The following is a 72,089-nucleotide window of genomic DNA, read 5'->3' on the forward strand; positions in this document are numbered from 1 at the left end:
AAAGCACTATGGAGCTGTACATAAGACTAAAATGCTGTTACTATTGCTCTCTCTCTCTCCTTCTCTCCCTCCCTCCCTCCCTCCCTCCCTCTCTCTCTCTCATAGCACAGCCACCCTTAAGATCTGTAGAATAAGCCAATTTTAATAGACTTTGTAAAATACGGTTGGGTATATAGACAAATTAAGAGCATACTATACAGTGGTGGGTTTCAAATTTTTTTACTACCGGTTCTGTGGGTGTGGCTTGGTGGGCATGGCATGGCTTGGTGGGCATGGTTTGGGCGTGGAAAGGGAAGGATACTGTAAAATCTCCATTCCCTCCTCAATCCAGGGGAAGGATACTGCAAAATCCCCATTCCCTCCCAATCAGCTGGGACTTGGGAGGCAGAGAATAGATGGGGGTGGGGCCAGTCAGAATTTTTACTACCGGTTTTCTGAACTACTCAAAATTTCTGCTACTGGTTCTCCAGAACTGGTCAGAACCTACTGAAACCCACCTCTGATACTATACCATCATCTGATTATTTGATATTTTGTCATCTTAGAAATCTTTACCCAGGATTTCTTACCTTTTTGATCTGCAATTTTCCCTTCTGGACATGGAAAGCAATCATAGCAACAAAATGGCTTCCCTTCCTTCTTTGCCTTACTAGTCCCCATTGGGCATGCATCATTACATAGTGAAAGAGGCTTTGTCTGTGGAAGAATGAAAAGAGAACCAGACATTGGAAAGTACATCTTTTTGAACTGATATATAGTTCACTTAAGAGATGCAGTGGCTCAATGCTAAGATGCTGAGCCTGTTGATCAGAAGGTCAGCAGTTCAGTGGTTCGAATCCCTAGCACCATGTAATGGAGTGAGCCCCCGTTACTTGTCCCAGCTTCTGCCAACCTAGCATTTCGGAAGCACATGAAAAATGCAAGTAGAAAAAGTAGAGACCACTTTGGTGGGAAGGTAACAGTGTTCCATGCACCTTTGGCATTTAGTCATGCCATGGCTACCAAGACGTCTTCAGCAGCACTGGCTCTTTGGCTTAGAAATGGAGATGAGCACTGCCCCTAGAGCTGGAAACGTGTAGCACACATGTGCGGGGGAACCTTTATCTTTACCTTTATAGTTCACTTAGGAGTTGAATGGGATAACCTACTTATTTTGAGGAAATGTTTGATGTCCTTATACTCTTCAGACGGAGTCTTGAATTGCATGGATATTTCAAGAAATCACCAAAGATACACAAATCAGATTAACAAACACCATAATTTTTTTTCTAGAAGTTAGAAAACAGCTGTTTCCCAATATATGTTTCAGGATGGGAATAATTTAGAATAAGTTGCCTCTTGGATGACTGAATATTTTGGCTATTTCAGAAACCAGGATCAGGCTACAATATGAATTGGGTGATTCTTGCAGAGTCTTGGTGAGCACCTTTCTACATTTCAAATTCCCTTTTTTTTTTAATTATTATTTTTTTTTGTAGGATGGGCATTTTGAGTATGCATCTTACCTGGTTGAATTGGCTAGGCCATTGAATTTCTTCTGCATGAATGGTGAAGCCTTCCTTGGGGAGAGCCATGGGTTCTATTTTGCCGACTTTAATTCTCTGAAAGGAGTGGTTAGGGAATGTGACCCAATTGATAATATCAAATCCTGTTATCAATGAACCATTTTCATCAAAGGAAACTTTTTCACCAGCAGAATTGTTAAATGAAACACTTCTCAGAAAGTGATGGAACTGAAATCAGGAATGAGGAAAATAAATGAAGGAAAATCAATCAATCAATCTGCTGGAAGGGATTTTGGAGGTCTGTTAGTTCAACCCCCTGCTCTATAGAGGAGACTCTATACCCATGATGGTGAATCTATGGCACTCATGCCACAGGTGGCATGCAGAGCCATATTGGTGGGCACATGAGTTCAGCTCTGAGAGCGCATGTGCACGCCAGCCAGCTGATTTTCAGGTCTTCTGGGCCCACTAGAAGTAGGGAAACAAGTTGTTTCCTGCCTCCAGAGGGTCTGGAAGGGTGGGGAAGGCCTGTTTTTTTCCTATCCCTAGGCTCCAGAGCTCTCTAGAAGCCTGGGGAGGGCAAAAACGGCCTCCCCCCCCCAGAGGCCCTCCAGAGGCTTGAAATGGCCCATTTGCCGACTTCTGATGGGACCAGAAGGCCCATTTTTTGCTCTCCCCTGTGGGACCAGAAGTCGGCAAATGGGCCATTTCCTGCCTCTGGAGCGCCTCGGAGGGGGGGGTGTTTTCACCCTCCCCAGGCTCCTAGAGAGGCTCTGGAACCTGGGGAGAGCAAAAAATGGGCCAACTGGGTCCATCATGCCAAAAGTGGAGGGAGCTCGGGGGGGGGGTCACCCGTGCATGCGTGGGGTGCAGGGTGCATATAATTATGGGTGTGGGCATGCGCGTGCGTGACCCCCCCCACTCCCTCCACTTTTGGCACATGATGCCAAAAAGGTTAGCCATCACTGCCCCATACCATTTCAGACAAGTTTCTTCTTAAAAACCTCCAGCGATGAAGCACCCACAACTTCTGAAGGCAAGCTGTTCTACTGGTTAATTGTTCTCACTGTTAGGAAATTTCTCCATAATTCCATGTTACTTCTCTCCTTGATTATTTTCCATCCATTGTTAGAAACAATGTAAATTGTAAACAATGAAATTGTAAACAGGATAGGAAAAGAAAACCTAGGATAGCAGTTATTCAAACTGGAAATTTATAAATAATCTTTCTGACTCCTAAATGTTTCATTTCGGTTAATAAAAAATACCACTGTGCTAAACAAATTTATTAGAGAACTGAATTATTTGTTGCTTATTTTGTCTTCTTCTTGTCACATTATTTAAGATAATCACCATGGCCAACATTACTTTTAGTCCATGGCAACTATGTTACATAAAATAAAGTGACAAAAAGAAATAATGAAACAGCTGAAAACTGGAGTAATGTTGGAAGCTTAAATAAATTTATCAGAAGAAAAAACAACATATTGACATCAGTAACAAGAGGAGAATCATATCACTTATGAGCCACAGTGGCACAGTGGTTAGAATGCAGTACTGCAGGCTACTTCTGCTGCCTGCTGGCTGCCTGCAATTTGGCAGTTCAAATCTCACCAGGCTCAAGGTTGACTGAGCCCTTCATCCTTCCGAGGTGGGTAAAATGAGGACCCAGATTGTTGGAGGCAATATGCTGACTCTGTAAACCACTTAGAGAGGGCTGTAAAGCACTGTAAAGCGGTACATAAGTCTAAGTGCTACTGCTGTCACTTAATATATTCTTATTTAGAATATATGTATATTCTTAGTAAGACATAATAATGAAATCCATATTAAAATGAACTTATAAACCATAATTCAGTTTTTAGGACAGCCATTGACCTAGACTGTACTTTGCTTAGACCTGTACATAAAATCATTGAGAAGAATTTTATATCTCAGCTTGGTGAACAGTTACAGTACCTGCCACAGAGACATGTGCAGAAGTTTCCATCCTTCTCTCTTTGTTCTTGATCTGTACACAGATTTGGTTGAATGCATATCATGCAGAGCATGAGCTATAGCATGAACAGCATTATAAATGCTGTAGCTGTGAGCGGTCAGGCTTGTTTCAAAAACAGATACAGGAAGAGAGACTAATTTCTCTTCCCCGGTGCAGATTGTGCTCCCCTCTTGGTCTCCCAGAGAAACGGGGAACACACACTTAAAAGCTTGTTCCCAAAAAGCTTTGATGAAGCCATCTTCTCTTCTACCTTTAGGATTTCTGGTCTGAACGAAGTTCTGGAAGCCAACCAATTCCTTTCTGTGCACTGCAAGTGATAAAGCCCCATGGATGAAATCTAAGTTCCAAACATCTTGAAAGGGAATTGATGTGAAATCCATTTGAGCTGTCAGAATCCAGACCTTTGTTGCCATTGGTGCACTCTCAAATTCCGATAAATAAAGTACCGTTCTCAAAACAAAGAAGGTCTGAATTTCTCCATGGATGATGAATACATTTGCAGTGCTTTTCCTGATACGCAGGAGTGTGTCAAGTGCCTCCTTCATCATTTGATCAACAAAGACAGATAGAGTTAGCTGTGGGAATCTTTGTATGATGTCAAAACAGATGCCATTCTTGGAGAACATGGGAAGCACTTCCTGTACAAATCTCTCTCCATTAACGTCATTCAGGTAAACCACTCCAACCCATCTCCAGATGAAATATAGCAATAACCTGAGAATACCCTCATACTGGAGTGCCACAGTTGGGAACATCTGATGGAAAAAGACTCCTTGGGTTTTTTCCTCCATCAGTAGATCTGAACCATATGTGAGCTAAATCAAAAGGGAACATCAGAAAAGATATTTCCACAAGTATGTGGGTTTGTCTGTATTTGTTGATCATTTATTCTGATACTTATTTTCTTCTTCAAAGTTTACTTTTCATCTGATGTTCTGACCTAGGCTTCCTTACAGCACAATCTTAGTCACGGCAAACCTCTTTTATTCATATGGCTGTGAATTATTGTCATTTCCAGTCTGAAAGGCTTCTCAAACAGTCTATCAGAGGAGTGTTTACAAACACCCATCTTATCTCTCTCTGGAATGCTGCCAGAAAACTAATTGCCACACGCAGGGCAAGGCCAAACTTAGCACAGAGTCAAACAGAACTTTCCCAAAGTTTTTACCGACCAGATGAACTAATTGCTTCCTGCAAAAGTTCACATCCCGTTCGCTCCTCTTTTATATCTTATGGGAGGGGCCAATCATCTCCCAGCCAAGTCAACCCTGTTTTTTAAATTGTTCCTGTCTTCTGCCAGCTCTGTGCATGCGCACATGGGAACAGGCTCCCACTGTTCTTCTGCCTCGCTGGTGTCAGACTCCAGAGACTCCAGAGGCAGCAAAGAACTACCAGATGGCCTTGGCCCCCTGGTACCTCCAACTCAGACCCCTAGTCTGAGCCTTTCCCAGACTCCAGGACTGGCCCACGTTCCTCCCCAACCTCCTCACTGTCCAAATCTGCTACCAGCTCTGCTGGCCGCTGGCATGCCACAGCATCTGATTCATTTTCCAAAAGGGAAAAAAAAATCCCTACCATGTTTTTCATTTGCAATATGTGTGGAAAATGATAAAATAAAGGAACTTCATTGCCTGCACCGAGTTGCTTGAATGGGACTAACAGTCATGCAGAACTTCTAGTCTTCATGATACAATTTAGCTCCATAAGGAAAGGAATAGATGGTCCAAATTTCATGCATAGTGTCCCTGAACCAAGAGTTCCTTTAAAAAATCAAATCTTCCGATTTCTTTCTATTTATTTTTCTCAACCCCAGACCACAAAAATGCCTCAAATTTGAGAGGAGAGGTTTGCACTTCTATTGCAATATCTGTTTGTTTTCATACTGCCTACCTGTGGGATCTTGTACATGCAGAGGATGGTTGCCATATTGAATTTGACATCACAGTTAGGTCCCCCAATAACTGCTACCAGGTCATTTTGTGCATCACATCTATAATTTGGGAGAAGTTTGTCTTTTGTGGAGAGAAGTTCCATGGAAGCAAGATAAATAGTCCTTGCCCTGAAATCATTATTGTAGATATGGAAGCCCAGGGTGATGTTAGGTAAGAGATTGGTATGGTCATTTATCTCCTTTAAAGCAAATTCCAAAGCCAGGATGTGTTGGTAGTGCTGTTTTAGGACCCTACGATGAGAGGAATGGACATCTTACAATTTTGAACTGTCAGCAAAAAAGTTGACAGAATTCAGAATGTTTTTAGCAAAGATCTTGTTTGAAGTTAGACTGTGTGGCCTTATCCTGGGATTACACTATGATTTCTCTGAAGAATCCTCCCATTCTAGAATAGTAGAATTGTTTAGGAGATTTAAGATCAGGGGTGAAATCCAGCAGGTTCTGACAGGTTCTGGAGAACTGGTAGCGGAAATTTTGAGTAGTTCGGAGAACCAGAAAATACCACCTCTGGCTGGCCCCAGAGTGGGGTGGGGATGGAGATTTTGCAATATTCTTGTCCCAGGAGTGGGGAGGGAATGGGGATTTTGCAGTATCCTTCCCCTGGAGTGGGTGGGAATGGAGTATCCTTCCCCTGCCATGCCCACCAAGCCACAGCATGCTCACCAAGCCACGGCCACAGAACCGGTAGTAAAAAAAAAAAAATTGAATTTCATCACTGCACAACTTTTAAAATGTTTTTCTTGATACTCCCAGGAACTTTTTCTCAGAATAGTTTTTGTGTCCTTTCCTTTTTGAAAGTATTTTTTGCATGTTCTTTTTGGATTTCAAGGAACTTTGTCTCAGAGACAATGATCCTGAGGATGACTACACATAGATTTATCCAGGAATGTGAGTGTGTAGACCATAAACTCTTCTGAAATGACTAGCACTGATAATGTTGCCGAGTTAGGGTAATGAAATATCTGCGAGAAATCAAGCAACTCAGAGAGCACCAAGGACTCCTCTTCTGAAATGTCTACCAGGACCTCTTTTATTGCTTTACCTTCAGAAAACAGTTTTGCCTGGCTCCATAGCAGTGTCAGAATTGGGAGACCTATCTGTATGATTTCAGAAGCTGGGAATTTGGCAGACTGGTATCTCAAAAGCTCACGTTCAATAAGAGAAATAATCAACTACATTTCTGCTATGGAGTTTGCTGATAAAAATCTGTCTCACCGGGCTCAAGGTTGACTCAGCCTTCCATCCTTCCAAGGTCAATAAAATGAGGACTCAGATTGTTGGGGGCAATAGGCTGTCTCTGTAAACCACTTAGAGAGGGCTTTAAGCACTGTGAAGTGGTATGTAAGTCTAAGTGCTATTGCTATTGCTATCACCGTTAGCCATGGATTAAGCCAAAGTTAGATATGGAGCCCAACAGGAAATATTCCTTGGATAAGAGTTGAGGCATAAGTTTGAAATCTGAAACCCTGAAACACACCCTGGACAGTTCTCTACACTCTGACAAAGACCCTACAGTTATTGTTGTTTAGAGTTAACTTGGAATACAAGCCATACAGGAAATCCCCGTCACACACATACAATATAGGCTCAAACATGATTTAACACCAAAAAAGGAGAAGCAAGGAGGCCACCCCAGAGGTTGTGACTCTTTCTCAGTTCTCTCCGGTGAGCTGTGCTCTAAAATGGCTATACATAGATCACTACAGGATTATTTTGAAACCTTAGAATTAGGAAACCACCATTTTCTATTCTCTCTCTCTCTCTCTCTCTCATAACTGTCTGTCTGTCTGTCTGTCTGTCTGTTCTATCTCTCTCCCTTCTCTTCCCCTACCTACCTACGTACTGACCGACCTACTGACCTACCTACTGACCTACCTACCTACCTACTGACCTACCTATCTACTTTTTTTCTTTTACATGGCTCTGGCGATCCAAGCTGAGTTGCCTGATTAGCAGGCAACTCAGCTGGGATCGTCAGAGCTTGGCTCGTGAGAGCCATTTAAAAGGAAAAAAAGGCTCTGATGATCGCGCAGCTCAGCTGGGCATGGGGGGCGGGGGCAGGGATTTTTGCTACCGGTTCTCCGAACTGCCCGCCCCCATCACTACCTACTCGCCCGAGCCAGTCCGAACCGGGAGCATTTCACCCCTGCCTTAACCCAACAGGTAGATAAAGGTATTTGTATTCCTACTAGTACAAAGCAACACAATTGCCTTTGTGATAACGTTGGGCTTTCAGCTTCCACTATTTTATTAGTTTATAGGTAGGGACAAAAATGTAGACACTGTTCAGGTGTGCTGAGTTTTACATCAAGCACAGCAAACCAACTGTAACTCTTCAGCATGAGACATAATTTTAAAAATGATCACAAAATCTCATTTGTTCAGCAAGTAAGTCAGTGACCCTCACATTCTTTTGAATTGGTCTGTATTCATTCTAAATTTCAAAGTGATTTACTAGATATTGAAAATATGGAGAGTCCACATTCTAACTTGTAGTTTTTTTTTAAAATAAGATTCATTTCTTGGATAGTGCCTAAGAAATGAATAAAAAATGCTGAAATTAGTTTTGTCTACCCTGTAGTGGGAATGGTTCAAATGTCTCTGTGAAAGATGACCATTTGATATAGGTAACTATAATTGCTGATTGGTAATACAGAAGGTTATATAATCTATGGCAGTGGTGGGATTCAGCCAGTTCGCACCACTTCGGGAGAACCGGTTGTTAACTTTCTGAGCAGTTTGGTGAACTGGTTGTTGGAAGAAATCAGTAGGGCAGAGAACCGGTTGTTAAATTATTTGAATCCCACCACTGATCTATGGGATGCTTCAGGAAGATTCTTATTTCTTATTATTGGTTCAGTTATAAGGAAAAAAATAGCAACAACTCAATTTAATTCATACTACCTAGTTAATTCATTCCCTTTTTCAAATAAAAAAGGGGAACATCCAGATTAAGACTAAATTTGTAACAGGGTAAATTTAAAACAGTCTCTCCTTTTATCTTTTAAATTCTTCAGCCTCTGCAGTAAAATATGTTTAGACCAATTACACGGAGCATGCAGAAAGTAAGGTGAGGGCAATTATATTAGAATGTGAATGCATACGTCTTTCTACTCTTGCCGTAATGTTCTCTTAAAAATTCAAGAGTTATCTTACACCCAATAGGATGGATAGCAGGAAATAATTTTCAGATCCATTTTAGAACTAACGTGCCTCCCTTTCAATTGTCCTAGAATAGAAGACAAGTCATTCCACTGGTTGTTCTCACTATATAAAGAGAAATTTCCTGACAGGAAGAATAACAGAATAACAGAGTTGGAAGAGACCTTACAGGAAATTTCTTCTTAGTTCTAGAAGAACTAAGATTCTTGAGAACAATTAATCAGTGGAATGGCTTGCCTTCAGAAGTTGTGGGTGCTCCATCACTGGAGATTTTAAAGAAGAGATTGGACAACTATTTGTCTGAAATAACATAGGGTCTCCTGCTTAAGCAGGTGGTTGGATTAGAAGACTTCCAAGGTGTTCTGTTATTCTGTTAATTTGGAGGCACATGACAGCCAAATGACCATGGTGTTGAAAATAGATACATCTCTCTTTAAATATTTGGGGCATAAGATTGGAACCAGCAGAAATACGTCCCTGAAAGTTGACTGTTTCACAATGGAGTCTGTCTCCATTCTTAGAAAATGAAAATATTCTAGATTATTTTCTACCGAATGACTAAGCAAACCTGCATCAGCAAAGTTCCTTCCCCGCAACACACAGCAACAGAAAAACACACTTAGAATATAATTGGAAAACACATACGGAAAGGTTAAGAAAATAATGGGTCTTACACAAAATCACCAAACACTGCAGAAGAAGGGCGTTTTAGATAAAAAGTAGGACTTGTGAAACGGTAAGTGTGAGAAATGATGCCAGCCATTATGAAATCCCCAGATTTATAATATTTATGATGAATAGGAAGAGGCTCACTAACATTACATCTAAAACTAGGAACTTTGCACACTGTCAATGGAAGTAGCACTAATACAAACACCACCAATGTCCTCATTTTCCATGGAACTCTTCTGGCTAAGAATGAATCAAACAGCAGTGATGTGACTGAGTAAGGTCTCTGTCCATTATTATTCAATTTGATTGGTTGCTTAGTATGCGAACTGAAGCCATGACTGTTTGGTGCAAATTGTCTGCAATCCAACTGATGAAGAATATACATCTCCTACTTTAACTCTGAATGGCTGATAAACAGGCTTTGATATTGATTTGTTTTGTTATTTTCCCAGTAGATTTTAAAGCTCCCCAAGGACATGGAGAAAGAAATAATATTAATGTCATAATTGCTGGAGGGAATGATTATGATTATCATTCATAGATTTCAGCTCAACTTTGGTGCTCCTTTGGTAGGATGAAAAAGTTGCTGACATTTTTAACGGTCTATATAGAAATTTATATCCATGTCTATGTTTTCTCTTCTCTTCTCTTCTCTTCTCTTCTCTTCTCTTCTCTTCTCTTCTCTTCTCTTCTCTTCTCTTCTCTTCTCTTCTCTTCTCTTCTCTTCTCTTCCCTTCCCTTCCCTTCCCTTCCCTTCCCTTCCCTTCCCTTCTCCTCTCCTCTCCTCTCCTCTCCTCTGTCTGTCTCTTCTCTTCTCTTCTATTCTCTTCCCTTCTCCTCTCCTGTCCTCTCCTCTCCTCTCTTCTGTCTGTCTCTTCTCTTCTCTTCTCTTCTCTTCTCTTCTCTTCTCTTCTCTTCTCTTCTCTTCTCTTCTCTTCTCTTCTCTTCTCTTCCCTTCTCCTTTCCTGTCCTCTCCTCTCTTCTGCCTGTCTCTTCTCTTCTCTTCTCTTTTCTTCTCTTCTCTTCTCTTCTCTTCTCTTCTCTTCTCTTCTCTTCTCCTCTCCTCTCCTCTCCTCTACTCTACTCTACTCTACTCTACTCTACTCTGTCTGTCTCTCTCTCTCTCTGTGTGTGTGTCTCTCTGTCTCTCTGTCTCTCTGTGTGTGTGTGTTGGCATATATAAAATTTAAAACCAAGGAAATTATACACTCCCTAAATCATCCAGTTTCTGAGTTACAGGTAGTCCTTGAGTTGCAACTGCAACTGCAATTAGGACCTGATTTCCAATTGTAGGTTAGGTTATAAGTCAAGGTACCCATGTGTCCAGATCTGGTTTTATGAAATATTTTGCAGCATCTGTTAAATGAATGCATGGTTGCAAGTGTGAATCCATTCTTCTGAGTGGGTTTTTTTTTTTTTTTTTTTTACCAGAAACTGACCATGGGATGGATGTTGCAAATGGTTGTAAAGCTGTGCTGGTTGTTAAGTGCCTGAAATGTGTTCATGTGACTGCATGTGTGTGGGGTGTGCATGTATCAAAAGCTTTTATGATTCCTAGAAGTGCTTCATGGGCCATAAAGCATCAGTTCTGGGCATTTTGTAATTTTGAACGGTTGTGAAGTGACAAGTTGTAAGTCAATCTATATTTGCATGTAATGGTGCCACAATCCATTCTATGTGTTCTTATTTAACAGTTGTTACGTGAATTGTTGCAGTTGTTAAATTAGTAATATGGTTGTTAAGTGAATTTGGCTTCCCCATTGATTTTGCTTGTCACACGGTCGCAAAAGGGGATCACATGACCCCAGGACACTGCAAACGTCATAAATATGAGTCAGTTCACAAGCATCTTGTGGACTGACAGATTACAGTAGTCCGGCTGGACTACTGTAATGCTCTCTACATGGAGCTCCCCTTGAAGAGCACTCGGAGACTCCAACTGGCCCAGAATGCGGTAATTATGGGTGCAACTCGTTGCGCCCATGTAACACCTCTTCTGCGCAAGCTGCACTGGCTCCCAGTGGTCTTCCGGGTGCGATTCAAGGTGCTGGTTACCACCTTTAAAGACCTTCATGGCTCAGGATCTGGGTACCTATGAGACTGCCTTCTGCCACCGATAGCCTCCCACCGACCAGTTCGCTCCCACAGAGAGGGACTCCTCAGGGTGCCGTCGGCCAAATTATGTCGGCTGGCGACACCCAGGGGGAGATCCTTCTCTGTGGGGGCACCTGCCCTTTGGAATGAACTGCCCCCAGACAGATGCAAGATCTCTGACCTCCGAGTTTTCCGCTGTGCTCTTAAGACCCTGCTCTTCCGACAGGCAGGGCTAGCTTCATAATTGAGTTTTAAATTCGGAATTCTTAATTTTTTGGGTTTTTTAGCTAATTGGCCTTGAATGTAATACTTTTAATAATTTTTAAATTTAAATTGTGATATTTGTATTGTGTTTTTACCTGGCTGTACACCACCCTGAGTCCTTCGGGAAAGGGACGGTATAGAAATAAAATTATCCTATCCTATCCTATCCATCTGAATTTTGGTCATGTGACCATGGGGATGCTGCAACGATTGTAAGTGTGGAAACTGGTCATAAGTCACTTTTTTCAGTGCTTTTGTAACTTTGAATGGTCACTAAACAAACTGTTGTAAGTCAAGGACTAGCTGCATATCTTTTTTTTTCTTTTGAAGGGCAGTCCTCTTCATTTGAAACAAAGAACATTATAAGAAGAATCAACAGCAAGAGTCTTGATCTTGGATCTCAATCAGCATAACTTTGAAAATGTCTCTCTACCATCTTCTTTAATATTATATTATATTCATTATAATGCCAATACCATATTTCTATTTTGGCCATTATTTGTAGATTGGCTGCTCCCTATAAACTAGCCCAGTTTTACATAATTCAGTGTCTTGCTTTATTCTCCTTGCTTTATTCTCCTTTTGTCCCAGCTACAACCACGTTGAAGGCATCCTTGAAAGCAATCTGCTTCCATCTCAAATTCTCCATCTTGTCTTGACTTGGGAAGCTGACTTGATCTGCAGCGCCCGTTCTCAAACAGTGAACGAGTCCTTGTTCCTGTTCAACTCCTTGTCCAGCTGGCTTATCCACTACAACCCCATCACTTCCTGTTCCCAGCTGATGTCAAGGGATTATCAACTGTATTTTTTGTTCCTTCTTGGAATATGCCAGAAACAGAACAAATATGGCTTGCCAAACTCCTGCACAAACCTCCCTCCCTCCCCACTCTCTCTCTCTCACACACACAAGCATGCACATACAACAATAATTATAGCACATTCTTCTGTCTGTATATTTAGCATAGATCCGAGAGCTTAACCTTTAAAGAATTTGTTCATTTATCTAGAATATCAGAGGTTTCTAGATAAATCTGGAATGACAGAGGTTTCTAGATAAATATAAAATAAACTCAGTATGGAGTAAAACTACAAAAATATTCATAATTGACCATCACTACTGCAATCAACTGCAATCTGTTCCAGGTAGTCTACCCTTTACAAAGGCAAGATCTGTTTCAAAAACAGCTACAGGAAGCGAGTCTAGTTTATATTCCCCAGGGCAACTAATTGGAGCTGATAGATCCAGGGGTGAAATGCTCCCAGTTTGGACCAGATCGCCTGATCTGGTAGCAATGGAGGCGGGTGGTTCAGGGAACTGATAGCAAAAATCCCTGCCCCCCCCCACCATGCCCAGATGAGCCACACAATAATCAGAGGCTTTTTTTTTTACTTTTAAAAGCATTTTTTCTATAACCTCTTCAGCTGAAAAAATGCTTTTAAAAGTAAAAAAAAAAAATAGCCTCTGATGATCACACGGCTCAGCTGGGATCGTCAAAGTCTTTTTTTTAAAAAAAGCCTCTGCCGATCAGGCAACTCAGCTTGGATCGTCAGAGGCATTTAAAAGAAAAAAAGCCTCTGCCGATCAGGCAACTCAGCTGGGATCATCAGAGCCTTTTGAAAGCATTTTTTTACAACCTCTTCGCCAAAGAGGTTGTAGAAAAAATGGTTTTAAAAGTAAAAAAAAAAAAATTGCCCACGCCCACCCAGTCACATTACCCCACCACCACCACCAAGCCATGCCCACAGAACCGGTAGTAACAAATTTTAGATTTCACCATTGGATAGATCTACTCAGGGTTCAAAACTGAAATATATATACAGCCATCCAATTCATATAATTGTGATTCTGGATGATCTACTCAACTAAAAACAAAAGATAACAAAATTACAATTAACATCAATAACATCAACAGGAAGAAGCCAAAATCAACATGATGAAAGTACACAGACTCATCTATCTTTCTGGCCCAATGTCTGTAGGAAAACTAGGTCCATATAAAAGAAAATAATCATTTATAAATATCCAGTATACTCAGTATAATTAAATATGATGGTATATGATCATGAGGGAAAAAAAACCTAGTTCAGTCAGAGTTATAGATTTCTTACTTGTTTATTTTTACCAGGTGCCCCTTGCTGTTCAGCTCAGGCCTCAGCAAAATAATATAACATTTTGGAGAAAAGATAAAGCCCAAGCACCCAGCACTGGAAGCTAAGATGGAGAAGATCTCCACAGCTACCATGTATTTTCCCTTGGAGCTCAAATAGGTTGGAAGAAATGTCAGCCAAACAGTGCAAAACACCAGCATGCTGAATGTGATGAACTTGGCTTCATTAAAACTGTCAGGTAATTTCCTAGCTAAAAATGCCACAACAAAACTGACAGTGGCTAGGAAACCCATAAAGCCCAGGGTGCAATAGAACATGGCGGGAGAACCTTCATTACATTGTAGTATCATTTCTTCGGTCACTGAATGCAAATCCACATCAGGGAAAGGGGGAGAGGTAGACAGCCACACAATACAAATTAGGGCTTGGATAAAGGAACAAGAAAATATAATGGAGCTAGAGAATCTCTTCCCCACCCATTTCCTCATTCGAGATCCAGGCTTGGTAGCCATGAAAGCAAAGAGCACTATGATGGTTTTGGCCAATATGCAAGAAACTGCTATGGTGAAAATCATGCCGAAGGAAGTTTGCCGAAGGAGGCATTTCCACTGTTCGGGCTTGCCAAGGAACATCAAAGAACAAAGGAAAGAGAATAGGAGCGAGATCAGCAGAATATAGCTGAGACTTTGGTTGTTGGCTTTGACGATGGGCGTTCCTTTGTGTTTCATGAAGATTCCAAGCACCAAAGCTGTGAAGAAAGAAAAGCAGAGAGCAAACATAGCCAGGATGATCCCCAATGGTTCTGTATAAGATAGAAAGGTTATTTGTTTTGGAAGGCATCCATCCTTAAATCTGTTTGGGTATTGCTCCTTAGGGCATTCAAAACAATCATCTATATCTGAAAAAAAAAGATGATGCATTCATACTTTTTCAGTATAGCAATAGCAATAGTGCTTAGACTTATATACTGATCAGTGGCACAGTGGTTAGGGTGCAGTACTGTAGGCTACTTCTGCTGATCACCGGCTGCCAGCAATTTGGCAGATCGAATCCAGGGGTGAAATCCAGCAGGTTCTGGAGAATCGGTAGCGGATGTTTTGAGTAGTTCAGAGGACCGGCAAATACCATCTCTGGCTGGTCCCAGAGTGAGGTGGGAATGGAGACTTTGCAATATCCTTCCCCCAGGAGTGGGGAGGGAATGGGGATTTTTTAAATTATTATTATTATTTTTAATTTGATTTATATGCCGCCCTTCTCCGGAGACTCAGGGCGGCTTACAATGCGCTAAGCAATAGCCTTCATCCTTTTGTATATTTATACAAAGTCAGCTTATTGCCCCCACAACTGGGTCCTCAATTTACCTACCTTAGAAAGGATGGAAGGCTGAGTCAACCTTGAGGCTGGCGAGATTCGAACCTGCAGTAATTACAGGCAGCTGGTCTTAATAACAGGGTGCTTTAGACCACTGTTCTATCAAGGCTCTAGTTTGCAATATCCTTCCCCTGGAGTGGGGTGGGAATGGAGATTTTGCAGTATCCTTCCCCTGCCACACACCCCAAGCCACACCACGCCCTCCCAAGCCACGCCCATAGAACCGGTAGTAAAAAAATTTGCATTTCACCACTGATCGAATCTCACTAGGCTCAAGGTTGACTCAGCCTTCCATCCTTCCAAGGTTGGTAAAATGAGGACCCAGATTGTTGGGGAAATATGCTGACTCTGTAAACCACTTAGAGAGGCCTGGAAAGCACTGTAAAACTGTATATAAGTCTAAGTGTTATTGCTACAGCACTCCCTTAGTGGTTTACAATGTCAGCATTGCGCCCAACAATCTGGGCCCTCATTTTCTGATCTTGGAAGGATGGAAGGATGAGTCAACCTTGAGTCAGTCAGGATTGAATTCCTGGCTATGGCCAGAGTTAACCTGCAACACTGCATTCTAACCACTGTACCACCACAATTGTGTTGGTAGTAATCCAAAGCTGAATCACTTTCCTTAAATAAAAGGAAAATTTGAAGAAGAGGAAAAAATGGAAAGTGTCATTTCTTAGATGAAATAATAGATTAGGAGTTATAGTTATCCTGATTATCTCTTTTTATACTGAAATGCTTTCCAGTCACCCCCTAAAACTAGCTATTCTCTCATAGAGATATAGAAAAGAAAGAAAAAAAGTATAAAACCAAAGCTACTTATGTTACTTATATGTTTATTAATGATCTCTTCATTAGTGGATTTTCTTATTCACGAAATTCTTCATAAAAAGTAAAATGAATGTTAACTCTTTTTTTAAAAAAAGAAACAAAAAAAAATAAAATTAGCAAAAACGATATACTAAAGGAAATTCTAGCTCACCGGAAGCAGTTAATTTTTCTGAAATAGGAAGGTTGAGAATGAGCAAATTAAGAGGAAAATACTGCAGGCAGGCAGGAGAGGAGGAAAAGGGAAGTGACGAGAAGAGGAGAGGAAAAGTGAAGGGACAGAAGGGAAGAGGAGAGGAGGGGGAGGGGAAGAAAAGGGAAGGGGAGAGGAGGGGAGGGGAGGGGAGGGGAGGGGAGAGGAGAGGAGAGGAGAGGAGAGGAGAGGAGAGGAGAGGCCTTAGGAATTCAGAGCAAGTTTTGTTAGCATGCAATGTACATTTTGGATGAACAGAAATACTGCATGCGACCAAATTTGGTCACAAGCCTTCCTCTGTGTATAGCTATTTGTTACCTTCCTTGTCTGAAATCTTCCCATCTGAACAGGGAATGCAATTATAGCAGCAGAATTGTTCCCCTTCCTTCTTAGACTTCGTATACCCTAAACGGCAACGGGGATTACACAGAGAAAGGGGCCGTGTCTGAACAAAAACAGAATAAAGTTAGTTTAGATTTTGCAACTCATCAGACAATATTTGGCTCAGGAAGACAGTCTGATAGAATGAGAAGATATTTACATATGTATTTATTTCTGTTACTTTTGCTGAGATAATATTTCCCTGTTCAGTTTATTTGTTTTTATTTTGTTTTGCTATGAACCCAAATCAAACAAATTTGAGTGAGTTAAAGACATCAGGCAAGAATAACATCAACAATAGCAACAACAACAACAATCCATTAAGACCGATTCCAATGACATTTGAGTGGGTTGAAGACCCTGTGAAATAAAACTGGATTTTATGATCTTCTAAATTATGTAATTGTGGGGGGCGGGGGGATTTGCAAACTTTATGGTATGGGTTTCCAAAGAGTGGGGATTTTCAGAAGGCCTTCCTGAGATGATGTCACTGGATGAGGTGATTTAGTTCTGGCAAGGCAGTACCTGATGTTAGACCATAAAAATTTGTGTGGGCTACTTGTATTTACATGAATAGTCTTCTACAGTTGTATCTTAGCTACTTAGTTATAGAAAATATATTTTATTTCTTAGTTGTTAAACTTTTTTCTAACAAAGGCAGAACCCTCTCAGCTTTCTTGCTTCTAGTTTGTTTTTCCCTTTATCACATGTTGTATATTTTTTAATTTAATTTGGTTTTAGTTGCCAGTCATTATAATTCATGCCTCCCCATCAATGTAGGGTTTAGTTGCCTGTCATTATAATTCATGCCTCCCCATCAATGTAAGGTTTAGTTGCCTGTCATAATTCATGCCTCCCCATCTATCTAGGGTTCCAAATATCTCCATCCTATCTTTCTACAGAGGATAATTTTATATTGAAATCATGTTTGGATCATGCCTTTCTAATTGATTAAAAAAACATACACATATACAAGCTATAAAAGGACAGGATAATTTTCCATTTCATTTTAAATTTCTAGGAACTATATTAACATGATCTCCGCCCCCTCTTCCTCCCAGTCAGTTTTATCCCTCCATTGATTCCGAGTGGCAAATGGTCCCTATCATTTTGTTGGCAAGGTTTTTCAGAAGTGGATGAATCTTACATCCTTCTTAGGGTTGAGAGGTCTTAGGTCCTAGATTGAAAGTGATCCACCTGACCTTTTGCCTAGGGCAGAACTAGAACTACAATCCCCCAGTTTCTAGCCCGATGCTTTAACCATCACACTACCTGACTCTGTCTTCAAGAGGCTCATATTTCACTTTTTAACCATTGTGGTGTGAGAAGAGGAAAACTGGGTTGTGATTTGCTAAAATTATGTAGGCCTCAAATGAATTGCTATATATTGGAGTGCTAGCTAGGAGGATTGCCTAAGAATAACAAAATATTTGTAATCAGCTGTGCTAAAGCAATTTTATAACATGTATTTGCAAAGTAAATGGTTTCAGAGGCTATTTTGGACTAGGAACATTAAGAAGCAATGGAAATAAGGAACTGAAAGTAGCAGATGGTAGGAGATTTCACATGTACATGTAAGTACCATATTTTTCAGACTATAAGATGCACCAGAATATCAGATGCACCAAGATTTTAAAGAGGTAAACAAGAAAAAAAAAGGTTTTGCCCTCCCCAGCCCCCAGGAGCACTCTGCAGGCCTCCCAAACCCTCTGTGCATCCCATTTTTGTGAAAAACAGGCCCATTTTTTTGCAAAAACAGGGCCTGCAGAGAGTTTGGGAGGTCTGCAGAGTGCTTCTGAGGGATGAGGAGAGCAAAAACGCCCCTGTTTTTGCAAAAAATGGGCCTGTTTTCACAAAAAAAATGGGCTTGTTTTTGGCCTCCCAAACTCCCCACACATTGTGTTTTTGCCCTCCCTGGCCCCCACTCTGCAGGCCTCTCAAATCCTCTGCAGGCCCCGTTTTTGTGAAAAATGGGCCAGTTTTTGGCAAAAATGGGACAGGGTTTTGGGAGACCGAAAGTGGATGTATTTGGTATATAAGAAGCACCAACATTTCCACCCTCTTTTTTGGGGGGGGAGTGTGTCTTATGCTCCAAAAAGTACGGTATGTGCTAATTAATGAAATACAGGGAAGTATCTTCAGTAAAATTCCATTTACTGAGGGGCTGTCTGAATAAAGGTATAAAAGAAGAAGATGGGTCTCAGACTGGGGCCACTGGCCATAGCTATTCCTTGCTGGACCTAGCTATCATCTCTGGACCTCATTGCAATGGGTTACTAATGTAAGTTGTGTTATGATGGCTTTCCAAATTGCTCATGAAATAAACCTCTGAATCTTAAAGTAAGAATTGTTTATTGCATTACTGTCTCCTGTTTCTTTTATTGGGATATTTTTTTATGACAGTGGACAACAACTTTATACAGTTTCATATGCATCTCAACCCTACCTGGTTAAATATCCCAGGCCACACAATGGCATCTTCTTGGATAGTAAGAATTTCACCTGAGGATTCCTGTGTGTTTGTTTTACCAATGCTAACTCTGAGAAAAGATTGATTGGGGAACATGATCCAATTTAAAATATTGAAACCACCAACTAATTCTCCATTCTGATCAAAAGAAATCTCTTCCTCAGCACTGTTATTGAATGAGGTGCTTCTCAGATAGTGGTGCAGCTAAATTGAGAGAAAAGTGAAAAACAAAATAATTTTCAGTAGTAGACATTGCAGTACCTGGAGATAGTAGATTAGAAAATAAGGAACTAAAAAAAAAAATCTTAGCATACAAACATCTGCAAATAGAAGTAGAATGACTATGGGAAAAGAAAGGAAATATAGTACTAATAGTAATAGGCATCTTGGGTGCAATCCCAAAACATTTGGAGTACCACTTCATGGTCATTGGCTTTGACAAAATCACCAAATTTTACAATTTACAAAGTCATTGTAAAAGGCAGCTTGAGTTGAATTAGCTTACATCCTGTGACCATATTTTTAATATTATCAGACAACAATAACTGCCTCTCTCAGCTGCTTGGGAAGGACTCAATAGATGGATAAAAATGCCAAAATCCAATTTAAATATCTGGCTGATGGTGTGATGAACCATACTAATTCATATTGTCAATTTTTACCAAAGATGCAGGGGAAAGTTCATAATGATAAAATCTGGATATGCCTTACAACTAGAACATTAAAAAAAAAAAAACAACAACCTAAGGTTTGATTTTGGCTGTTCAAAATCAAGCTGTTAGAATGAATGTAATCAAGGCCAAACCTGAAATATGATCAAATGATTTGAAGTGCAGATTGTGCATAGAAGCAGAAAAAAATTGATTATTTACTCAGCTCATGCAATAAAATTGCACAAACTGATAATACCATGTTTCCCTGAAAATAAGACCCTGTTTTATATTTTTTTTGCCATCAAAAAAGACACCATGTCTTATTTTTTTTTTTGGGGGGGGGAGCTGTTGTCCACTGAGTCACCTCACTTGCACGTGTCGCTACCGGCCTCTTTTTTGCTATTAGAGGCCTTCAGGAACATCGTCATCCGACAAAGCCCGGAAGGCTTTCCTGAAGGCCTTTGCAGCCAATAACAGAGCTCTGAATCGATCTGGAGTGCTGTTATCAGCTACAGAGGACTTCAGAAAAGGCCTTTAGGAAAGACCTCTCCAACTGATAACAGAACTCCAGATCGATCTGGAGCTCTGTTATCGGCTACAGAGGCCTTCAGGAAAGCCTTGCCGGCTACAGCAAGGCCTGGCTGCAACTCTCCGAAGGTAAGTAGTAGGGCAGCTCCACCCCACCATTCCACCCTAACTTAATTTTTACCTGTGCACCCTGGAGTGGGCAGGGTCTTAATTAGGGCTTATTTTAGGAGTAGGGCTTATATTGGGCGCACACGTAAAAATCAAGCTAGGACTTACTTTCTGAGTAGGTTGTACTTTCGGAGAAACCTGGTATCATTCTCATCAAAGTGATTTACCCGAACATCTGTAAAAACTTGTGCCAGTGATGAAAAATTGCTGGGAATGTTATCATTGAAAAAAATAATAAAAATGAGCATATTAAAATATTTTTGAATTTCTGAATAAAAAATGATAGAAGACAATGAATTGGAGATCAATAAGTATCATGATCTGAAAATCAAAGAAGATTATGGTGTTAACTGGCTGTAGTGGACCCAATGGTTATTGTCACACTGAGACAGATACCAAAAAGTTTTGGATTATTCTTAGGAACACTGTCAAAATTTCCACACTTCTTGGATCTGTAAATATACTATGCCAGTACATTACAAAATCCAAGGTTCTTGAGAAGAACCTGATGCAAATGAAAGCCAACATCAGCTAAATAACTGGCAGTATGATCTCATCTTGGTTTATATAAAATAATAATTCTGGTCATCCAAATGAATATTATATTCTAATTTATTGGATGTTGACTCTAATAATCCAGGTCCTAGCCAAGGATGTAAAAGTCATGGAGGGGTATTATTATATTATTATTAATATTTTTTTAAAAAAAACATTAACAATTGAAAAATGGGCAAGATGATTAAACTGTCGGAGTCAGCATGAATTCACAGCATATGGCTGAAAAATGAAGTAGATGCCAATGAGCTTCTGTAGAAAAGGAATTTGATCCCCATTTGTGCAATGAAGGGATCTCTTCAGAGAAAGTCCTTTTGCTTGAAGTCTAACAAGTTTCTAACAACTGTAACAATATTTTATTTTTTTCTTCTTCTAAATTATAACAGAATAACGGGAGGGATATTGAAGGTCTTCTAGTCCAACTCTCTGCTCAAGCAGGAGGTCCTATACCAAATGGTTGTCCAATCTCTTCTTAAAGACATCTAGTGAGGGAGCACTCACAACTTCTGGAGGCAAGCTATTTCACAGATTAATTGTTCTCACTGTCAGGAAATGTCTCCTTAGTTTTAAGTTGGTTGTCTCTTTCATTAGTTTCCCTCTATTGATTCTTATTCTTCCTTCAGGTGCTTTAGAGAATAGGTTTGTAGCCCCAAATACTGCTATCATGTCACCTTCAGTCCTTATTTCCTTATAATAATACTAAATAATACACATTTTTAACAGAGGCCGCATTTGAGGCACCTTCATTGAAACATAGCATGTCAGAGTGTGCACAGTGTGATTATTTTGAGATAATCCAGGAGCAAAATACAGTAAACAGAGGTTGGTCTTTCAAATAGTGGTTTATGTACAAGGAATATATACATACACATACTATCACAGGCAATCAGGCAATCAGTCATCAACTATAGCATGGAAGCACGCAAACACAGAGAAAGATAACCTCACAGGGCCACTGTTATATATATACAGCCTCTTAAAGTGATAACCCTGCTGACTTATTCTCACTGCATCATCATTTCAGTATTACAGCCTTACAGCCACTGGTCAGCTATTAAATCATCATTACCCTGACATAGCACATTTAGCCCAATGTATTTGCTTGTACCATAGATTCTGCTCTTTCCCATAGTAAGTTCAGAACGTTACCTTCCATGGATGCTGATTGATAAGGTCCCAGCTCTTTGCCTCTACCAAAGCATTTCGTTTCTTCCTGGATGACTGCATGGCATGAAAAGCATGTGCTATTGCATAGATTGCATTGTAGATGCTGTAGCTGTGGCCAGTCATGCTCATTCCAAACAGAGTCATAGGAAGACTCTCCAGCTTCTCTTCCCCGGTGCATTGTTTTTCAACTCTGTCATCTGTTTCGCCGTCAGAAAACAAGCAAGTAAAAGCATGCTGCCAAACTTCTGACAAGAAGCCATCCTTTTTTTCTGAGAGGGGGTTTCTCATTCGAAGAAACTCATGGAATCCATGCAACTCTTTTGAGTGAAGGGCAAATGATAGGGCCCCATGGAGGAAACCAATATCCCAATTTCTTTGAAACGGTAGCGATATGAATTCTATCTGGGCTGCCATGATCCAAACTTTAGCTTTTGTTTTCATTGCAATATTATCCCAGTCGACATACGCTTTCATGACTCTGAAAAACATCAGAGCATGAATTTCACCGTGAATAACTACTACCTTGGCACTGCTTTCCATAACGACCTTCATTTTTTTGGTGCCCTCTTCAATGCTCTCAGGTATATAATCCGAAAAGGTTTGTTTCGGGAGCCGCTCAATGAAATTGAAACAGATCCCTTTTTGGGAAAAACTCGGGAGTACCTTCTCTATAAACTCCTCTGTAATATCCTCATTTTGATAAACTACCCCGATCCATATCCAGTTGAAATGCAACAGTAGCTGGAGAATCCCATTATACTGATGGGCCCGGTTTGGAAACATCTGATGGGAGAAGACGGCTTGAGTTTGTTCATTCATCACTGGAGCAGAGCCATATGTGATCTGAAGACATTAGAAAGACAAGAGAGGAAGTCATAAGCCTAAAATATAATATGTGTTTTTTTATCTAATGTAGGACTAGGCTGAGCCTGAGGGAGGGATCAAGTGCACCATCAGTCTCGCATCCCTTAGTGCCCACAAGAGGTCTACATCCAGCCCATCTTGAATTCCATTGACTCTTATCCAGGGGTGGGCTTCAAAAAAATTAGGAAGGGATTCTCTGCCCTGCTGCTGGGTGGGCATGGTCATGGTGGGCATGGCCTAGTCAGCCTCCCTGCAGGGAGGTGTTTTTGCCCTCCCCAGGTTCCGAAGGCTTTCCTTGAGTCTCCAGGAGGGCAAAAACAGCCTCCCCAGGCTCCAGAGGCCCTCTGGAGGCCAGAAATGGGCCCATTTCTGGCCTTCCCAAATTTACAGTAGGCCCATTTTTCACCCTCCCCGAGCCTCTGCCCGCACCTTGCACTTACCTGCATCCAAACCGGGCCGCATGGGGACTCCTGGGAGGAGCGGGGTGGGGTGGGCAGGGCCAACCAGGAGTGGGATTGGGGGGTTCTCCGAACTGCACAGAATCTTAGCTAGAGGTTCTCCTGAGCCCCTGCGAACCCCCAGCAGCCCATCCCTGCTCTTATCTATTGCCAATTCACTTTGACGGTTAGTAGTTCAGATTTTTCTAGAGAGCTTTAGCAAACAATCAACCTATATATTCATTTGAACTGCCTGGACTCCTGATTTCCCGTGCTTGACCTCAGCCTTTCAAATTATCCACCACTTGAATTCTGATGTAGCATAAACTGAACCTAGGTAATAATTTCAAACAATGTTTTCAGCAACTGCATCTACATGAAGGTGCAGAGATTTACTTATTTCGGTGACTGTGCTAAGGCTATAAGTGATTTCTAAATGCCCACCCATGGGCAACAGTATAGTATACACAGAGTGGTATCTCAGAAGCACATTATTGCTTGGGAAGACATAAGAACAGTTTTTTTCCATGGAGAGATATGGAAACGCATCTTAGGCTCATTTGAGGTACCCTGTTTTTTATCATGGAATAGAGACTGAAATTATGAACCACAATTTTTTTTAAAAAAAGCATTCCAACTCAAGATGAACTGCAGGTAATTCTTGAACTTCCAACAGTTCATTTAGTCACCGTTCAAAGTTACAACAGCACTGAAAAACGTGAATTCTAACCATTTTTCATACTTACTACAGTTGCAGCATCCCCGTGGTCATGTGATCAAAATTCAGACATTTTGGCTTGACAACTGGTTCATATTTATGACTGGGTGATCACCTTGTCAGGCCTGGAAACCATCTTTTGCATTGGACCTTCAGGCCTGCCACATTTAGTGCTGTGGGAAACTGGGAAGGGGGATTGTATGCATCTGGAGAAATATATAGCTATAATAACATTTCTTTCTCTGGGAGTCAAGGACATCCTGCCTTCCATCTGGAGGGGTGTGACTGGGAGGCATCTCCAGATGGGACAGTGCATGGATTGGACCATGTGATGGACATGTGGGTGCTGGGCAGGGATTGGAATTTCATTTGGGTGGGGAAAACCTGGAAGCTTTCAGATTCAGGTTTTCCCAGATGTGCCAATATGACATCTCTAACAAAATGGAACTTTGAGGAACTTCAAGACTCAGAGTTTTCTTTCGTTGGGGGTGTTACTCAGAACCCTGACACGCCTTTAGTGACTTTCTCACAAGCAAAGTCAATGGGGAAGCCAGATTCACTTAACAACTGTGTCACAATTGCAGTGATTCACTTAAGAAAGGTGGCAAGAAAGATCATAACATGGGACAAAACTCCCTTAACAAATGTCTCACTTAGCAACAGAAATTCTGGGCTCAGTTGTGGCCATAAATTGAGGACTACCTGTATAGCTGCATTGTTTTATAAAATGGTTAGCAAATACAGAGCTGTCTGTAATATTTCTATATAGAAGAAAACTGTACCTGAATAGAAGAAGATAGTTGGAGGAAGAAACAATTTCAGGAAGAAGAAACAGTTTTCAATATCAACCAAACTCATAATTTCTCATTCTCATGTATTCCCTTCCCTTCCCTTCTCTTTTCTCCTCTAGAGGAAAAATTGCAAACTGAATTTCCTTTCAATTTATAACTTGAAATGGTTGATAAATATTTTAGTTCCATGTTCCTCTGATTTATTCCCTTTCCTCCCAAAGGACTGGATATCATTCTGCTGCTTTAATTTTTATTCCCATCACAACAATATACCTGTTAACCAAGAAGAGCTGAGACACAGTAACTACTCAATAGATATTCAGTTAGCTTCCATGGCTAAACATGAACTTCAACCTGCATCTCCTCCATCCTGATCAAGGTACCAAACCTTAATGTCGTATCAGGCACCCAAGATTTTCCAACTCAATTTTTTAAAAATCTGATCTTACTTGTGGCATCTTAAAGACAGACAGGATGGTTGCCATGTGAAGACAGACATGTGAATGAGCACCTCCAATGACTGCTAGCAAAATATTCCTGGCATCACACTTGTAGTTAGGGATAAATTGGCCCTTCCTAAAAAGAAGTTCCAATGAAGCAAGATAGGTCCAGCGAGCTTTGAAATGACTATTATAAATATGGAAGCCCAAGGTGATATTGGGTAAAAACTGGAGACTTTGATTGATCTCCTTTACAGCAAATGCCAAAGCCAGGATGTGTTGGTAAGTCTGAATCAGTATCCTGCAATGAGAATGGCATAGTGCAATATAATCATGCTTTCACAATAGGACGTGGACTATACTTCCTTTCTAAAGGTGTTTAAGAAAGTGTATCAAAGTGGCCCATGTCTTGTAAGTCTACTTAAATCTATTCACCTCCAGACCAAACCTTCCCAAGCTAAGCATGCTATATGGAATATAGGATTGGGGGGGGGGATCTTCAAAAATTCTGATAGCTTAATTGTAACCCTAAAACTAAGCCTTAAAAAAAAAACATTCTCAATGTTCCCCTTTAGAAAGATGATGGGGCTTCTTGCCTAATGAGAGAGTTATCTTTTAAATTCTCTAGGATACTAAGATATCCAAGTAGCCAAAGAGGAGAGCATTAAAGCTTGAACAATAAATATGTTCATTGGAGACTTTATCAACTTGCTGTGTGGCATTGTTTTGTTGTTGTTGTTAGTTGCAAAGTCATGTCCGACTCATCGCGACCTCTTAGACAATGTTCTTCCAGGCCTTCCTGTCCTCTACCATCCTCTAGAGTCCATTTAAGCTCACACCTACTGCTTCAGTGACTCCATCCAGCCACCTCATTCTCTGTTGTCCCATTCTTCTTTTGCCCTCAATTGTTCCCAGCATTAGGCTCTTCTCCAGTGAGTTCTTCCTTCTCATTAGGTGGCCAAAGTATTTGACTTTCATCTTCAGGATCTGGCTTTCTAAAGAGCAGTCAGGGTCGATCAGCTCTAGGACTGACCGATTTGTTCGCCTTGCAATCCAAGGGACTCGCAGGAGTCTTCTCCAGCACCAGAGTTCAAAGGCCTCAATTCTTTAGTGCTCAGCCTTTCTTATGGTCCAACTTTCACAGCCATACATTGCAACTGGGAAAACCAGTTTTGAACTGGTTTTGAAGGCAATGTTTTGAACTCTGGGTTATGATTTAGAGCTGTAGTGGCACAATGGTTAGAATGCAGTACTGCAGGCTACTTCTGCTGACTGCCGGCTGCCTACAATTTGTCAGATCGAATCTCACTAGGCTCAAGGTTGACTCAGCCTTCCATCCTTCTGAGGTCAGTAAAATGAGGACCCAGATTGTTTGGGGGCAAGATGCTAACTCTGTAAACCGCATAGAGAGGGCTGTAAAAGCACTGTGAAGTGGTATATAAGTTTAAGTGCTATTGCTATATTGCTATTTATCTTGAAGCCTAATTCACAAGTCTTGCCTTTGTTGGAAGTCCCTCATTAAACTACAACCAAGCCTGACCTTGTTTAGGTTTCTGAGCACAGACATTAGAGAATATTCATGCTAGCGGCCTTTATTAACTGCAGTGGAGGAAATGTGGAAATATCCCAGACTTTCTAAAAACTAAAAAAAAAAACCACCTACCTCATGAGAACTACTTCAAATAACAATGGTTGAGGCTGCCAGAAGAGCAAGAAGCAGAACCAGAAGAAGACCTCACAAGAGAAATGCTAGTTCTCAAGTATTCATAGAATTCATAGAATGACAGAGTTGGAAAGGACCTTGGAGGTCTTCTAGTCCAACCCCCTGCTTAGGCAGGAAACCCTACACCACTTCAGACAAATGGTTATCCAACATCTTCTTAAAAACTTCCAGTGTTAGAGCATTCACAACTTCTGGAGGCAAGTTATTCCACTGATTAATTGTTCTCACTGTCAGGAAATTTCTCCTTAGTTCTGAGTTGCTTCTCTCCTTGATTAGTTTCCACCCATTGCTTCTTGTCCTGCCTTCAGATGCTTTGGAGTATAGCTTGACTCCCTCTTCTTTGTGGCAGCCCCTGAGATATAGGAATACTGCTATCATGTCTCCCCCTAGTCCTTCTTTTCATTAAACTAGACATACCCAGTTCCTGCAACCGTTCTTCATATGTTTTAGCTTCCAGTCCCCTAATTATCTTTGTTGCTCTTCTCTGCACTCTTTCTAGAGTCTCAACATCTTTTTTACATCGTGGCGACCAAAACTGTATGCAGTATTTCAAGGGTTGCATTACCAAGGCATTATACAGTGGTATTAACACTTCATGTGATCTTGATTCTATCCCTCTGTTTATGCGGTATTATGGAAACATTAGGTGCAACAGCCAAATGAAGACAATAATGTATCCATTGATATAGTTTGTTTTGTTCTCAAGTCTAGGTACTTACATAAGACCACTCGGAGAGCCCTGAAATGGATGTCTGTCAAAGTTCATGGCCTCTGAAAATACATAAATCTGGGACATGATGCCTCCAATTATAAGATCCCCTGGTTCGTAATACTTGTGAAATATAGGAATAGGGTCTCTGATGAAACACTGCATAGCAGTGTTCCTCCCGGCTACCTGGGGGAGTAACATGAATCCATAAAGTAGTAATATTTCCATATTTCATATTTTCAATAAAGAGAAGACATACTTTTCTGACATTCTCAGCCAATTAAAGAGAGAGAGAGAGAGAAAGGAGAAGTGGAGATGAAGATTTCAGAATCGGGTGCTCCTAAAGCACATGCTGAGAAAAGAATAAGGACTATTTATAATTTTCCCCCCAGCTTCTCTGTATAGCTTTTGCATACAGTCATTCAAATTCCCCAAAGACGAGAAATAGAAGGCACAATGATTATAGCTAATTTAATAATAACAAAGGAGTCAATGGTTCCAAGAATTCTCTGCAGCACTGAAAAATAAACATGTTTAGTGAATCTTAGGTGTACTTTTGTTGTAGAAAAGCCATGAAATTTTAGTGGAAAAAATTCTGCTATAATTCTGAAGCTTCAGGAAGAGAAGGATGAGATATGCATAGGCATTTATTTATTGAGCAAATGAATATAGCTGATGCACGAGGGTTTTTTTTTTGTGTGTGTGTGTGTATGTGGGTGTGGTGTGCATGTTTGTATGTGCTGTCCCAAAGGTGCTTTTTTTTCAAGAGGCAACTGGACTTTCAGGCTTTCCTTTGAAAATGTTTCGCTTCTCATCCAAGAAACTTCTTTAGCTTGGACTGGACGGTGGGAAATGGAAGGATTTATACTCCTTGCAGACAGCTGGACATTTGCATTCTTTTAGTGAGTTGTTAAGGTCACCTGGATATTTATCTGTGTCATCAGGGTCACCTGAGTGGTGCAAATTGGTGTGCTGCCTTCTTGGAATTGTTGAAAGGACACCGATTTGCACCACTCAGATGACCCTGATGACACAGATAAACCTCCAGGCTTCAAAGGGCTCAAATGCTCCGTGTGTGAGAGAGAGAAAAACAGAGAGAGAGAAACAGAGAGAGAGAGAGGAAGAGACAGAGACAGAGACACAGAGAGAGAATGAGTTGACTGACTAACAGCATTTTCCAGACTCATTTTGATTACCAAAAGGGCTTTTGAAGAACAGCAAATAAATCTTTGGCAAGCTTGATGCTCATTGTGTCAGGGTTCCGACGGATGCCCTCATTAAATCATGAGTCTCAAGCCAAGCTTCAAAAGAAATCCAGTTATTTTTTAGGAACTTCATGTCGGCACGTTCCCAAGTGAAGCCAGCTCTGATCCTATGTAATTTACGCTCCAATTATGACCCTGTTTCCCCGCTCCTCCAGGGTGTGTCATCAATCACATTCACCAACGGAGCAATTTCACAGGTGGTAGAGGTCACTCCCCTCTGGCTGCTGTGGGTAACCCTGGGATACAGCCTTGAGAGACGTAAGTGTGCAATGTGCATCTGTCTTTGCAAGTGTATGCACACCAGCCCCGCTTGCACTGGCTCATGACTAATGCAAGGACTGTGTGCATATGCCTACCCACCCACCACTCACAGAAGGGCTGTGTGCATGCATGCATGCATGCATACCTGCCGCTCGTGCAGTCCAGTTCCCCTCTCCCCCAAACAGGCTGCCAAGCTGCAAAGGTTGGAGACCACTGAAGTAGGGAATAGTTCCTTTAATAATAATAACTTCTCACATATTATTAAGTATGAACAAAGTTTGAGCTAATCTAAGGATACAACTTAGATGAGGAGGAATAAAGCTCATTATTAATGGCGTAAAGAAAAAGTGTATAGTCTAATCAAAAGTTTCTGAAATAAGAATATTATTGGTAAAATATAAAATAAGAAAAAATAACTTAGAGTAAATTAATCAAAATTCTAATCTTTCTAACCAAGTAAATAACATAGCCTGTTGGTTATAAAAAAAGAATAAGCCTCAATATCACTCCAGTTGGGATTTAATTTAAAGAAGAAGAGAAATGGGGATAGGAGTAAGTTTAATCGGTTGTTTGGAGTCAGTTTTATGACTCAAGGTGTTTATTCACAGACTTAAGAACAATTTCATTTCAATGCCTCTCTTATGGAATGGGATTTAACTACATATATACAACAGTGATTGGTCTCATTCAAGACAACAATGAATCTGCATACAGATGGGAGGTTGAACAACTAGCCTTGTGGTGCAACCAGAACAATCTTGAGCTAAATACACTCAAAACTGTAGAAATGGTGGTGGATTTTATAAGAAAATCTCCTATACTACCACCTCTTACAATAATAGACAACACAGTATCAACAGTAGAGTCCTTCAAGTTTCTAGGTTCTATCATATTTCAAGACTTAAAATGGACATCTAGCATCAAAAATGTCATCAAAAAAGCACAACAAAGAATGTTCTTTCTGCACAAATTCCCAAACCTCAAACTGCCCAAAAAGCTGCCAATGCAGTTCTGCAGAGGAATTATTGAGTGTATCATCTGCACCTCCATAACTGTCTGGTTTGGCTCTGCAATCAAACAAGACAGACACAGACTTCAGAGGATAATTAGAACTGCAGAAAAAACAATTGCTATCAACCTGCCTTCCATTGAGGATCTGTATACTGCACGAATCAAAAAGAGGGTTGTGAAAATATCTACAGACCCCTCACATCCTGGACATAAACTGTTTCAACTTCTACCTTCAAAAAGACACTATAGGGCACTGCACAACAGAACAACTAGACACAAGGACAGTTTTTTCCCAAACGCCATCACTCTGCTTAACAACTAATTCCCACAACGCTGTCAAATAATTTACTAAGACTGTATTACTATTATTCTTCTCTTCCTTACTAGTATCTATATTTTCCCACTTATTACTATAACCATGTTGCTTGTATCTTTCAATTATATTGTTTTTATTTGTTTCCTAGTACGATTTGATAGCTTATTAGTCTTGACTATCACTAAGTGCTGTATCTTTTTATTCTTGAGGAATGTATTTTATTCTCCTTATGTACACTGAGAGCATATGCACCAAAGACAAATTCCTTGTGTGTCCAATCACACTTGGCCAATAAAGAATTCTATTCTATATCTCCTTCAGAGGGGTCATCAATTTTGACTTGTTTTAATGTTTCCCCTTTAAGAGTTGCTTCTTGTCATTCAGTTCTGGCCTCATCAGAATGATAAAGCACTTGGGGAAAAAGATGAAGCCCAATAATCCAAAACTAGAAGACAAAATGGAGAAGATCTCCACAGCCACTGTGTATTTTCCTTTGGTGCTTATGTAACTTGGAACAAAGGACAACCAAACACTGCAAAAGACCAACATACTGAAAGTAATAAATTTGGCTTCATTGAAACTGTTAGGTAATTTTCTAGAAAAGAAAGCCACCATAAAATTAATTGTGGCTAACAACCCCATGAATCCCAGGACACAATAGAACATTATAGTTGAACCTTCATTGCATTCTAAGATGATTTCTTCAGATAAGGAGTGTACATCGAAATGAAGAAATGGAGGAGAGGTTGTCAGCCAAACAGTGCAAATCATGGCTTGAATAAAGGTGCCAGAAATAACAATTGAGTTTGCCAAATCTTTTCCCACCCATTTTTTCATCTTTGATCCAGGTTTGGTGGCCATGAAAGCTAACACCACAATGATGGTTTTGGCTAACACACAAGAGACTGCCACAGAGAAGATGATAGCAAAAGCAGGTTGTTGAAACAGACACATCACATTGTTGGGATGACCAATGAATAGAGAAACACAAATGAAGGAGAGCAGGAGGGCAATGAGGAGTAGGTAGGTGAGGTTTCGATTGTTGGCCTTGACAATTGGAGTATCTTGGTACTTAACAAAGATCCAAAGCACACAAGTTGTGATGAAAGAAAAACAGACAGCAAGCATGACCAAAACAACTCCCAGGGGTTCATTATATGACAAGAAGTGTACATCTTTAGGGATACATGAATCTTGGTTATGGTTTGCATAGGAACCTTCTGGACACTGGGAACAATCACCTGAGTCTGGAGGAAAAAAAGATTAGATTAGATTAGATTAGATTAGATTAGATTAGGATAGATAGATAGATAGATAGATAGATAGATAGATAGATATAGATATAGATATAGATAGACAGACAGACAGACAGATAGATGGTTGATAGATGATGATGATAGATAGATAGATAGATAGATAGATAGATAGATAGATAGATAGATTTATCTGTTTGAATAAGTCTTTCTTATTTTTATTAGAAGTAATTAAACAAGGCTAGAAACTGGAATACTGTGAGTTCTAATCCTATCTAGGCATAAAGCCCACTGGATAATCTTGAACCAGCCATTCTGTCTTAGCCCTAGAAGTGAGGCAATGGCTAACCACTAAGTAGGAGTCAAGACTGATTCAAAGGCACACAATAAATAAATAATTAGTAAATAAACTATTAGTAATTATTAGTAAAATAGTAATTAGTAAATTAGTAAAGAAAGTATATTTTTCATTTCTTCTTTATTTCAATCATTGAGCAATTTAAAATAATGCCTCATAAAATAAATAGAAACTCATTGCAAAAAATATATTATTTTAACAAAAGTACTCCATATATTTAATCATGTGAGATAATACTGTATTACTCTTTGGAGAATCAATCTATGTGGGAGATGGATACACTGTAAATATAATAAACAAACAAACAAGCAAATAAATAAATAAATAATCTCTGGATTCTTCTCTGGATTTCACAGAATAAAGTTCATCAGATTTTTAAAATTATTTTATATTTAATCCACTTCCACTGCCCAGAAGATTTTGGACCCTTTCTTGATATTGGGATTCCAACTGTCAAAATTCACAATCTGCATTGTATTTGAGATGTTATAATCTAATGTACCTAATGTATAATCTAATGTAATCTAATCTAATGCTTTGAGTCTTCTACATTGAGGAATCATAATCAAAACTTTAAGCAAAGGACAAGCAATAAACTCTGGAAGCTAGTTCCATGACATTTCTTACCCTGCTGCTGAGAGACCTTCCCAAGTGGACACTGAAGACAATCGTAGCAGCAAAATGGCTTCCCTTCCTTTGTGGATTTTCTATATCCAGGGCTACATTTATTGTTACACAGAGAAAGAGGTTGGATCTGTGGGTCAAGAAAGCAGAAGATGTATTAAGTTTTAGCAAATATTTCTAAATATTCTAAACAATATCCATCATATTGATTGGTCAGGAGCAAGGATATAAGTTTCTGTTTTGACAAATGTCAGTGTTGAATGGGACATCTTGGTACGGCCAACTTGCCGCAGCCAAGTCGCCATGCTCAACTCACCATGGGATAATTTACTGCAGGGCAATTCAACAATTCAATGTAAGTATTTAACATAATTTTAAAAAAAAATAATTTATGTCATTCACATTTTACTTTGTCCTTCTTTTTGCATCCTTTTTAAATGTTTATATTCCACAATTTTTTCAATATTAGTGTAACTCTTAACCTGCAGTGAGTTGGCTGTGACGAGTTGTCTGTAGCAAGTTGTTGCACCATGAGTTGGCTATGCTGAATTGTCCTAGGCCCTGGTCAGTGTCTTTGTGTGTGAGGTAATGAAGCCTCACTTAGCCTCACTTGTCAAGAAAATTATGCATAAAAGAGACTGTTAGAACTTCTATTGTTTAGGATAATTCAGGGAATAGACAGAACTACTTCAGTACTTCTACAATAAACTATTGTAGAGTAGTTTCTCCTTCTGTCCTGGCCACTTTTTACAGAGGCATGATTGAGAGCATTTTAACAAACTACATCACTATTTGACTTGGTGGTAGCAGTGCCTCAGATAGAGTCCGTACAGATAGTGGTAAGGACAGTAGAGAAAATTATAGGAAGTTCCATCTACGTTATTCAGGATACTGCTTATAAGAGCCATGTACTTAGAGCTTGAAGCATTGTTAAAGACCTCACACACCCACTTTACATCTGTTTCTGTTGCTCCCCTCTGGGAAGAGGTTTCAAAGTATTTCTGGCAGGACTACCAGATTCTCTAACAGCTTTGTTCCCTATTCTGGTAAACTTGCAAGATTCATTTTTTTTGCCATGTATATATCTGAACTAGACTGTGTTGTTTCTCTGTGTCATAATATATGTGGTTATAAGTCATAAATCATAAGTTTATTTTGTCAAGCATATATAAGATAACAGATAAAAGTTGAAACATAATTTGAATACATGAAAAGAGTAAGTAAAAAAGGAATATTAGGTAGGCACGCTGGTGCACTTATACCCTTACAGACCTTTTAAGAATGGGGTGAGGTCAACAGTAGACAGTTCAAGGTTAAAGTTTTGGGGGTTTGGGGAAGAAACTACAGTCAGGTGGTGCATTCCAGGCATTGACCACTCTGTTACTGAAGTCATATTTTCTGCAATCGAGTTTGGAATGGTTTACCTTGAGTTTGTATCTCTTACTTGCTCGTGTATTGTTGTGGTTGAAATTGAAGTAGTCATTGACAGGAAGTACATTGTGGCAGATAATTTTATGTACTATGCTTAGGTCAGACTGAAGTCGGCATAGTTCTAAGTTGTCTAAACCCAAAATTTGGAGTCTGGTGGCATAAGGTATTTTATTGCGGTTAGAGGAATGGAGGACTCTTCTCATAAAATATCTCTGGTCTCTCTCGATTGTATTTATGTGGGTATATGCATAATTTATTTGTTTGTCTGTCTGTCTGTTATGTTTATGTAGTGAATATTGGAGGTGGTGACCTTTTGAGAGTTGTATGCAATGAAATTTCATTTTAATGTATGCTGATTAGTGTACATTTAAAGTGACAATAAAGTTATTCTAAAGTTAAAGTTCTAAAGTACATCCTCACCTGATTAAACTCAGTGGGCCATGTGAAAGTATCTACCAAAGTTGTGAAACAGTTATTTTCAGAAGCAGAGGGATCCACCTTTCCTACTTTTATCTTGTTAAATGACAGATTTGGGAATGTGATCCAATTGATAATATCAAATCCAGCCAATAATTCTCCATTTGAATCAAAGGAAATTTCGTCTCCAGCATTATTGTTGAATGAGACTCTTCTTAGATAATGATGGAGCTAAATTGAAATAGAAAATCTCATTTTTTAAAAAAAAAAACACACAAATTGGTCATTGGTCATTGATAATTAATACAGAGTTGATCATTTACAGGATATACATATCTGTAGTTATTTCTTTATGCATAGTTTTAATAATTAAGCATGTAATGTCCCATTACACTCAGACTGCATAGTCAATGGTAAATGGTCTTTGGAGCATTCATTCAATAGCTGGATAAGTGAATAAATTCTTTAACTTTTCTGTAATACCAATGTAAAGTATGAGTTTATCTGGTTTAAGTAATTGATATCTGCAGAAGAAGTAGATAGGTCCAGCATTCTAAACATGGGTCCAATTTATGTCCCCTTGAAGATCTATTTTTGACACCCTCTCCATCCCAACCCTTAGATGAGATATCAAAATATAACTAGTTCTCTCTGAGATTATATCACCTGTTCCTTATCTTTGTTTATCAGACCAGATCTATCTACATATTAATCAACTCCAAATATTGTCATGACATAACTCACATGCCTTATTTTCTCTATTCTCTGTCTTGCCAGTTGCAGAAATATACATGTTGACTTCGGAATTGTTCACATGAAATATGACCCTAAACTGATCAATTGTTGTACTTCAAATATGAATGAAAAAACAAGGCAGAGACAGAAAAGTATCCATTGAGATTTAGAACATGAGCGCCTTTAAAAGACCGCAAGGAGAGATGATGAATGAATATACATGGAAATCGTAAACCCTTTTGTATTTGCATCACTGTATTATACACAGTATTCCAGAGATAGAGCTTGTATTAAATGTTGTAATATTTTTTCCCCTCATTTTTTAAAAAATCTTGTGTTCCAATGGGCACCTGCTGGTTGAGTGACAACAGAAGGTCACCGTTACACTGGTTATCACCAGGGGTGGGCTTCAAAAATTTTAGCAAGGGGTTCTCTGCCTGGTTGCTGGGTGGGAGTGGCCATGGTGGGCGTGGCGTAGTCGGCCTCCTGCACCATGGCAGGGGGTGTGCATTTTTGCCCTCCATGGACTCCAGAGGCTTTCCTCGAGCCTCTGGGAGGGCAAAACTTCTGGTAGGTCCATTTTTCGCCTGCCCTGAGACTCCGTGCATGCCCTGCACTTACCTGCATCCAAAATGGGCTGCATGGGGACTCCTGGGCGGGGCCAGCCAGGAGTGGGATTTGGGGGTTCTCCAAACTGCACAGAATCTTAGCTAGAGGTTCTCCTGAACCCCTGCGAACCCCCAGCAGCCCATCCCTGGTTATCACTACTGATCATTAGGATGTACCATTTAATCAGTTTTGTTCTTCTCAAACTGGATTTCTTGGAGGCCCAGATCAGCATTGTAGCTGTCCTCCGTGGGCCAGTGTGTGTGTGTGTGTGTGTGTGTGTGTGTGTGTGTGTATAGATGTGGGGGAGGAGATGGGATGGCTTGCAACACTCTGCCAGCCAAAGCCTGTTTTTGCTAGCAGAGGCAGTGTGGGCTGGTCCTTTGCTATTTCCAGGCTGGTCCTGCAGGCCAGATCTAAGCACATTGAGTTTGACACCCCTGTTCTAAAACTTGTCAGGTGTATATATATATATAGCCTTTATTGGTTATTTTAGTAGTGTATGTTCAAGTTTTTACTAGGATTTAAGCTCCTGTGGAGATTTGAATTCTGTCAAACCAGCATTTGAATTCACTATACTTAAAGAAGGGGACGTGGTGGCTCAGTGCTAAAACACTAAGCTTGTCAATCAAAAGGTCGGAAGTTCAGCGGTTCGAATCCCTAGTGCCGCGTAATGGGGTGAGCTTCCGCTACTTGTCCCAGCTTCTGCCAACCTAGCAGTTCGAAAGCACGTAAAAAAATGCAAGTAGAAAAATAGGGACCACCTTTGGTGGGAAGGTAACAGTGTTCCATGAGCCTTTGGTGTTTAGTCATGCTGGCCACATGACCACGGAGACGTCTTCGGACAGTGCTGACTCTTTGGCTTTGACATGGAGATGAACACCGCCCCCTAGAGTCAGGAATGACTAGCACATATGTGCAAGGGGAACCTTTACCTTTACCTTTACCTTTACCTTACACCTAAAGACTCACTATACGGGAACAGAAAGTTATTTTACTTCTCAGTTTTGTCATACTATGAAGAGAACAGAGCTTTGACTAAGCAGGGGCAGTGACATTATGTGTAGGGATTTCAAGAGATTACCTGCCACAGTTGGTCATTCTGAAGGTTCTGATTTGGACCATTCCAATTTGAAGACTGCATGTCATGCAATGCATGGGCCACAGCATAGACTGCATTGTAGACACTATAGCTATGGCCTGTCATGCTCATTTCAAATACAGAACCAGGAACCGACTCCAGCTTCTCCTCTCCAGTGCAGATCCTTTTAGCTGTCCCTCCTGAGAAGGAATCAGGGAAAGAACACAGAAAGACTTCCTTCCAGAATCCTCTGATAAAGTCATCTGCTACTTCTGAGATAGGTTTTCTCATCCGAAGGAATCTTTGGAAGCCCACCACCTCCTTGGAGTGAATTGCAAGGGAGAAAGCTCCATGAAGGATATCAATTTGCATATATCTTTGAAAGGAAAAGAAAGTGAATTCCACCTGGGCTACCATAATCCAGACTATCCCTTTTTTCTGTTTTGGTAACCTCGCAATATCTGCAACCCATGGGAGCAGTCTCAACATCAGAATGCTCTGAATTTCTCCATGAAAGAAGACAACGTTTACCATACCATTGACCACAACTTTGTATATTTCCAAAAACCGTGCTATAATTCTTCCAAAGCCGGTTGAGAAATCTATGGCAGGCAATTCTTGTATGAACTCAAAGCAAATCCCACTCTGGGAAAACATAGGGAGCACGTTCCATAATAACCTTTCTCCGTTTTCATAATTTAGAAAAATCACGCCAATCCATGTCCATCCAAAATGCAACAGCAATTGCAAGACCCCTTTGTATTGATAATTCCCATTAGGAAACATTCGGTGGAAGAAAATTTCTTGGTTTTTTTCCTTCAGCACTGGAGCTGAGCCATATGAAAGCTGGAGAGATTAAGGATTACATAAAAATATAATAAGAGGACAAGGAGAGTTGGTTGAAGTGAAATGGAACAAATCTTCATCTCTCTTGTTAGAAAAAGGATGGAGTTGCAAATGGAGGTGGTGATAGGATAGGATAGGATAGGATAGGATAGGATAGGATAGGATAGGATAGGATATAGAATAGAATAGAATAGAATAGAATAGAATAGAATAGAAGAGAAGAGAAGAGAAGAGAAGAGAAGAGAAGAGAAGAGAAGAGAAGAACAGAGTTGGAAGTGACCTTGGAGGTCTTCTAGTCCAACTCCCTGCTTAGGCAGGAAACCCTACACCACTTCAGACAAATGGTTATCCAATCTCTTTTTAAAAACTTCCAGAGTTGGAGCATTCACAACTTCTGGAGGCAAGTTGTTCCACTGATTAATTGTTCTAACTGTCAGGAAATTTCTCCTTGGTTCTAAGTTGCTTCTCTCCTTGATTAGTTTCCACCCATTGCTTTTTGTCCTGCCTTCAGGTGCTTTGGAGAATAGCTTGACTCCCTCTTCTTTGTGGCAGTCCCTGAGATATTGGAACACTATTATCATGTCTCCCCTAGTCCTTTTTTCATTAAACTAGACATACATAGTTCCTGCAACCATTCTTCATACGTTTTAGCCTCCATCCTTTTATATTCTCTTCTTATTTTCCAATCAAAGTTAACTCCCTCTTGATGACTGCAGAGAATACATCCCACAGACTCTCTGAAATGGTTTCTGCTAATTTTGACTTTTTCCTAATTGCATATTTGTTGCTCTTTCAGGCAGTGACACTGCTAGGACAGAATTGGGGAGCTTGATTCCCTCTTCTTTGTGTCAGCCCCTGAGATATTGGAACACTGCTTTCATGTCACCCCTTCTTTTCATCGAACTAGACATACCCAGTTCCTGCAACCATTCTTCATATGTTTTAGCCTCCAATCTCCTAATCAAGATCAAGATGGAGTTGCAAATGGAGATAGAGGTGGAGATGAAGGTAGAAGTGGAGGTAGGTAATTGAATGCTCATGCATCAAGACATTCCTCCTTACCTGGGGAATCTTGAAAGTGCTCAGAATTCTGGCCATGAAAATAGAGACATCAGGAATTGGTCCACCAATAACTGCCACTGCATTCACTTCCTTGCCACACTTGTAATTTGGAATCAATCTGTCCTTAGTGAAGAGAATGGCCATTGAAGCCAGATAGGTCCCCCTTGGAATGAAGTTGCTATCTGTGATCTGAAAACCCAGGGTAATATTTGGTAAGATCTGAACATTTTCATTGATCTCCTTTATAGCAAATTCCAAGGCTAGGATGTGTTGATAAATCTGAACAAATATCCTGCAATGATAATTATTTTTTCCTCTAACTCACAATGCTTATACTAAGAAGAAAAAAAATTGATACAATTCAGATAATACTTCCCAGCCATTACATGTGCCTATGTATATTATACTGAAATTAAAATATTTTTTTTACAACACTGGTACAGAATCTGAGATTAGTATACATTTGCTAATGTCATCCTAGAAAAATTCTGGAAAGAGATGCTGTCGCTAGGAGAAGGTATTCCGTATAAATTTGAAGGTTGGAGTTTTAACAAACATCAGTTAGGAACAATGACTCATGATGCCTCCAGACCAAAAAGTTATCTGCCAATGCCAAACAATAACAGATAACAGAATAGCAGAGTTGGAGTCTTTTAGTCCCTTCCCTACTCAAGTAGGAGATCCTATACCATTCCAGACAAATGGCTGTCCAGTCTCTTTTTAAAAGCTTCCAATGATGGAGTACCCACAACTTTGGAGGCAAGTTGACCCACTGATTAATTGTTCTTACTGTCAGGAAATTCCTCCTTAGGTCTAGGTTGGATCTCTCCTTGATTAGTATCTATCTATCTATCTATCTATCTATCTATCTATCTATCTATCTATCTATCTATCTATCTATCTTAGTTCCTATCTTCTTCTCCTGCCTTCAGGTACTTTGGACAATAGGTTGATGCTCTCTTCTTTGTGGCAGCCACTTAAATATTGGAACACTGTTATCACATATCTAGGCCTTCTCTTTACTAGACTAGATATACCCAATTCCTGCAACTATTCTTCATCTGTATCAGCTTCAGGCCCCCAATTATCTTTGTTTCTCTTCTCTGCATTCTTACCAGAACCTCAATATCTTTTTTAATAATATAGTGTCCAAAATTGGATGCAATATTCTAAATGTGATCTTAGTAAGACTTTATAGAGTGGTACCAATACTTCATGTGGCCTTGATTCTATCCCTCTGTTAATGTAACCTAGGATTGCATTGACACACTGCATATTTGGACTTGTTTCCAAGGAAAGCAGAACTCTATTCTACCTATGAATAGTAACTCTATGAACTAAAATGCATGAATAATGAATTACTATATCACACTGTGGATATAGTGCAAGAACATTATACAACAGTTTTTAAAAGTGACAGAGTAGACATCCGTACCAATCCTACACAAGTGAAACCTCATGTTAATTTTTGTATTCATTTCAATTCCCTAACCTTGGTAGTATTTCTAGAAAAAAAAAATTGCAGGGAATCTCATCAGCCACATGAGTCTCATCATCCACTGGATTTCCTTATTGATAGGCCCTAGTGTGTGTAAAGTTTCCAACTCTATCTCCTTGAGTACAGGATCCTCACAGGGCTGAGTCCTGAATCCGCTACTGTTCACCTTGATGACCCACAACTGCTGTGTCAAATCTGCTATGAATCATATTGTGGAATATGCGGATGACATGGCAGTGGTGGGTCTTATCTGGGATGACAATGAAAATGCTTATAGGGAAGGTGTTGTGGAGGTTAATAAATCAATAAACCGCGAACCTCTATCTCTATGAAACTCTACTTAAACAAATGAGCCTCTGAAGCAGCCTATAGCAAATGTTTTTATTTACACAATAAAAACATAATAATATATATACAATTAATAAGCATCACTGTTACTATTATAAATTATACTGTCAGTTATATCTATTCTCTATAAGCTATGCTATCTATGAATATTCTTCCTCAGAAGAAATACCACAATATACCACAGAACTGCTCTTCTGACGGACTTTCAAACCGCTCACAGTTATCTAACTGAAGATCCTATAAGACAATACAATACTAGACAGAAGAGCAAACTGAACACCAAACTGAAGAGCAAGGGTTTCTGTTAAGAATCACCTTTTTCACTGTTAACTGTGACAGTTAGGGGAGGGCCCGGGAGATTCAAACACACTAGTTGCCCTCTGATTGGCCCACACATCTGTTCATTCCAAAAGCCATCAATAGGCACAGCTATAGAGAAATAATTTTTCTCTAACAGAAGTGGGGAAGGTTCTGGTGGACTGGTACAATAAAGGTAACCTGGTTCTAAATGTTAATAAAATAAAGGAGATCATTGTCAATTTTAGAAAGAGCCAGCATAGTCATACTCCACTCAGGATCAAGGCTGCAGCTGTAGAGGTAGTCAACAGTATTAAGTATGGGGTGCAGATAACTAACAATTTGAATTGGTCTCTCCACACATCATCCTTAGTGAAGTGTGCAAATTAGCATCTGCATTTCCTGAATAAGATGAGGAGAGCACATCTTTCTCCTTCTGTCCTGGTCACTTTCCACAGAGACACAATTTATTTATTTATTTATTTTATTTTATTCTGCTTATATGCCGCCCTATCTCACAATGGACTCAGGGCGGCTCACAAGAATAAAACACAAGCCACAATAAAAATAAAGACTAAAATCTAAAAAGTTTAAAATTAACCCATTAAAACCCTTAAAACCCCGTCATCAGACCAAGTCAAGGGATTTGAAAAGCCAAGTTTTTAATTCCCAGTGGAAGGTGCGAAGGTCAGGCGCTAGTCGGAGCTCCAAGGGGAGTTGATTCCAGAGGGTGGGCAGCCCAACCAAGAAGGCTCTACCCCTGGGGGCCGCCAACCGCCACTGTCTAGCCGACGGCACCCTGAGTAGGCCCTCTCTATGGGCGCGAACCGGGCGATGGGATGTTGAGAGGGTTTTAACAAACTGCATCACTGTTTGGTTTGGTGGCAGCAGTGCCTCAGATAGAAAGTCCATACAGAGAGTGATAAGGACAGCGGAGAAGATTATAGGAAGCTCGCTTCCTGTTATTCAGGATACTGCTTATAAGCACTATGTGCTTAGAGCTCAAAGCATTGTTAGAGACCCCCACACACCCACTTCACCATCTGTTTCTGTTGCTCCCCTCTGGGAGGAGGTTTTGAAATATTTCTAGCAGGACTACCAGAATCTGTAACTGCTTTGTTCTCTATGCCATCTGTCTGGTAAACTTACAAGATTCGTTTTTCTCACCATGTATATGTATACATCTGAACTAGACTGTGTTGTTTCTCTGGGTCATATAATATATGTGGGTATACGTATAATTTTCTATGTATGTATGTATGTACGTATGTATGTATGTATGTATTCATTTTGTCATGTTTATGTAGTGTATATTGGAGATGGTGATCCTTTGAGAGCTGTATGCAACAAATTTTCATTTTAATGTATGCCAATTAGTGTACATAGTGTAATTAGTGTACATTGAAAGTGACAATAAAGTTATTCTAAGTCACATGGCAGAGGAAAAGAAAAGCTTATGATGGCATTGTTCATTTCTCTCAACCTAACACCCATTAGATCCTGCTGTGTGAGAATATGTCTACTATTTATAAGGCTGATAGGAATAATGATCCTAATAAAACACAAACACTTACAGGTGATCTTCAGACTCTTCAAAAGTGGGGTGTGTTGTGAAAGTTATAGGACTAGCAATGAAGAAGCTCTGAGAAATAATTCCTGCAATGATGAGGTCTCCAGCCTGATAATTCTGTTGAGGAAGCTGGAAAAGTCCATCCAAAATGCAGTTACTTCTGGCAGCAACATTGCCCACCCTAAGGGGAAGCACTGCTAATAAAGTGGCTACAAATAGGATAGCCTGGTATGAAGGTTTTGCTTTGAGACACAAATCAAGTAGGTCTTCCATTGTTACTCAGAACATCTTCCCCAACCATCACGTCTTGATTTTAGAAGTCGTTCACTTAGTTTCTTGAAGCTAAGATTTCAAACTAACTCCAAAGCAGTGATCAAATCCGTGAACATATTCTTCCTCTTCCAATTCTTAAGAGTGTAGGAATTATAAATAGGATATTACAAACGAAAACTTAGAAAAATAGAGTTGGAAGGAACCTCAGAGGTCTTCTAGTCCAATCCCCTGCTCAAGCAGGAAACCCTATACCACTTCAGACAAATAGTTGCCCAGTCTTTTTGAAAGCCTCCAGTGATGGAGCACTCTCAACTTCTGAAGCAAGCTGTTCCATTGGTTGATTGCTCTCACCATTAGGAAATTTCTTCTTAGTTCTAGCTTGCTTCTCTCTTTGGTTAATTTCCAACCATTGCTTCTTGTCTTGCCTTTTGATGCTTTGGAAAGTCATTATTTTTTTTTTCTTTTCAGCAACTGCAATACTCCATGGCTGTGATGCGGTGAGGTGGGAAGGGAGAATGAGATCACTAGTCCTCTGTTAGGTAAATAATTGCAGAGGATATACTTATCCATAGAGAATTATAGTGTGCTATAATTTTACCGAAGAGAAAAGTACAAATAAATGATATTGTTGCATTTGTCAAGTCTGGGGAATAGTAGACCTAGAATAAATCCAAATGTAAAGGTCACATAACATGGAGTAAACAGTACTTCCTTCCTTCCTTCCTTCCATCCTTCCTTTACAGATCAGGAAACCTCAACTCATAAACATACAGCATTAATAACTTTTTAATTAACAAGTTTGAAATTTTAGAGAGATTATGTGTGTGAGAGAGATAGAGAGAGACTGTGCATGGAAGATCCACTTTAAATTCTACACTGAAGTTGTGTCCATTTGTCAGTCTATACCAGGGGTGTCAAACTCAAGGCCCACGGGCTGCTTAAATCCGGCCTATGGGGCCAACCTGGAAATATCAAATGACTGGCCTGCGGTGCCTCTGCCGGTCAAAATGGGATGCGTGAGGCACCCATGTGGCCTGTTTTTGGCCTCCTGCAGCACTCTGCAGGCCAAAAAGGGGCCACATGGAAGCCTCACGGGCCTCGCATGGCCTGTTTTTTGCCGGCAGAGTGCTGCTGAAGGCCAGGGGGGCTGAAAACGGGCCAGACGGGGGCCTCCTGAGGCCTCTGTGTGACCCATTTTTGGCCGGCAGAATGCTGCTGGAGGCCAGGGAGGGCAAAACTTTTGGCCAGTAAAGTGCTGCAGGAAGCCGTTCAGATCGGAAATGGGGCAGACTGTTCCCCATTTTGGGTGGCAGGGTGCTACAGGAGGCATCCATCCCATTCCCCCCCACTCCCCAGCCCCCTCACTGGCCCACAGAGGAGAACTACAATGTTGATCTGGCCCTTGAAGAAATCCAGTTTGACATCCCTGGTCTATACATTTCCAGATTTATTGCTTGGTGTGAGCTTTCCTCTCTTCAAACAGCTCATTTATGTATATGAAAATGCCAATAGCACTCAAAGTTAGCAATATCACTTAGACTTACGTACAGTTATATCTCTGCTTTACAGCAGAGGTGGGCAACTATGGCCCTTTTATGACTTGTGGACTTCAATTCCCAGACTTCCTGAGCTACCATGGCTGGCTCAGGAATTCTGGGAGTTACCCTTCTCATCCAAGAACCTTCTTCAGTTCTCAAAACTGAAGAAGGTTCTTGGATGAGAAGTGAAATTTCTTCAAGGAAAAACAAAGAAAGTCCAGTTGCATTTTGAAAAAAAAAATGCCTTTGAAAAAACCATGACCCAAACGACTGAAGTATCCACAGACATTAAAGCACATGGTTAATCTTCTTTTGTAGAGTAGTATATACATAGCATATGGGACACAATGGCTCAGTGGCTAAGACACTGAGCTTGTCGATTGAAAGTGGTTTGAATCCCTAGTGCCACGTCGTTAGTGAATCCCTAGTGCCACGTCGTTAGTGAGCTCCCGTTACTTGTCCCAGCTTCTGCCAACCTAGCAGTTCGAAAGCACATAAAAAATGCAAGTAGAAAAATAGGAACCACCTTTGGTGGGAAGATAACAGTGATCTGTGTGGCTTTGGTGTTTAGTCATGCTGGCCACATGACCATGGAGAGGTCTTTGGAGAGAGCTGGCTCTTTGGCTTTGAATCAGAGATGAGCATCGCGCCCTAGAGTCAGGAACGACTAGCACATATGTGCGAGGGGAACTTTTACCTTTATCAGGTATGTGTCAGGTATGTGTCAGGGTTCCAAGTAACAGACCCAACGAAATCAAAACTGAGGCCTGGAGTTTATTCAAAGTAAGAATTTATTAGGAATGCCATACTGGCACATACTGGTGAAAACCTGACTCTGAAGGACCCGAGGTATTCCCCACACAAATCAAAACCCAAAGTTCTTGCCCCCAAGTCACATGTTCATCACATGGTCCAATCAGGTCACAGTCCTCCTCTTGCTGTCTTTGGTCCACACCTTCCAAATACCTGGTGGGGATGTCCTTGGCTCCCATGGGAAGGAATGTTATTTTGGCTACAACTCACCCCCCCCCCACCCAGTAATCTGTATCTCCCAGCTCATGTTCCCACAGCTGCAACTGGCCTTGCTGTGGCAGCCCTGAAGATTTCCAAAATGGTTTCAGGGCTGACAGTATGTTTACAACATGATAAGTGACCAAAAGAACAGAAAAGGCAGATTAAAATTAATCTTTGGTATCAATTTCTGTCTTTCAGAACATGGTTAATCTTCCTCTGGAGTGTAGTAGTATAAAGAGAGAAAAATCTTCCTCAGATATGTCTGTGATATGATAAGTGACCAAAAGAATAGAATAGGCAGATTAAATTTAAAATTAATTTTGGGGTTAATTTCTATCTTTCAGACACAAAATATCCTTGATCAAATATGCTATAGTCAATATATTAGAACAATAAGTGAACAAATAGCAGAATTAGTTGCATAAATCACATAAAATATGCTTTCACTTAAGGCAAAGGATATCTCTAGATTGCAAGAATTTCCATAAGACTGATATGTTTTCATAAACTTTGTTTTCAGATTTAAGTATCTTGCTTATAACATGAAGTTCTCAGCAATGCTGAGTAGAAAACTTGAAATTATTATTTCCTCTTCACTAGCTGTTCTCTTTTATTTAGTTCAGGATGTAAAATAATAATGTAACATTTGGGTAAAAAGAAATTGCTACTGAAAATATGAAGCTAAAAGCAACTTGTCGAAGGAGACATGTCAGTATGGTAGACTGACCAATAAAAAGGAAAGCAGAAAGGAAGGAGAAGAGAAGAGAGGTGAGATGAGGAGAACGTAGGAGAGGCTCTGATTGTTGCCTTTGACAATAGGTGTATCGTTGTGCTTAATGAAGATAGCAAGCACAAATACTGTCATGAAAGCAAAGGAGAATGCAAACACCACAGACACAATACCTAAACAGTCTTGGTAAGACAAGAAGGTGATCTCTTTGACAATGCATGCATTTTGATGGAAATTTGCATATTGTTCTCCTGGACATGGGACACAGTCATCTACATCTGAAAAAGAAGAGAGTACATTGTTTATATGTCATGCCTCCAGTATATTATTTCAGTATTTTTATTCCTGTTGTTCTTTAACATGTCTTGAGCTCCATCTAGTATTCAAAAACAAATATTTCATTGTTTGGAAATTGGTTTGATAGTGTTTGACCCTACAGAGTACCCTTACATCCTGAAAAGCCAAATTCCATTTTGTAACGTTCTGCAGTAACAGAAACATGTAGAAGAATCCGACTTAATCTGTGACACATATTTTTCTGAAGACAAAATCTATATCCCACATATAGCATCGCTGTTTGACCTCATCCTGTTTTTAAATAAAGCATCAAGATTTTCATACATGGTTTGGTTGGATAGGACTTAGCTGCATGCTGAACTACAGACAGGGTAACGTGTAATGAGGAGAGAATGGTATAAATAAAAGCAAAATTATGGTCTGAGATTTTGTTTATTTGAATGGATAGAAAAAAGGATTACATACATCTTCTGCACCCCCAATTCTGATCGTTGGTAAGCAGAATTAGAACTTCAGCTCCATTATATTCTGAGGTGTGAAAATCTTAACTTTCAAATGAAATGGGAGGTGAGACAAAGAATCTTCGATAACAGAGGCAGAAATCAACCAATCAACACATTACTTCTTATTCAATGTACAAATACAATTAATGTATATCTTACCCTGTTGTGCTGAAATCTTCCCTTCTGCACATGGGAGGCAGTCATAGCAACAGAACAGCTTCCCTTCTTTCATGGTTTTTCTATGACCTGAAAGACAATGATCATTGCACACAGAAAGGGGCTGAACCTGAAAGGAGAACAGAGAAAAGAGGAATAGCAATAGCATTTAGGCTTATATACCACTTCACAGTGCTTTACAGCCCTCTCTAAGCAATTTACAGAGTCATCATATTGCCCCCAATAATCTGGCTCCTCATTTTACTGACCTCGGAAGGATGGAAGACTGAGTCAACCTTGAGCCAGAGAGAATCAAACTATGGCAGTCAGCAGAAGTAGCCTGCAGTACTGCATTCTAACCACTGTGCCACCATGGCTCAGCATGTTAAATTAAGTGTTGTTAAAGTGGGGGCTATAGAGGAGATGAATTAATTAATTCATGATTAATTAATTAATTAATTAATTAATTCTTGTGTATTCTTCTTAGAGATCTTTCTCCAACATCCGCTGTTCAATGAAGGGGCTTTTAAATAATTGATGCATATAAAACATGCAAGAAAACAGCAATCTATCTAAACAAAGCCAATGAAGTCATCATAAAAAAACACTGGAAAGTCAACCGATTAAAATTGGCACGGAATATGTTGTGCAGTTCTGTACTTGGTTTATTTTGCCTAATGAGAATCTTTTTAGAAATGAGTATTTTATTTCTTTGTAGTTACTGTTTGGGGAGAGCATAAATCATATACCTTCAAACTCCAAAATGAATGTGTTGACTTGGGTTTATCCAAGTACTGTTGATGAGAATATTAGTTTTTTCTCATACTGGATGAAAGTGATCACAGTTTCCTCCTTCTTTGTTTTCTTTATTCTGTTCTTTCCAAAAAATTGTTCGACTAAAAGGATTCATTTGACTAAATTGATCCCATCTGAATGGATTTCTGTATTGAAGCATCCATGAGTTGGAGACATATAAGTACTATGTAGAGCATAGAACAATGACAAAACCTGACAGTGTATAATTTTATGATAATGTAAAATCGGGAGGTATGGGAATTCCATTAGAATAAATTTACTGATTTCTTTAGCAACTTATTTCATGGTATCAACCTGCAAATACATTTATTTATATTATGACCAAAGCAGCAGCGGTATTGTATTATTGTACAAATCTGTAGAAAAGATGGTAATTTAGAAAACATTCAATTTGTAGCAAATAAAAGAAAGACTTGGTTTACTTTTTTGACATAGTTTACTTTGCAAACAGGTTCATCCAGACTACCTGATTAAAACTGGTGGGCCAAACAATGACCTTATCCCAAATGGTGAATTTCATTGTTTCAGAAGTATGTAAATCTAAACTTCCAACTTTGACTCTAAGGAGGGACTGGTTTGGCAAGGAGATCCAGTTGATTAGATCAAATCCTGACACCAATTGGCCACTTTCATCAAAGGAAACAGGCTCCCCAGCATTATTAAATGAGGCAGTCCTCAGAAAATGATGCAATTCAATGAGAAAAAGAGAGAAATGTTTTATAAAAATGACTAGACAAAGAGCTACAAGGACTTTTGGAAAAAAAGAGGCCCTCAATTCACCCCTGATTAATTATTATTTTCTACCAGAGTTTTCCTTTATGAATAGGAAATCTACTGTCTTGAACATGATGCAGAGTATCCGGGAGTACATCAGTAAGAGGGCATCCAAAGATGAGCTGCTGAGAGAATGCCTGAAGCAGCATGAGACATGACAGGAAAATGAATCAGAGCAATGCCATGGCAATAGAAGATCCTCCAAGGGATGTGCTCCCAACATATATCTGTGGTGTCAAACATTGGGAAATCCTATTAGTAGCTGGAAAGGGCTGGACCAAAGGCTCTGATCATAAAGCACAAGGACAGGCACCAGAACCATAGAAGCAGGGATCCGCCACACTAAACAGGATCCAAGGTACAGACTATGCAGACAGGCCTTTGACAAGGTCCAACACATAGTAGTAGGAATACAGGCAGGAACAGCATGCACTGAATGGCAAAATCAAGTAGCTGGCATTGTGTACAAAAACATCTGCATAGAATAAAGGCTAGTTTAAATGAAAGATCCCACAGAAGGTCATGGAGAATGAGAAAGTTAAGATTTTATGGGACTTCCAGATTCAGACAGATGGGCTGGTAGTAGCCAAGGAAATAGATATCAAGATAGTAGACAAGAACCAGAAGACAGTGGTGGTGATAGACGTAGCGATGCCAAGTAACATCAGAAAGAAGGACTATGAGTAGCTGGGGAAGTACAAGGGTGTGAAAAAAGAACTGTGGAATATGTGGAAACAAAAGGCCAAAATGAATCTTAAACTGGGAAAATGGTGTGGCGAAGGTTGTCGAGAGTGTGGTTGCGCGACAGCTCCCACAGTACCTGGATGAAACTGTCTATCTGAATCCATTCCAGTCCGGCTTCAGGCCTGGGTACAGCACGGAAACGGCATTGGTATCATGCTGCGCCGACTGGAGGGGTTGGGAGTGGGAGGCACCGTCCTACGGTGGTTCTCCTCTTATCTCTCCTACCGGTCACAGTCTGTGTTGGCTGGGGGGCAGAGGTCGACCTCGAGACACCTTGTTTGTGGGGTGCCACAAGGGTCGGTCCTCTCGCCTCTCCTGTTCAACATTTATGTGAAGCCGCTGGGTGAGATCATCTGTGGATTTGGGGTGCGATGCCATCTGTACGCTGATGATACTCAGCTGTACATCTCCACCCCAGACCACCCCACGATGCCCTTGAAGTGATGTCCCGGTGCCTGGAGGCCGTGCGGGTCTGGATGGGGAGGAACAGGCTCCGACTCAACCCTTCCAAGACCGAGTGGCTGTGGCTGCCGGTGTCCCGATATAGCCAGCTGGTGCCATCGCTGGCTATTGGGGGCGAGTCATTGGCCCCCACAGAGAGGGCTCGTAACTTGGGTGTCCTCCTGGACACACGGCTGTCTTTAGAAGAGCATATGACAGCTGTGGCCAGGGGGGCTTTCTATCAGGTTCGCCTGATACGCCAGTTACATCCCTTTCTGGATCGGGACTCCCTATGCACGGTCACTCATGCCCTCGTCATCTCTCGCCTGGACTACTGCAATACTCTCTACATGGGGCTCCCCTTGAGGAGCACCCGGAGGCTCCAGCTGGTCCAGAATGCGGTCGTGCAGGTAATTATGGGGGCGACATGGCGCTCCCATGTAACGCCTTGCCTGCGCGAGCTGCACTGGCTTCTGGTGGTCTTCTGGGTGCGCTTCAAGGTATTGGTTCTCACCTTTAAAGCGCTCCATGGCTTAGGGCCCAGTTATTTACGAGACCACCTTCTGCCACCGAAAACCTCCCACCGGCCAATTCGCTCCAACAGAGAGGGCCTCCTCAGGGTGCCGTCGGTCAAGCAATGTTGACTGATGACCCCCAGGGGGAGAGCCTTCTCTGTGGGGGCACCTGCCCTCTGGAACGAGCTACCCCCAGGAATACGACTGATCCCGGACCTCCGGACCTTCCATTGAGCTTTGAAGACCTTCCTATTTCAGCAAGCTGGGCTGGCTTAAAATTCTAAATGGGTTATTTTAAGGGTAATGGGTTTTAAATTTGGGGAAGCCAATTCGATTTAATTCGGTATTAAATTATTTTAAATTTTATATTGTATGTATTTTAATTTTTGGCTATTCACCGCCCTGAGTCCTTCGGGAGAAGGGCGGTATACAAATTTAAATAATAAATAAATAATAAATAATAAATAAAATGGTTCCAAAAAATCCCAGGAATTACATCACAGTTCTCTATCCCAAAGAGCGCAGTGCCAGAAACAGCTGAGATGCTGCACAATGCCACAAACTCCTAAGTCTCTAGTAAGGAGATGACAGAACACACACAACCAATAAGGATGAGAATAGAATGTAAATTATACATGCATGCATTTACATGTACATGTACATGTACATATACACATACATATACACATACATACATACATACATACATACAGAAAATGATACCTGCCATGATCCTTGATGGAGAAGATTCAGTTGACTTTTATCTGGCAAAACTGTATGTTTCCTTTTGAATGAATATAGAGCATGCAAGGCATGTACCACAGAATAGACTGCATTGTAGACGGTGTAACTGTGGCTATTCATGTTCATGTCAAAAATTGAAGAAGGGAGAGTTTCTATATTCAGTGGAATCATGTTGACTTCTCAAGTAACTAGGGAACTGTAGTTCCTTGAGGAACTACAGAAGTCTCTAATATACAATGGACTATAGAAGCCCACTGCTGACATGCAATACTCATATTTTCTTGATGAATACAGTAAATAGGAGTGTCAGGGTTCTGACGGATACCCTAATTAAATCATGAGCCTCGAGCCAAACTTCAAAAGAAATCCAGTTATTTATTAGGAGCTTCATGTCAGCACATTCCAGGTGAAGCCAACTCTGACCCCAGTAATTTACAACCCAATCATGACCCTGTTTCCCCTCTCTCTCCCCCCCCACCGGGTGTATCATCAATCACATTCACCAATGGAGCAATTTCACGGGCTGTAGAGATCACTCCCCTCCCGCCGCTTTGGGTAACCCTGGGAGACAGCCTTGAGAGATCTATGTCTGGAATGTACTTCTGTTTTTGGCCGACGTGCTGCTTCGTCGGTTTCCCATCCCCCTTGCCTATAGCAATTCGAGAGCAGGCCAGGGATTATATATTCTTTTAATTTATCTGGATTACCTGGAGAGGACTAGGAGTTGCTGGCCAGACTACAGACACTAAAGGACATGGTTTATCTTCCTCTGCAGAGTAATGGTATAGAGATAGCAAAACTAAATCTGTCAGATATGTCTGCAATATGATAAGTGACTAAAAGAATAGAATAGGGAGATTAAAATTAATGTTTGGAATTAATTTCTGTCTTTTAGTCAAAAACATCCTTGAACAAGTATGTTCTCCTTTCACTATATAAGAAATTAGTTCTTTTTTTTAAAAAAAGAGTACAAACACTAGCATTAGTATTTTAAAATATAACATGCTTTCATTTAAGGCTAGGGATATTTCTAAAGTGCAAACGCTTCCATAAGACTGAGATATTTTCATAAACTTTATTTTCAAAGGTAAATATCCTGCTTATCACATGGAATTGTCAGCGATGCTCAGTAAAGAAGTAATAATAAGATATTATTTCTTCCTCTTCACTAGTTGTTCTCTTTTATTTAGTTTAGGCCGTAAAATAATAATGTAACATTTGGGTAAAAAAATGCAAGCCAGTAACCCTGCGCTGGAGCCAAAGATGGAGAAGATTTCCACAGCCACCATGTGTTTGCCCTTGGTGCTCAGATAGGCTGGGAAAAATGACAACCACACACTGCAGAAGATCAGCATGCTGAAGGTGATGAACTTGGCTTCATTAAACGTGTCAGGCAGGTTCCTAGCTAGGTAAGCAACCATGAAACTGATTAGGGCAAGAAAGTTCATGAAGCCCAAAACACAGTAAAACATGTAGGTCGACCCTTCATTACATTCCAGTATAATTTCTTTATGCAGGGAATACATGTCAAAATTTGGAAATGGGGCAGAGATTGCCAGCCAAATTGCACAAAGACAAGCTTGAAGAAAGGAGCAAGAAAAGACAATCGAAGTAGCCAATCTGTTTCCTACCCATTTCCTCATTCCAGATCCTGGCTTGGTGGCCATGAAAGCAAGAACTACGATGATAGTCTTGGCCAGCACGCAAGAAATTGCTACTGAAAATATGAAACTAAAAGCAACTTGTCGAAGGAGACATGTCAGTACGGTAGGCTGACCAATGAAAAGGAAAGCAGAAAGGAAGGAGAAGAGAAGAGAGGTGAGGAGAAGGTAGGAGAGGCTCTGGTTGTTGGCTTTGACAATAGGTGTGTCATTGTGCTTAATGAAGATAGCAAGCACAAGTACTGTCATGAAAGCAAAAAAGAATGCAAACACCAAAGATGTAATTCCTAAATTGTCTTGGTAAGATAAGAAGGAGATCTCTTTAACAATGCATGCATTTTGATGGAAATTTGCATACTGATCTCCTGGACATAGGACACACTCATCAGCATCTGAAAAAGAACATAATACATTGTTTATATTGCTGCAACTGAACGCAAAATTACACATCTGAGACTTTATGTATTAGAATGTAGTGGAAACGTGTCCGTCATATTCTAAGGTGTGAAAATTTTAATTTTCAAGTGAAATGGGAGGCAAAGAAGCTTGAATAATAGAGACAGAAATTAACCAACCAACACATTATATCTTATTCAATCAACAAATTCTATTGATGCACATCTTACCCTCTTGTGCTGAAATCTTTTCTTCTGCACATGGAAGACAACCATAGCAACAGAACAGTTTCCCTTCTTTCACAGTTTTTCTTTGACCTGAAAGACAGTGATCATTGCACACTGAAAGGGGCTGAACCTGAAAGGACAACAGAGAAAAGGAGAATGCTGAACTCAGGTTATATATATATGTATGTATATATATTTGCCTCAAAGAGCAGCAGTATTTTATTATTCCACAAATCTATAGGAAAGATGGTAATTACCGTATTTTTCGGAGTATAAGACGCACCAGACTATAAGACGCGCCTACCTTTTTTGGTGAGGAAAAGAAGAAAAAGGAATCTCCTTCTGCCTCTGCCTCTGAGCAAATTTTGCCTCGTTGCAGCAAACAGCAAACAGGCTGCTTTCTTTCGTTTTCATTTTCAGCATAGCTTGATTAGCACAAGGGAAAAAAAAATCTACTCCAGCAATTTTCTTCCTTGCAGCAAGCAGCAGAGGCCTGAGCAAAACAGCTGAGAGCAAACATCTGAGAGTTGGGAGGCCGATCCAATCAACTTGTGCTAATTAGGCTGTGCTGAATCTGAAAGGAGCTGCTTTTTCTTGCTTTTGCTGCAAGGAGTTCACTGCTGGGAGGCAGAGGCCAAGGGGTGGGGGGAGTGGGTGGGCAGGGCTACAATCGGTGTATAAGATGCACCTAAATTTTCACCCCCTTTTAGGGGGGAAAAAGGTGCGTCTTATACTCCAAAAAATATGGTATAGATAAAAAAAACATATATAACAAACAAAAGTACGACTTTGGCATACTTTACTTTGGCAAAGTAAAGAATAGTGTCCTTCAGAGTGGTCAGGACAGACTTCCAAAGATTTATGAGACTTTCCATTGTTGTTGCTGTTGTCATTAGTGTAATATTAGTTAAAGTACTATTTCTTAAACTGATATAATAAACATTTGGAGTTTGGTGAACAATCTAACACTTCATGAAGGGAAGCCAAAGAGCTGAAGAACTTGGGGATTTCTGCTAGAAGAAGCTTCTTGTAAGCTTTGTTTTTCATGTTGTCTGTGAAGGGAATTATTTTCATGTAATAAATATTTGGGGTTTGATGAACAATCTATGACTTTGTGAAGGGAAGTTAAAGAGCTTAAGAGTTTGGGGTCTTCTCTGATAGAATGTGATCTTGGAATCTTTGCTTATATTAATGTTGTATTTGAAGGCACAATCACACAACAGATCCCTCCAGTTTACCTGTTTAAAACTGGTGGGCCAAACAATGGCCTTCTCCTGAATGGTGAATTTCATTTCTTCAGATGTATGTACCTCTAAACTTCCAACTTTGACTCTAAGGAGGGACTGGTTTAGCAAGGTGATCCAGTTGATTATGTCAAATCCTGACACCAATTGCCCACTTTCATCAAAGGAAACAGGCTCCCCAGCATTATTGTTAAATGAGACAGTCCTCAGAAAATGATGCAACTCAATGAGAAAAAGAAACAAAGATGTTATAAAATTGACTAGACAAATATTTAAAGGACTTTTGGAAGAAAGAGGCCTACAATATTTTCTTGATTAATTATTGTTTTTTGTCATAATATCCTTTAAGTATTATTTCAGAACAATAGGATCCATTGTTCTGAATAAGCCCCAGGACATCCAGTAGAACATCAGTAAGATGGCACCCAAAGATGAGCTGCTGACAGAATTCCTGAGGTAAGAGAGGACATGATAGGAAAATCAATTCGAGGAAGTGTCATGGCAAGACAAAACCCTGCATGGGAAGTTATAAATGCTCCAACGCTGGAAGTTTTTAAGAAGATGTTGAATAATCATTTTCTGAGGTGGTGTAGGTTTTTCTGCCTAAGCAGGGGGTTGGACTAGAAGACCTCCAAGGTCCCTTCCAACTCTGTTATTCTATGAAATCTATGAATACTTGATAACTAGCATTTCTCTCGTGAGGTCTTCTTCTTCTGGTTCTGCTTCTTGCTCTCCTGGCAGGCTCACCCATTGTTATTTGAGATAGTTCTCATGAGGTAGGTTTGTTTTTTTTTTAGTTTTTAGAAAGTCTATGATATTTCCACTTTTCCTCTCTCCTCTTCCAACCTTCTTCTTCTTCTTCTTCTTCTTCTTCTTCTTCTTCTTCTTCTTCTTCTTCTTCTTCTTCTTCTTCTTCTTCTCCCTCCTCCTCCTCCTCCCCCCTCCTCCTCCTTCTTCCATCAGATAGCTAAAGTGACAGACATTGGGAAGTCCTACCAATGGCTGAACCAAAAGGCAGCATGAGGCATTCATCATAGTAGCACAAGAACAGGCACATCGAAGCTGTCTAAAATCATGACAGGATCTAAGGTGCAGACTATGCAGAGAGGTCTCAGAGACAGTTCAACACATATTTCAGGTCTGTAAAATGAAGTCAGGAACAGCATACAGTAAAGGGCACAACCAAATAGATGACATTGTGAACAGGAATATCTGCACAGAGTAAGGGCTAGATCCTCCTAAGTCCAGATGGGAGATCCCACAAGCTAAGATTTTGTCGGACTTCCAGATCTGGACAGATGGGCAGGTAGTAGTCAATCAACCAGAAATAATCATAGCACTCAAGGACCGAAAGACAAAGGTGGTGCAGAATGACAGCAACATCAGGAAAAATGAGAAGCTGGAGAAATACCATGGTCTGATGTTGGAACTGAAGAACAAAGTGATTCCAGGTGTAGTGGGAACACTTGGGGCTATGACACCTAAGGTGGGAGAGTGGCTCCAATAAAATCCAGAAACTACATCAGATCTCTCTGTCCAGAAGAATGCAGAAGTAGAAACAGCTAAGATATTGTGCAAGCACACCAAATTCCTGGCTGTCTGGAAGAAGACTCAAGATTGAAGACAAAACATATCACGCATAATGGGGGGGGGAGAGAGAATTTATAAAATACATACAGAAACTCAAAAGGATACCTGCCAAAATTCTTGATGGCGAAGATTCAGTTGACTTGTATCTGGCAAAACTGTGTGTTTCCTTTTGAATGAATACAGAGCATGCAAGGCATGTACCACAGCATAGACGGCATTGTAGATGGTGTAACTGTGGCTATTCATGTTCATGTCAAAAATCGAAGAAGGGAGAGTCTCTATCTTCTCCTCCCCAGTGCAAAGACCATCAAAATTCTTCACTCCACTGGAGTTGGGAAACGCACATTGAAACGCATCTTCCCAAAACTCCTTGAGAAAGCCATCTTCTTCATTGGTGGCCGGATTTCTTTCCCTAACAAAATCCTGAAATCCGACCAAGTCACTTAAGTGAACCACAATGGATATAGCACCATGAATGTAGTGTAGAGGCCAGTCCCTTTGCATAGAAGTGGAAGTGAAATCCATCTGGGCTATCATGATCCAGACTTTCTCGTTTTTTGATGGACCTTGATAAGAGAACAGCAACCTCATAGTCAGCATAAATTCAGCTTGTACAACCACAGCAGACGCTGTGCTTGCCATGAGAGTGTCATATAGTTCATTTCCATCCTCTAACATATCAGAGAACTCATGAGTGTATGTCTTTTTGGGGAAACTTTTAATAAAGTCAAAGCAGATTCCTCTCTGGGCAAACATTGAAACCACAGTCGCTATAAACCAATCGCCATCCTCATAGTTCAGAGAAATCATCCCAATCCATGTCCACCCAAAATGTAACAACAATTGGAGAATCCCCTTGTATTGAAGCATATTGTTAGGGAACATCCATTGGAAAACGTCTCCATGATTATTTGTAGGAGCAGAACCATAGATGAGCTATAGTAGGAAAAATAGCTGGAAGGTGTTAAAGTAATAAGCATGCAACATTTAGTGACAGAATTAATGCATTGCGTAAAGACAGTTTATAGTTTATAGTGTGTAATGCTTTGCCTAGTCATTGGATTCACTGAACATCTTAACGTATCATGTCCTTTTTTGTAATTTTGTATGAGAAACAAAAATAGAAACTGACCAAAAGAAAAGCATGCAAGCTGGCCACAACAGACTTATGTTTTAATTTGTGAAGTGTTCATTATTTTAATGTTCTTAATTCTTTTCTTTGATTAGAATCCTTGTGAAAACTCAACCCTCGTGTTTTTTCTCATTGAAATGAATGCTTTAAGTAAGTATCCCACAAATTAGTAACTGGTTGAGATTATAACCTCAACCTTCCTAACCTGCTGTTGGGAAGGAAGGAAGGAAGGAAGGAAGGAAGGAAGGAAGGAAGGAAGGAAGGAAGGAAGGAAGGAAGGAAGGAAGGAAGGAAATCTAAGATTCATTTGCATGGCTGGGGAGAAAAGGGGAGCATACCTCACCTGTTGTACCTTGTAGTTGCACAGAATATTTGCCATATCCAGAGAGATTTTTGTATAGGGTCCTCCAATGACAGCGACTTCATTGTTCTGGCCATCACACTTGTAATTGGGAATGAACTTGTCCTTTGTTGAAAGAAGCTCCAGTGCACCACGATAGGTCCAGCTTCCAATGAAGTTGCTGTTGTAAATGTGGAAGCCCAAGGTGATGTTGGGTAGGAGGTGAGGGTTTTCATTGATTTCCTTCAAAGCAAATTCCAAGGCCAGAATATGCTGATAGTTGTGTGTCAAGTACCTGTAAGATGATGATATTAATTCACTACTATCTATCAGAATGAACTATGCATTGCTTTCCAATGACAATTGCTCTGGCATTTTTAAGCTGGAAGAGAACTATTGTGACACTTTTTTTTTTAGCCTGATATCAAGTGACAGGAAAGACCTATTTTTACCTTTCATCTCAAAATGAGCCCTTGGAAATAGGAAAATTGTCCAGATCTAACATATCAACTTCGGTATGACCTAAGCATAGCTCATAAAATCATCTGCTACAATGTCCTACCTGTCAATAACTACTTCAGGTTCAACCACAACAATACACGAGCACACAATAGATACAAACTTAAAGCGAACCGCTCCAAACTCGATTGCAGAAAATATGACTTCAGTAACAGAGTTGTTAATGCCTGGAATGCACTACCAGACTCTGTGATCTCATCCCAAAATCCCCAAAACTTTAACCTAAGACTGTCTACTGTTGACCTCACCCCATTCCTAAGAGGTCTGTAAAAGGCGTGCATAAGAGCACCAGCGTGCCTACCGTCCCTGTCCTAATGTTCCCTTTAATTGTATTCATTTTATGTATTCAATTCATGCTTATACTTATATATATTATCTAATATGTACTTGACAAAATAAAAGAACAAAACAAAACAAAAAACTATGAAGCATATAGTTCATGCCCCTTAGATGTGATTTTTTTGTTTTTTTGACAAGTTTTATTGGTTCCCTCACCCAATACACACCCACATATTTTTTGAAACAGAGTATTGACCATATCATATCATATCATATCATATCATATCATATCATATCATATCATATATAATTTATCATATCCAAATATATTTTACTTACTTACAGTTTCTGCCAAAGTGTTCTTTTTCCATATTAATCAAATCTTAATTTTTCTATTCTTATTTCTATAAACAGTATCTTCTTTCTCTCTCAAATTCTATTTTTTCTATTCTTAATCATATACATATACATATATATTCCTTAACTTTATTTTTTATTAATTCACGTTTAAATATATTAAGAGAAAGAAAGAGATGTGATTTCATTGGGAAAGTAAAGCCCTTTTTCTCAGAAGCATCTGAGAAAATAGACTATGATTTTGGAGAGTTTAGACAATAATAAATTAGTTCATATATAACTTTCCAGGGGAATCTCTGTAAAGATTGACTGATGGCAAAATAATATCAGAAAGTTAAGGGAAATTTAAAGCATAAGACTAGGAACCTTGAGAAATGAAAAGTAATTAAGTCAAGTCAAGTCAAATCAAAGGCAAGGCAAGTTTTCCTTAAGTGGCTTAGCTTTTGCAGATGATGGGAGCAGAAATTTTAGAGCCTACATTTTCCAGCATTGTAGCATAATAATATCACATTAATAAATGTGGCTCATGAAATACATTGACTAATGTTCAACAACCAGAGAATGTAGAGACAGAGTCAGGATAGTCACAGCATGAGCAGTTCTTTTAACCAATGTAACCAATTAAAATGCCTTACAAAGGGAATCCAGGGTTTTCATGTGAGGGTGGGATTTCAAACAAGAGTGGTTCAGAAAGCATATAGATTTGGAACGTTATGACACCAAGGTTCAGTTGTCCTGTCTTTAAATATTTGGGAATGGGAAGAGGTTCACTGACCAGACATTGAACAAGAGCAAAGCTGTACATTATCTGAGACTGCAACAGTACCAGCACTGGAATCTTAACCATCATTTCAAGAAGCTGCCTGCTTATCTCTCCCTATCTGTAATTTAAATGTCCCTGAGCAGCTTCCCTCTGAAAGGACAGAGCATAAAGTATCAGGAAAAGATCTGATGAAAATTGGGCTTTCTGACTTTCTGCTGTAAAAGCTCTTCAAGATATAAGGACGATTTTTGGTGTCATTTAGTCTTGATATTCTTGCCTGCAGCATCTAGAATTCCACTGAGAATTCAGACAAGAATTTGATAATGATAGTATTATAACAGGATAGGGTTTGGCAGGATAGGATAAAAGGATATGCCCAATAGTTTACTATTCAGAGTGGCATTTAACTTGGTCCCAAAACAATTACAGATTAACAAGAGATATTTGTTACGGAGAACAGTAAAATATGCAAAATGAAGACAAATCCTAATAGAGAAGGGAAAACTTTCAAGATTGATTTCAACTATTGGCCTAGAAGTGGATAGAAATGTCAAACCAGGGTCACCCCTTCAAAGTCTTTTTCAATCCCGCTCCCAAATTCTTTCTTTATATCTGCCACTACTTTGCTCTTCCACTATCACTATGCTGCAGGTGTCTACTGTCCCTGCTTTGAACCAAAAATGTTATCACACTTCTTTTCAAAGCCTTTTGTTAATTAAAGATCCGAACGATGCCATTTGTCAGTTAGATGGTATCCTTTGCCTTGATGAATGCAGGCCATGATGCAGGCAATGACAGATCTCTGCACTTTTTCCTCAAAGATGCTTCAATCTCTCCTCCATTTCTTCTAAAGCAAAATAGGATCTGTCCACATTGTCAAAATACTTTCTGCCCACAATTCTTTCCAGGATGGGTGGATTGAGGATGACCATATTTCTATATAAGACTACCCAGACATTTTTTCATATTGACTCAGATCTTCCTTCCTTCCTTCCTTCCTTCCTTCCTTCCTTCCTTCCTTCCTTCCTTCCTTCCTTCCTTCCTTCCTTCCCCTTCCCTTCCCTTCCCTTCCCTTCCCTTCCCTCCTTGACTATTCACAATCCTATTCATATTCACCCAAATATCTATTTCTTTTTTCAAAGTTATGGTACTTGGTTCTCCATCCCTGCATTTTTAGGAGGTCTTGAAAACCATAATAACTACAGCCGATCTTGATAGCGGACTTCGAGCCAGTCACCTTCTTTCTTTCTTTCTTCTTTATTTGATTTATATACCGCCCTACTCCCGAAGGACTCAGGACGGTGAACAGCCAAACGATAAAATACATAAATACAAAATTTAAAACAGAATAAAACCGAATTAAACAATTTGGCCCAGACAGATTTAAAACACCCCAATCATTTAAAAACAGATTAAAATTTTCATATTAAAAAGAAAAAGGGAAAAGATTAGGCCAGGCATGCCTGGTGGAATAAAAAGGTCTTGAGAGCGCGGCGGAAGGTGCGCAGATCTGGGATCCTCCGTATCTCCAGGGGGAGCTCATTCCAGATAGTAGATGCCCCCACAGAGAAAGCACTCCCCTAGGGGCCGCCAGTCAACATTGTTTGGCCGACGGCACCCGGAGGAGCCCCTCTCTATGAGAGCGTACAGGCCAGTAGGAGGCTATTAGTGATAGTAGGCGGTCCCATAGATAACCAGGTCCTAAGTCATGGAGCACTCTAAAGGTGGTAACCAAAACCTTGAAGCGCACCCAGAAGACCACCGGGAGCCAGTGCAGCTCGCACAGGAGAGGTGTTACATGGGAATGCCATGTCGCTCCCATTACCACCCGCGCGGCCAAGTTGCGAGCCCTCTCTGTGAGGGCCAATGATTTGCCCCCAATAGTCAGTGATGGTGTCAACTGACTATATCGGGATGTCAGAAACCACAGCACTCGGTCTTGGATCAGTTGAGCCTGAGCGTATTCCTCCCCATCCAGATCCGCACGGCCTCCAGGCACTGGGACATCACTTCAAGGGCATCGTTGGGGTGGTCCGGGGTGGAGATGTACAGCTGAGTGTCATCAGCGTACTGGTGGTACTTCACCCGAAACCACGGATGATGATCTCACCCAGCGGCTTTACATAAATGTTGAACAAGAGGGGCGAGAGGCACCCCACATATGAGGGGCCTCAGGGTCGACCTCTGCCCCCCTGCCAACACAGACTGCAACCGGTCGGAGAGAAAGGAGGAGAACCACCACAACACAGTGCCTCCCACCCTAACTCTTCCAACTGGTGCAGCATGATACCATGGTCGATGGTATCAAAATCCGCTGAGAGATCTAATAGGACCAGGACAGAGGAGCAACCCCTGTCTCGAGCCCTCCAGAGATCATCAACCAACGCGACCAATGCCGTTTCTGTGCTGTACCCAGGCCTGAAACCCGACTGGAATGGATCCAGATACGTCGTTTTATCCAGGTGCTGGGGGAACTGTTGCGCAACCATGCTCTCAACAACCTTCGTCACAAAGCGAAGGTTGGAGACCGGACGATAATTAACCAACATTGCCAGGTCCAGGGAAGGCTTCTTGAGGAGAGGCCTCACCACCGCCTCTTTCAAGGTGGCGGGAAAGTCACCCTCACCCAATGAAGCATTTATAATCCCCTGGAGCCAGCCTCGTGTCACCTCCCGGGAAGCCAGCACTAACCAGGAGGGACACGGGTCCAACAAACATGTGGTCGCGTTCAGTCTACCCAGAATCCTGTCCACGTCCTCAGGAGTCACAGGATCAAACTCATCCCAGATAACATTCTCAAGACCTGCCACAGTCCCTCCCCCTGAGACTACCCAGTTGGAGTCCAGATCTTCCCGAATCTGAGTGATTTTGTCATACTTATTTTATTTATTTTTATTTTATTTCCAATTTATATACCGCTCTTCTCCTTGAAGACTCAGGGTGGTGTACAGCCAGAATTAAGAACATGAAATACAAATATTAAAAACAATTAAAAAAATATATAAATTTGGCCCAAAAATTAAAAATCACAAACCAATTAAAACATTTAAAAAAATTCTTCTTAAGCCAGCCCAACTTGCTGGAAAAAATGGGTTTTAAGGGCACGGCAGAAGGCACTGAGGTCTTGGATTCTCCTTATCTCTGGGGGCAACTGATTCCAGAGGGTAGGTGCCCCCACAGAGAAGGCCCTTCCCCTGGGGAACACCAGCCTACATTGTTTGGCTGATGGCACCCTGACTATATCGGGATGCCGGGAGCCACAGCCACTCAGTCTTGGAAGGGTTGAGCTTGAGCCTATTCCTCCCCATCCAGAGCCATACAGGCACTGGGACAACACTTCAAGGGCATCATTGGGGTGGCCTGGGGTGGAGATGTACAGCTGGGTGTCATCAGCGTACTGATGGTATCTCACCCCAAAGCCACGGATGATCTCGCCCAGCAGCTTCACATAAATGTTGAACAGAAGGGGCGAGAGGACCGACCCCTGCGGCACTCCACAGATGAGAGGCCTCGAGGTCGACCTATGCCCCCCTGCCAACACAAACTGCAACCGGTTGGAGAGAAAGGAGGAGAACCACCGCAACACGGTGCCTCCCACCCCCAACTCTTCCAGCCGGTGCAGCATGATACCATGGTCGATGGTATCAAAAGCCGCTGAGAGATCTAACAGGACCAGAACAGAGGAGCAACTCCTGTCCTGCGCCTTCCAGAGATCATCAACCAACGCGACCAATGCCGTTTCCGTGCTGTGCCCAGACCTGAAACCCAACAGGAACGGATCTAGATAAGATGTTTCACCAGGAATTGTGGAAACTGTCGCGCGACCACACTCTCAACAACCTTCGCCATGAAGCGAAGGTTGGAGACAGGACGGTATTTGGCCAATATTGCCGGATCCAGGGATGGCTTCTTGAGGAGAGGCCTCACCACCGCCTCTTTCAAGCAGCGGTGAAGTGACCCTCACTGAACGAAGCGTTGATAACACCCTGGAACCAGCCTCGTGTAACCTCCCGGGAAGCCAGTACCAACCAGGAGGGACACGGGTCCAGTAAACATGTGGCCGCACTAAGTCTCCCCAAAATCCTGTCCACATCATCGGGAGTCACAGCATCAAACTCCTCCCAGGTAACATTCTCAAGACTATTCCTCGTCACCCTGCCTTGATCTACCCAGTCAGAGTCCAAATCCCCCCGGATCTGAGCGATACTGAATAAAATCCTCAGCTCTACCCTCCAAGTGGTCCTCCTGCGCTTCCTGGTGGAGCAGAGAGCAGGTCACCCTAAACAGGGCGGCCGGGCAGTTATCTGATGACACAATAAGAGCAGCAAAATAACTACATTTTGCTGCTTTTATCACCACTAGGTAATTCCTAATATGAGATCTTACCAATGTCCGGTCCGATTCAGAAAGACTGGCCCTTCAACTACTCTCTAGGTGTCTTTTCCAGCACTTCAACTCCTCAGCTCCTCAGTAAACCAAGGAGCCAAATGAAATCAGCGCTGGGTCAGAGGCCGCAAAGGCACGACCCGATCCAGAGCTCCAGTGGCGGCCCTATCCCAGGCGGCCACAAGGTCTCCAGTCGAGGCATGTGCCAGAGACTCAGGAAATGGCCCAAGTTCCATCTGGAACCTGTCAGGTTCCATCAGGTGCCTTGGGCGGAACCATCTTACCGGCTCTGCCTCCCTGCGGTGGGGTGCAGCGGTTCGAAGGTTGAGACGAAGGAGAGAGTGATATGACCATGACAAGGGCTCGGTAACTATATCCCCTATCTCAAGGTCATTCAACCACTGTCCAGAGACAAAAACCAGATCCAGCATGTTTCCCCCCATGTGGGTAGGGTCATGAATTAACTGGGTCAGGTCCATAGATGTCATGGAAGCCATGAAGTCCCGAGCCACCTCAGACGTCTCACCCACGGATGGCAGGTTGAAATCCACCATGACCATAAATCTAGGAGTGTCAACTGCCACCGCGGCGATGACTTTGAGTAGCTCAGGCAGGGCTGCTGCCATGTGGCAGGGAGCCAGGTATGTGATCAGCAAACCCATCTGAAACCCGTGACCCCATTTCACAAGGAGGGATTCACAGCCGGACGTCTGAGGAACAGTGACCTTCTTTAATGATAACCGCTACCCCCCCCGCCCCTCCCCTGTGACCTCAGCTGATGGAATGCATGGAAACCTGGTAGGCACATTTCAACGAGGGGAACACCCCCCTCCTGGCCCAACCAGGTCTCCATAATACCTGCAAGGTCTGCTCCCCTCTCCTGAACAAGTTCACAAATGAGGGGGGCTTTATTTACTACAGACCTGGCATTGCATAACATCAGCCGAAGGCCCGGGCCCTGAGGGTCTGTGCAACCTGGGGAACGAGTGGAGCCTTGGGGGCCGAGCACACCACCGCTCGTAGACAGCAAGTGCACACTCCCCTAACATGATATAGCCCTCTGCTCCCGCCGTATCTGCCCCTCCCACCCACTGTATTAATGTTCGGAACACTATCTCGCGGGTGGTTTTGGGAGTAACGTGGAGGTCCCATGTAACACCTCTCCTGCGCGAGCTGCACTGGCTCCCAGTGGTCTTCCGAGTGCGCTTCAAGGTTCTGGTTATCACCTTTAAAGCGCTCCATGACTTAGGACCTGGTTATCTACAGGACCGCCTGCTACCACCAATAGCCTCCCACTGGCCAGTACGCTCCCATAGAGAGGGGCTCCTCCGGGTGCTGTCGGCCAAACAATGTCAACTGGCGGCTCCTAGGGGGAGAGCCTTCTCTGTGGGGGCACCTACGATCTGGAACGAGCTCCCCACGGAGATATGGAGGATCCCATATCCATATTGTTTTAAATTATGGGGTATTTTAAATTCAGCCAAATTATTTAATTTGTTTTTAATTCATTTTAAATTTTTGTATTTATGTGTTTTATCTCGTGGCTGTTCACCGCCATGAGTCCTTCAGGAGAAGGGCGGTATAGAAATTTAATAAAATAAAATAAATAAATAATAAATATCTGGATGAGCTCTGACCCCCCCCTCAACCCCGGGTCTCCCACCCCCCACACCACGCTTTATGGCCAGACCCGACCCTCCCCCTTGTGGGTTATCCCCCATACCCACAGTCCGAATTCCAATCTGACCCTCCCTCTCCCTGGGACCCCTTAAAAGTTTAACTAAAAATTTTGATAAAAAACCCCTCAAACCCCTGGTTTTCACATGCCACCTCTCTGGGTCCCAGAACCCATCATTGAGGTGGGCCCTCGATAGTGAGGAGGGCCACATCAGCAAGAGGGGGGAATCTCGCAGTGCAAGAAGATCCGCTGTCGTGTACATCTCTGAGTGCAGCGATGGAGGCACAGAGCATAATCAGGGGTCTCAAAAAAGATGTAGCATGGAGGCATTGTTCCATTATGTACCACTGGTATATCTACTGTCCTCCCACGACAGTAGGGGGGTCATGACAATTTCATCCAATGGGAACGACATCTGGCCCGCCCTCTCATGGCGGGACCCTGAAGCAGCCATGGATTGAAAAAGTACTTCTCCCAATGGCAAAATCATGATGTAATAAAACTGCCCCTCAGCAGTTGTAATAAAACTGCCCCTCATGATGTAATAAAACTGCTCCTCAGCAGTTGCATCATTTGGCTGACCCATGGTCGGAGGGAGAAGTCTATCAGTCTGTCAGTCCGTGAGTCACGCCAGGGGCAAAGATGGAAGTCCTTGGCATAGTCTTATACTCGAAGATCGTATCTGAGTAAATCCCAATGGAAAAGGGAAGGGGAAAAAGACGGAAGGGGGGAGAGAGAACCCCTTCAGTCAAGGGCAGTTAATAAGCCCATTTTTGGCATATACAGTACCCAGGAGGGAGGAGGAGAGAAAGGGTTCGTATCCATGCAACGGGGAAACCCCTCCGTCGCCCACCGGCCCGAGGGATTGGGGGGCAAAGGTCAGTTCTGACTGCAAAAAGAGTCAGGATCAGATTGCTGTGCTCAAATAAAGAGAAAATTTCCTTAAAGATTGGCAATTTGGAAGTTCATTTATTTTGAGATAGCATCGAAACCTGACAGACGTACTGACCTTTGCCCCCCAAGCCCTCCCTTTCCAATCCCCAATTCTCTGCTTCTCATTGGCTATCTTCCAAGTCATTTTCCTGATTCCTTTTTCGTCAGGTCACAGGAATGTCTCCCCCTCCCCATCTCTGAGGAGACCGAATCTTCAAAGTGATTTAGCAGGCAAAAGTTCAGGCTTCTCCTCCCTTTTCTATGTCAGTTCTGAGACGCGGACAGTCAGTACTTCAATGGGGTGTGCCAGGGCCCAAATTAATATCCGGGCCGACCACACCACCCCCGCTGATGCCAACGCCACCATTCCGGGTTCCAAAGGGCCACTGAGGAGGTTTCCTTGTCTTTTACGGTAGATTCCTTCACTATGTAAATCTTTTTTATACCTGGAGTGCACTTGAGAATAAGACCACCAGTTTATCTTATATCCTTGAAGAGTTAATAATTCTCGTGACTTCGGATTATCCTGAACATCCAAGAAACCTTCATACGTAAAGGTTTTCTCCCCTTTATACAATGTCAGGTAAATCTGAGCTTCCTGCGCTGAAATCCAACATGGAACTTTTGAATATACTCTTCTTCTAACCTTTTCCCAAGTGTACCCAAGCGTCCTATGTAAATAGTGATCATCAAAGTGTCTAGGACGGCTGGATGCTCCCGGCCATAGAAAATAGTGCCAGCCATGTTGAAGACCGGCTCCCTCAAATGTCAAAAGTCATCTCTTTTGTAGGACCATCCATTCTTTCACCCAAATCAAGTTCACTGCTTGGTGATAGAGCTCCCAATTTGGGAGTCCAAATCCTCCTCTATTTTTGGGTTCTTGTAACATTTTAAGTCTAATCTGCGGCCTCTTTCCCTGCCAGATAAATTTAGATATACTCCTATCCAAATTTTTTAAAAACTCTTTATTCAACCTTACCGGGGCTGTTTGGAATAGAAATAACCATTTGGGTAACACACACGTCTTAATGGTTGCCACCCTTCCCAAAATTAATAGCTGGAGATTTTTTCATCTTTCTAAGTCTCTGAGCATCTGGATGTAAAGAGGAAGATAGTTATCCTCCTTTATGGAGGAACATTTGGCGGTCAACCATATACCCAGATACTTAATTTTATTTGTTATTCTTAAACCCATTAACTGCTCCAGCTGTTGCCTTTGCATCTGAGTCATATTTTTCACTAGGATTTTAGTTTTTTCTTCATTCATCTTTAACCCCGCTACCTTCCCATACTCTCTAATCAAGCATAATAATTTCAGGCCCGAGTCCAGTGGTTGATCCAAGATAAATACAAGATCATCTGCATAAGCCTGAACTCTAACTTCCTCCTGCCTAATCTTCATTCCTCTTACTTCCGTGTTTCCTCTCACTTCTCTAAGCAGGGGCTCTAAAGTTAATACAAATAGCAATGGGGAAAGGGGACATCCCTGTCTTGTACCTCTACAAATTTGAATTCTCTCCATCTCCTCTCCATCTATGAGAACTCTTGCAGTCTGCTCCCGGTAGATAGCTCGAATTGCCAGAATAAAATTCCCACCAAACTCCATATATTCCAATTGAGAAATCATAAATTCCCAACTGATTCTGTCAAACGCCTTTTGGGCGTCAACAAAAATTAAAGCTAATTGTTTATCCGGGCGATTTTCAAAAAATTCTAGTGTATTCATGATAATTCTAAGATTATCTCGTAGATATCTATTAGGAAGGAAGCCGTTTTGGTCTGCATGAATAAATTGGTTAAGGAAGCAGCTAAGCCTAGCTGCAAGAACCCCCGCAAATATCTTATAATCGGAGTTTAGTAATGATATTGGTCTATAGTTCTTAATAAGAGATAAATCAGTTCCTTCTTTTGGGATAATAGTAATATAATCCTCAGTCCAAGATACTGGAACCTGAGCCTCTTTCATAACAGCATTGAATAAATCCGTCATGTGTCTTCCTATCACGTCAAACACTATTTTGTATAATTCAACTGGAAGGCCATCTCTACCCGGGGTTTTGCCATTCGCCTGTGCTTTCATAACTGTTTCTACTTCCTCCATCGTAAATTCCGCATTAAGAATTTCCTTCATTGTTTCCGAGACTTTAGGCAAGTCTGTCTTTTCCAAATATTTCCGAATTTCACAGATATTTTCCTCTCCTTTCTGATAAAGCTGTGTGAAAAAGTCCTGAGCTACCATTCTCTTGCCTTCCTTAGTACAATGAAGATTCCCAATTACATCTTTCAGCCCTTCTATTCTCCATTGCTCCTGCTCCTTTCTAAGCCGGTAAGACAACCATTTTCCTGTTTTATTAGCCCTTTCAAAAAAATTTTGTTTAGTCCACTTTATTTTATTTGCTAATTCCTCTTGATCTAATAATTTAATCTGGTGTTGCCAGTACTCCCTTTCCTCTATCAATGTTGTCTGGGTTAATCCATTTTGCATCCTTTCTTCCACCCGTTGTAATTTATTCAAGAGGTTGTCTCAGTGTTTCTTACCCGCCCTACGTTTGTCAATCATATATTTGATTAGCCATCCCCTCATTACTGCCTTAACCGTATCCCATGTATTGTATATTGAAGTATCCTCTTTCTTATTTTCCTGGAAAAAAAAGATATAACTCCTTCTTAAATTTACTCATGAATTCTTCATCTTTCAGAATACCTATATTCATTCTCCATCTACTCTTCCTACAATGTTGGATCTTCCAAGTTACCATTAGCGGGTTATGATCCGCCCACTGCTTGGGCCCTATTTCCACTTCCGAGACCAGCCCCCTCAACTCAAGAGACATCCATATCATATCTATTCGGGTCCACGAGTAGTGTCTGGGAGAGAAATAAGTATATTGATTTTTATTGGGATTTCTCAACCTCCATATATCCTGTAATCCAAATTCCTCCCTTAAATCATTACATATTTTTGGTAATGTTTTCTTAATATCCTTTAACCTTCCTTATATGTTTCCTGGGACATAATCCTGCATTCTAGCCATTACAGCATTGAAATTCCCCACTAGACAGACATGTTCATATTCCAGTTTCCCCAATTTAACGTATAACTTTTGATAAAAAGTCCTCTGATTGTCATTAGGGGCATAAATACAAACCAATAAAGACTTCCACTGGGCAATTTCTATTTCGAGCATGAGGACCCAGCCTTTCTGGTCAGCAAAAACCTGTTGGGATTTCAAATGATGTCGTACATATACCACTATCCCTCTTTTTTTTTTTTTGACCTGCTAATGAGGTATAAGTTTTACCCGACGCCTGGCATTCTAACAAATGGTTTTGATTTTTTTTTATATGAGTCTCCTGCATGCAGACAATATCTTTAGCCTTTCTTAATTTATTCAAAATCCTACTACATTTATTAGGAGCATTTAAACCGTTAATATTTACAGATATCAAATGCACTAATTCCCCATTTCCTTTTCTCACCTAAGTTTTTACTTTCCCGCTGTTATAGCCTTCTTAACTGTTTGTCTTGAGGTGCTGTTAATCCCTCGACTTTTCGTATTCCCCCACCCTTCTTTCCCGCCTTTCCTTCTCTCCTTTCCTCTACCTCAAAGGGCCACTGAGGAGGTTTCCGAGTGGGGCAGATGGAATTCAACAGGCTGCCTGCCACTCACCACCACACTGCCACCTTCGCCTTCACCTTCGCCGCTGCCACTACCGACAAGCTGCTGCCGACAAACCACCATAACGTCACTCTCGGCAACATCTGAGTGGCGGCGCGGCCACAGCTCTCCGCCATCGCCACTGACTCCAAGCACGTCCAGGGGCGAGGGAGGTCCCAAAACCCTCGCTCCGAGCTCCACAGACCGAAACTAGCTGCCGCCAAAAGCCACCATGTCTTCGCTCTCGACAGCGTCGAAATGGCACGGCTACAGCTCTCTGTTGCCGTTTCTGACTCCAGGAATGCCCAGGGGCGAGGAAGGTCTCAAAACCCTCGCCACGAGCCCATCCGACTGAACCAGGGGTCGCTGATGACCAAGCGCCCCTGTGGTAAACCCTAAGTCCCTGAAAATGAGGACCCAGTTGTGGGGGCAATAAGCTGACTTTGTATAAATATACAGAGCTGCCAGAAAGCAAGAGCAACTAAAACAAAAAGGACGACTCAGGAGTAAGGCCAGGAGATGATTGGCCCCTCCCAGAAGGCTTAAAAGAGCAGCAACGGCTCTTGGGATCTTTGTGGGAAAGCAACGTTGCTACATTTGTTTCTTGTCAGCGTCTCTTGCTTCTGAACTTCATGGAGTTTTGCCAAGAAAAGCCTTTGGCAGGGTGCCAAAGGAGACAAAGGTTGGTGATAAGGCCAAAGGACTGTTTATGAAGAATCTGTTTTGGACTTTTTTGGACCAGCTCCAGCAAGTACTGTTCGAGCCCGGTTGCTCCCTGGCCGGCTCCAGCAAGCACTCTTCAGGTCTAGATGGTTTCTTAACAGACTGCATCTGGCTTGCCTTCCAGGCACCTCTCCCAGCATGAGTCCCATCACCTGATACCCATCTGTGCCCGCATGCACCCCGCTCTCCCTGCACATGTGTGGCAACTCTGAAATGGCATGTTGTGGCAATGTTGAACAGCATGCTGTCTCGGTCATTGACACCCTCTCTGGTAGTTACCAGAGCCAAGTATCATTTTGGCAACAGCATTTTGGCCTATCATGCAGCCAAACTGAATTTATTGCAGCAGTAGAAAATCTTTCCCTTTTGAAGAATAGGATTCATTCTTTTTTTTTTCTTTTTTTAAATTTGATTTATATGCCGCCCTTCTCCGGAGACTCAGGGCGGCTTACAGTGTGTTAAGCAATAGCCTTCATACTTTTGTATATTTATACAAAGTCAGCTTATTGCCCCCACAAACTGGGTTCTCATTTAACCTACCTTAGAAAGGATGGAAGGCTGAGTCAACCTTGAGCCTTGCAGAGATTCGAACCAGCAGTAAATTGCAGGCAGCTGTGTTAATAACAGGGTGCTTTAAACCACTGTAGTACCAAGGCTCATTCATGTTACTTTTACCAGTCCCTGGAGAATTCAAATGAATTGATGAAGTATAGAGTTCTGTAATGTATAGTGGACTAGACATCATTCTATTGACATGCAATATTCATATTATCTTGATGAATACATTAAATAGGAGAGTATCTGTCTACCTTCTCTGCATTCCCTGGATAGTTGCTGGCTAGAGAACAAATACTAAAGGACAAGAATAATCTTACATTGGTGATATATACATAGTGGTATAGAGAGAGCAAAATCTTCATCAGATA

The 72,089-nt window shown here is 41.2% G+C and overlaps 1 protein-coding gene and 1 long non-coding RNA gene across 2 annotated transcripts; both read right to left on the minus strand.

Annotated features, from left to right (window-relative positions):
* Window positions 1-13,747: 13,747 nt before the first annotated feature.
* Window positions 13,748-25,338, minus strand: LOC117658886 (vomeronasal type-2 receptor 26-like). Its single transcript, XM_087893373.1, has 5 exons — window positions 25,330-25,338; window positions 22,053-22,913; window positions 18,976-19,203; window positions 16,467-16,593; window positions 13,748-14,654 (listed from the first exon to the last, which is right to left on the minus strand). The coding sequence occupies exons 1-5, from the start codon at window positions 25,336-25,338 to the stop codon at window positions 13,753-13,755; spliced, it is 2,127 nt and encodes a 708-aa protein (XP_087749499.1). The 3' UTR covers window positions 13,748-13,752.
* An 11,937-nt stretch (window positions 25,339-37,275) lies between these two features.
* LOC148113774 (uncharacterized) lies at window positions 37,276-41,180 on the minus strand. Its single transcript, XR_015733671.1, has 2 exons — window positions 39,019-41,180; window positions 37,276-37,310 (listed from the first exon to the last, which is right to left on the minus strand). It is a non-coding gene; the product is annotated as an uncharacterized LOC148113774 (long non-coding RNA).
* Between the last annotated feature and the right edge of the window lie 30,909 nt (window positions 41,181-72,089).

The sequence above is a fragment of the Pantherophis guttatus genome, chromosome 4, assembly GCF_059756535.1.
Source record: "Pantherophis guttatus breed Tessera chromosome 4, ASM5975653v1, whole genome shotgun sequence".
Taxonomy (NCBI): domain Eukaryota; kingdom Metazoa; phylum Chordata; class Lepidosauria; order Squamata; family Colubridae; genus Pantherophis; species Pantherophis guttatus.

Bases quoted from the DNA above. Each gene is read 5' to 3' on its own strand.
- LOC117658886 (XM_087893373.1), bottom strand. The intron at 19,204-22,052 runs GTAACGTTCTGA...CTCTCAATTTAG, and splicing joins TCAATCAGCATCCATGGAAG to CTGCACCACTATCTGAGAAG. The intron at 14,655-16,466 runs GTAACAAATAGC...TTTTTTTTTCAG, and splicing joins GAAGATTTCAGACAAGGAAG to ATATAGATGATTGTTTTGAA.